Here is a 72089-nt window from a genome sequence, read left to right on the forward strand (position 1 = left end):
CCAGCCAGCTCGGCTCCGAACACAATCCCCCTGGACACAGACACTCCAACACAATGCAGGAGAGCGTCCCTCCGCAGGTTGAAGTTGATGAGTGCTGCCTCCACTCCCACCTTGGCCAGGCCCAGCCAGAGGGCCACCTGCAAGGGCCGGCTCTCCATGAAGAGGGCTACCACATCCCCCGGGGCCCAGCCCTGGGCCAGAGCCCATTGGGCCACAGCATTAGACAGCAGGTCCAGCTGGGTGAAGGTCCACGTCTCTCCTGTGGCATCGTAGATGAGGGCGGGTTTATTTGGGTGCTGCTTCACTGTCTGGGCAAAGATGGAGGGGATATTGCTGTTGCGCCGTAGGTGGTGCCACAAGGCTATCTTGACTCGTAACAACACGTAAAGGCCACTGGAAGGAGTACAGAAAGGGAGATTAGGGAGAGAATGTCACTATTTTACCTATAGTGATGATGACTAACTAGTAAAAGGTACATTTCCTGAAGAAAATGTGTGTGCCTGCTTCAGCAGTCTAAATGTGTTTTTTTAATGGTAGTAGAATTTGATGTAAGCACACCTCATATTCTTAACAAATTAAAGGCACCCACTTTAGGTCTCTTTTGGCAGTACGGACTACGATGTAGAGGTACTTCCAACCACCTGTGCCCAGAAAGACCCCGAAGCCTGCTGCTAAGCTCCAGGACCAGGGGACCCCGAAGAGACGCAGCAGACCCAGCGATCCCAGAGACAAAGAGGCACTCGCTGCATTGCGCATCCTAGCAGTGGAGGAGAGGAGTTTCAAAGGGTTATAAGGGTGGGATAAGTGAGCGAGACAGGCCTACAGCATGGTGTTAAAATGTAATGGCAGAGGGGTAAGGATAGAGGGTGTACTACACGTGGCAGTGGAGGACAGAGAGGTAAGAGTGCTTTTGGACCAGTCTCTCTTATAAAAATGACTAACTTGACTAATTTGAACAGTGAAAATGTAAATATGTGTAATGAATTAAAATTAAATGCGAGGTTGTCACGACCTTATAGTATGGCTTACAGGATTACATACTGTATGTGTTTGAACCGTGATTTATTTGTTGTTTTAGGCTGGCTAGTTAAAGTGCAAAAATGTTATCATATAATGCAGCGTTGCCTACAGAGCGTAGGCCTGGTCTCTTACCTATGATCATACACGACCCGAAGACGAACTATTTGAGAGCAATGTCCCTAACCTTTCACCTAGTAACCGAGTATTCTACAAAACGTTCAATAGCGCTTTAACCACTACCAGGCTTGTATACAAATTAGAATCGCCACCACACGCTGTTGCGAGGATAACATTTATCATTTGAAATATTGCTACATTAATACGTATCTAAATGTTACAACAGTTTAACTGTCACCGCACCAAATTGCTATCAGAACAACGCCTCTCCTGTAACAATGCATAAATTTAGGAACATCAAATGCATAGCCTACGCGCTCTAAAGAATTCTGAAACAGATTCACTAAATGATGGAATGACTAGACAGTTAATGGATACTTATCTATTTGTAGTAGCCGAAATATAAGAATCACAGTACTATGTACTCCATATCGAATGTTATTGCATTGCGACGACCACCAACCGCACCGCCCAAATAGTATCGTCCTTTCTCTGTGAACTCAGCCATTAGCTCCTCATCGAATTACCGACTCAATCCCATTGGCCGATGTTATGATGACGAAAGAGAATCCGCCTCTTGACCCGCCTGTTTCAGGTTCACTTCATCCAGTTGACCAATGATTGCACGTGTTGCTACATATTGAGAATATAAAATCACATTCAACAAATACTGTGTACTGTATACAGATATCCTACTGATACGATATATGTGTGTGATGCAAAAAGCCCTGATTTATTCTCTACTTTTGTCATACAGAGGCTCTCGGGTAGGCTATACTTTCCTTTTGAGTCAAATAGCTTTGACCTCTACAGTAGCCTAATTCGTTCTACAAATGTTGAAATGAAACTTTGTGAAGGAGCAGCTGTTTATTTTGAATCACAAAGAAGCAATTCCATGCGGCCATTTAAAGTAAACATAAACATTACAGTCTTGTGGGTTACAACAAAGATTATATTTTATATTGACAAGTCAAGTGGCCGCTCTAACAATGGAAATTACATGTCCTCAAAGATGTAAAGCAGGTGCGGGAGGCGAGATCAGGTGGGACCATTCTAGCCAATGAGAGTGCAGAAAAAGCGTTTGAACAACAGGCACAACTGTTAATAACTTTTTTTCAAAGTTGCCGAAATACCACGTGTAACAACCTAACCATTACAAAACGTATATTCGATCAAATAAGCCTCACGTAGCAAATTAGCAATATTTTGACACTCATTGAGCATTCAAAAATGTGGTCATATTTTCATGGAAAGATTTTGGGCGGAGTAAACCCTGTCGCTTCGCCTCTTCTTCACTATTTAGAAGCATTTCAACACAAATACAGTAATACAAATTAGAGACTGATATGCTTGCAGGTGTTTACAGGTCACCAAACTAAGTGAAACATCTAATGTGTTTATGAATTGACTATCCCATGACTGCCAACTGCTCTTCTGCTATGAGTATATGTCCACATTCTTGTACTGTAGGGCTATGCATCGATGTGAAGTATCTCAAACCTGTTTCACTTGGTGTTTTTGAGTTCTCTCTCAGTTCATCACAGAGAGTGTATCCACAAATGGGAATATCTTTACACACATTCATGGGTCAGTGTAGTCCAATCCCCTGTCTGCGTGAGGCTGTAGTGCAGGAGCTGCTCTGTGTCAGGGTGGACCTGGAGTCTGGCTGGAGGACCTGGAAGACCCTGCGCAGCACAGCCCGTCTGAGCAGGATGTAGACCCAGGGGTCCAGGATCTGGTTCCAGGTGGCCATGCGGAGGCCCAACAGAACCAGCTTCTCTGACTGACGTACTGTGTGGCTGGAGCCTCGCCCGCCGCGGCAGAACTGACCCACCAGCAGAGAGATGGAGATCTGGTGATGGTGGACAAAAAAGCCACTATGTTAGGGACATAAAAGCCACTGTGGCACACTGTATGTATGAGACAGGCCTGAATAAATGAGGTGAATATGTTGTATCCTACTATTAATTTTAGAAACACTTGCGTCTGTTTTTAAACAAGCAAAAGCCTTGTCTACAATAAGCAGACTACCAATGTTAAACCATCTACAGTATAAACAACGTCAAATGTCAGTGGAGGCTCTAGCTACTCACTAGAAAGGGGCTCCAGCACACACAGGACACCATTGTGATCGCTGTCAACTGGGCCATCATCTCTACATCCAACGAGCGTAGGGGAGAGGAGGAGGTTCTTCCATATCGTCCTGGTGCTGCTGTAGTGTTTGTCCTGATGCCCTGGGAGCTGAGCCTGGCCTGCAGCAGAGCCAGCCCGCTCAGGGTGTTACAAATCAGGGAGAGGCTGAGCGCCGTGAGCCCCAGGCCGGAGAAGGTGAGTGCCAGGCTGGCGTCAGCCGTGGAGAGCGGCCCGTGGACTGTCAGAAAGCACCAGGTACCAGGGAATTGGGTTGTGTAACTACCCACGTCCACCAGGGGGAGCCCGGCCAGCAGCAGGGCTAGGGAGGACAGCAGGAGGACAGCCAGACGCATGTGGGCCACCGTGATCAGGGCAGAGTGGAGGAGGGGCTGGGTAATGCCCATACACCGCTCCACGGCCATGGCACTGCCCAGTAATAGAGGGCACAGGCCGAAGAACACCAAGCTGGCACCGAACAGTTGGCAAAACATCCCGGCAGGCTCGGTGGTGTCACGCATTCCTGCAGCCACCCTGTGCCTCCGACTCTGACCCAGGTGCAGATGGAGGGCAAAGGCACCAGGGATCAAATTACCAGCCAGGTCGGTTAGCAGTAGAGCCCCCACTAACAACAGGAACGGAGCTTTGGCCCGATGTCTGAAGCGTACATAGGACTTGGCCAGGATGCCCAGGGCGCTTAGGTTGGAGAGGCCACCCAGGGTCATGGTGAAACAGGACAATCCAAAGGAGGGAGGGTTTATGAGGGGTGGCAGTGTGGTGGCATTCAGGGTCTGGATGGATGGACAGGGGCAGGAGGAGAAGTTGAGCTCTGGGAGGTGGTGGAGGACAGAGGGAGAGGAGGGGGCAGAGACGGTAGCCATGAGGTCAGAGGAGCAAGGAGTATTCAGCTTCAATGCCATCTGCAAAGAATGAGAGATATTAAGTTGAAGACTGGTTCAAACGTTTGTAAGCAAACCGCACTTGCGTATTAGATCTATGTAATCCAGCCTGGTCTCATAGACTAGATGTAACATAGTACATGTAAATCCAGGGCACACAAATTTCTATCATATGTTACGTTTGGTATGGGTACATAAGACAGAGGATTGCTTAAGTTGGGATGGATGGGTGCGTGTATAACGCAAATGTCTAGCAACCCAAAGGTTGCGAGTTTGAATCTCATCACGGACAACTTGAGCATTTTAGCTAATTAGTAACTTTTCAACTACTTACTACTTTTTTAGCTATTTTGCAACTACTTAGCATGTTAGCTAACCATGCCCCTAACCATAGCCCTTTTAGCTAACCCTAACCTTAACCCTTTAACATAACTCCTAAACTTAACCCTACCCCTAACTTAGCTAACGTTAGCCACCTAGCTAGAATTCATAACATATCATACTTTTAGCAAATTCATAACATATTGTATGTTTTGCACATTTGTAACATTGTCCCTTTTGCAAATTTATGACATAATAAGAATTGTAATTCGTAACATATCATACGAAATGGGTGATGGACATCAACAAATTAATGCATACCATACGAAACTAAACATACTAAATGGAGTGTCATGGATTTACGTGCAGAATTATACTAAATGCGCTGAGACCAGATTGTGTAATCAGTTGTAATAGGACAGGGATGAGTACTGGCGTGACTTGAGACAATTTGAGAATCTGAGAGTCATACTTATATAAGGCCATTGATCAGTTAAAAATAAATTATGTTGAATTGTCAAAATGAAATGTCTCTCCAAAGGGAAATTCATTTTCTGTGTAACGGATGTGAAACGCTAGCTTAGTTAGCGGTGGTGCGCGCTAAATAGTGTTTCAATCGTTGACGTCACTTGCTCTGAGACCTTGAAGTAGTAGTTCCCCTTGCTCTGCAAGGGCCGCGGCTTTTGTGGAGCGATGGGTAACAATGCTTCGTGGGTGACTGTTGTTGATGTGTGCAGAGGGTCCCTGGTTCGTGCCCGGGTATGGGCGAGGGGACGGTCTAAAGTTATACTGTTACATCTGCATGACTACAACTTTACTAATTTAATTTAACAAAACTCCTAGATATCTCAAGTGCACCTGTGTGATTACGAGCATTCCCTTTGAGGAGGCACATTGAGTGATTATGTGTGACAGGTGGTCTGTGTAGGACTCTTGAGGATTTTAACTTTGCATTAGAACAGACCCTGATTGCACTGAAAAGTCTGTAATGAGACACTAATGGGAACTTGCCTGGTGCTTTCTTTGCCTCTGTGCCCTTTCAGGAACCATATCCAAACACTTACAGTGCCTTCGGAGAGTACTCAGACCCCTTGTCTTTTTCCACAATTTGTTACGTTACAGCCTTATTCTAAAATTGATGACATTTTCCCCCCTCATCAATCTACACACAATACCCCAAAATGACAAAGCAAGAACAGGTTTAGATTTTTTTGCTAATTTATTATAAATAAAAAACTGAAATATCATATTTACATAAGAATTCAGACCCTTTACTCAGTATTTTGTTGAAGCACCTTTGGTAGCGATTACAGCCTCAAGTCTTTTTGGGTATGACGCTACAAGCTTGGCACACCTGTATTTGGGGAGTTTCTCTCATTATGTTCTGCAGATGCTCTCAAGCTCTGTCAGGTTGGATGGGGAACATCTCTACACAGTTATATTCAGGTCTCTCCGGAGATGTTTGACCAGGTTCAAGTCCGGTCTCTGGCTAGAGACTTGTCCCGAAGCCCCTCTCTCCCAATTGCTCAGTTTGTCCAGGTGGCCAGCTCTAGGAAGAGTCTTGGTGGTTCCAAACGTTTTCCATTTAAGAATGATGGAGGCCACTGTCTTCTTGGGGACCTTCAATGCGGCAGGTGTTTTTTGGTACGCTTTCCCAGATCTGTGCCTCGACACAATCCTGTCTCGGCGCTCTACGAACAATTCCTTCGACCTAGTGGCTTGGTTTTTGCTCTGACATGCACTGTCAACTGTGGGACCTTATATAGACAGGTCTGTGCCTTTCCAAATCATGTCCAATCAATTGAATTTACCACAGGTGGACTTCAATCAAGTTGTAGAAACGTCTCATAGATGATCAATAGAAACAGGATGCAACTGAGCTCAATTTTGAGTCTCATAGCAGAGGTTCCGAATACTTCTGTAAATGGTATTTAGATTTGTTTTTTTGTTTTGTTTTGCAAAAAAAATCTAAAAACCTGTTTTCACTTTGTCATTATGGGGTATTGTGTGTAGATTGATGAGGACAAAATATAATTTTAGGATAAGGCTGTACCTTTACAAAATGTGGGAAAGTTGAGGGGTCTGAGAGGGGTCTGAATACACCTCCCTGGGAAGAGGAAGGGCGGGGGTGTATGCTTCATGATTAATGACTCATGGTGTATTCATAACAACATACAGGAACTCAAGTCCTTCTGCTCACCCGACCTATAATTCCTTACAATCAAATGCCTGTCATTTTATCTAGCAAAATAATTCTCATCAGTTATAGTCAGACACCAAGATGGCCATCAAGGAACTCCACTGGACTGCAAACTGGAAACCATATATCCTGAGGCTGCATTTATTGTAGCTGGGGATTTTAACAAAGCAAATTTGAGAACAAGTCTACCTAAATTCTACCAGCATATTAATTGCGCTACGCGCATGGGCAAAATCCTCGATCACTGCTACTCTAACTTCCGCAATGCATTCAAAGCCCTCCCCCACCCTCCCTTCGGCAAATCTGACCAAGATGCCATCTTGCTCCTGCCGTCTTATAGGCAGAAACTCAAACAGGATGAACCAGTGACGAGAACCATTCAACGCTGGTCCGACCAATCGGTAGCCACGCTTCAAGATTATTTTGATCACACGGACTGGAATACGTTCCGGTCAGCCTCAGAGAACAACATCGACCTATACGCTGACTCGGTGAGTGCATTTATAAAGAAGTGCATTGGAGATGTTGTACCCACTGTGACTATTAAAACCTACCCTAACCAGAAATTGTGGATGGATGGCGGCATTGGCGCAAAACTGAACTATGGAAAGAGGTCTGGGACTATGACTGAATATAAACAGTGTAGTTATTCCTTCCGCAACGCGATCAAACAAGTGAAATGCCAGTACAGGGACAGCAATTCATCAGCTCAGACACGAGACGTTTGTGGCAGGGTCTACAGGAAATCACAGACTACAAAAAGAAAGCCAGCCACGTCTCGGACACCGACGTCACGCTTCCAGACAAACTAAACACCTTCTTTGCCTGCTTTTAGGATAATACCGTGCCACCGTCGCGGCCCGCTAACAAGGACTGCCCCCTCATCCTTCTCCGTGGTTGATGTGAGTAAAACATTTAAATGTGTTAACCCTTGCAGGGCTGTCTCTTATTCATCCATTTACATTTGTGTGTATAAGGTAGTCATTGTGAATTTGTTAGATTACTTGTTAGATATTACTGCACTGTCAGAACTAGAAGCACAAGCATTTCTCTATACTCACATTAACATCTGCAAACCATGTGCGTGTGACAGCATCCCTAGCCTCGTCCTCAGAGCACGCACAAACCAGCTGGCTGGTGTGTTTATGGACATATTCAATCGCTCCCTATCCCAGTCTGTTGTCCCGACATGTTTCAAGATGGCTACCATTGTTCCTGTACCCAAGAAGGCAAAGATAACTGAACTAAATGACTACCACCACATATCGCTCACTTCTGTCATCATGAAGTGCTTTGAGAGACTGGTCAAGGATCATATCACCTCCACCTTACCGGCCACCCTAGACCCACTTCAGTATGCATACCACCCCAACAGGTCCACAGACGATGCAATCGCCATCACATTGCACACTGCCCTATCCCATCTGGACAAAATAAATACCTATGTAAGAATGCTGTTCATTGACTACAGCTTAGCATTCAACACCGTAGTACCCTCCAAGCTCATCAAGCTGGAGGCCCTGGGTCTCAACCCCGCCCAGTGCAATTGGGTCCTGGTCTTTCTGATGGGCCGCCCCCAGGTGGTGAAGGTAGGAAACAACATCTCAGCGTTCTCAGCCCCCTCCTGTACTCCCTGTTCACCCACAACTGCATTGCCATGCACGCCTCGAAGTCAAGTTTGCAGATGACACAACAGTAGTGGGCTTGATTACCAATAACGACGAGACAGCCTACATGGAGGAGGTGAGGGCACTCGGAGGGTGGTGTCAGCAAAACAACCTCTCACTCAACGTCAACAAAACAAAGAAGATGATCATGGACTTCAGGAAACTGCAGAGGGAGCACCCCGCTATCCACATCGAAGTGACAGCAGTGGAGAAGGTGGAAAGTTTTAAGTTCCTCGGCATACACATCACACATCACAACAACACATACAGTGTGGTGAAGAAGGCGCAAACAGTGCCTCTTCAACCTCAGGAGGCTGAAGAAATTTGTCTTGTCACCCAAAACCCTGACAAACTTTTACAGATGCACAATCAAGAGCATCCTGTCTGGCTGTATCACAGCCTAGTACGGAAACTGCACCGCCCTCAACCGCAAGACTCTCCAGAGACTAAGCTACCTGCCCTCCAGGACACCTACACCACCCAATGTCACAGGAAGGCCAAACAAATCATCATGGACATCAACCACCAGAGCCACTGCCTGTTCACACCGCGACCATCCAGAAGGCGAGGTCAGTACAGGTGCATCAAAACTGGGAGGAGAGACTGAAAAACAGCTTCTATCTCAAGGCCATCAGACTGCTAAACAGCAGTCACTAACTCAGAAAGGCTGCTGCCTACATTGAGACTCAATCACTGGCCACTTTAATAAATGGATCACTAGTCACTTTATACAATGCCACTAAATAATGCCACTTTAATAATGTTTACATATCTTACATTACTCATATCACATGTATATACTGTATTTTATACCATCTATTACACCTTGTCTATGACACTCGGCCATCGCTTATCCATATACTTACTGTACATATTCTCATTCACCCCTTTTAGATTTGTGTGTATTAGGTAGTTGTTGGGGAATTGTTAGATTACTTGTTAGGGTGGCAGGGTAGCCTAGTGGTTAGAGTGTTGGACTAGTAACCGGAAGGTTGCAAGTTCAAACCCCCGAGCTGACAAGGTACAAATCTGTCATTTTGCCCCTGAACAGACAGTTAACCCACTGTTCCTAGGCCATCATTGAAAACAAGAATTTGTTCTTAACTGACTCGCCTAGTTAAATAAAGGTAAAATTAAAATAAATAAAAAAGATATTACTGCACTGTCAGAACTAGAAGCACAAGCATTTCGCTACACTTGCATTAACATCTGTTAACTATGTGTATGTGACAAATACAATTTGATTTGATTTGAATGCACTATGTATGTATAGTTACACACACCAGGCATGCACGCACACACATCGAACCCGATAACTTCAAGCCTGCCCTCAAATCTTTGCCTTAGTGTCACTCTGCACTCTCCAGGCATACATATCCCTTTTTCCAAGGTCCTCTGTATTTGTTGTGACAGAAATGACACATGACAAGACTCATGGGGCACCCTGGGAGCAGATAGCCATGCGAATGGGTGATGATTACTCATCATCACAGAACTGAGTACTAGTTTCATGGTTTGGCTGATAAAAAAGAAAGACAAAGTCTCACACTCTAAATACTGTATGCTCCCAACAATTGAATGGGTTAACCTGATAACCAAGGATGATTTTGGGGGGCAGATTTAAGTGATAGCTGTTTTTGCTGAATAGTTACAGGCCAACAGACTGGTTTGTGGAGGTTGTTTTCAGTCCTTGCTTTGTGTATGCTTAGTCCTTGAGTAATGTTAGTCTTTTCCTGCACATCCTAGTCTCTTGCAGGGAACATCGGGCCACATTAATGAATTGACAGACAAGTTAGAGAGATTGTTTCCGTTCCATTTATTGTAAATATGGACAACCAAATACATTACAAGTAACTTTGATGCCACCTCTATACATCAAAATAACAAAAATGTATCTCTTTAAAAATAAAGTGGTGTATAAGGTCACAATCCTACAATGACGACCATGTATGGTAAAGAAGTAAGATAGAAGGTTATCTCTCCAAATAAATTTATATTTTTATTTTATTTTATTTAACCTTTATTTAACTAGGCAAGTCATTTAAGAAGAAATTCTTATTTACAATGATGGCCTAGGAACAGTGGGTTAACTGGTCTAGGAACAGTGGGTTAACTGGTCTAGGAACAGTGGCTTAACTGGTCTAGGAACAGTGGGTTAACTGGTCTAGGAACAGTGGGTTAACTGGTCTAGGAACAGTGGGTTAACTGGTCTAGCAACAGTGGGTTAACTGGTCTAGGAACAGTGGGTTAACTGGTCTAGGAACAGTGGGTTAACTGGTCTAGGAACAGTGGGTTAACTGGTCTAGGAACAGTGGGTTAACTGGTCTAGCAACAGTGGGTTAACTGGTCTAGCAACAGTGGGTTAACTGGTCTAGGAACAGTGGGTTAACTGGTCTAGGAACAGTGGGATAACTGCCTTGTTCAGGGGCAGAATGACAGATTTTTACCGTGGCAGCTCAGGGATTCGATCCAGCAACCTTTAGGTTACTGGCCCAATGCTAGAAATGACAACCAAATATGACTAAAAGTAAGTTAGATGTTCTCCATACATAGAAAACACACAAAATAGTTTATTATTGAAAAAATATATGCTTTTGGTGGAAAAACACACAAATGTGGATCGTTCAAGTGAATCCATTTTTCAGACAGAATATGACTTCATTTTAAATGTGTATACATGATATCATATTTTCCATCATGTGTACATGCTTGTGATCCATTTTGATGTCATTTTAATATTATTTCACAATTGTGTTAATACACATACGTACCATTGAAGCCCAATTGTAAAGCGATTTGTCTTCCTCTGATGAGGAGTATGACAGATCGGACCAATGTGCAGCGTTGTAAGTGTTCGTCATTTTGAATGAAAAGACACTGAACACGAAAATACAAAATAACAAAGAGAAAGAACGAAACGAAACAGTTCTGTAGGGTGAATACACAGAAAACATAATAAAGGAACTAAGGTCAGAACGTGACACCAATGTTGCATTTTTGCAACGTTTCCAGAAAATTGTTCTACAAACTTAAATTCAAAAAAGTAATTATTTTCATAATCAGAGGCATAAATAATTTTTTATTTGGATATATGCTTGGGTCTCAACGGGTTAAAGAAAGAGAGTGAAAAACAGATTGCTTACAGGTTACTTCTGAGCATCTCAGAACAGAAAATTGATGCAGGGTTATTGCTCTCTCAAGTCAACACTTGAATGAGAAGATTACTGATCTCATCACTGAACATGGCCAGCACTCAAGTCTTCATTCATTTCCTCTACAGTCTGCTAGTATAGCTGCCCAATCCACTTCAGCCATGCTAGCCTGACAGAGGATAATGATGTTTCACACTCATGAGCCAGCTCTATTCAAACAGCAAATTACATCCTTCCTTCCTTCCTTCTGCTGGGGTAAAATTACACCTGGCACAATACAGCAAAATGACATCTCCAGGTGGGCATGGGAATAATCAGTGTCACGTCCTGACCTTAGTTCCTTTTGTATGTCTCTATTTTAGGTTGGTCAGGGCGTGAGTTGGGGTGGGCATTCTATGTTTTGTTCTTGTGTTTATATTTCTATGTGTTTGGCCTGGTATGGTTCCCAATCAGAGGGAGCTGTCAATCGTTGTCTCTGATTGAGAACCATACTTAGGTAGCCTGTTTTCCCACTCTTGTTGGTGTGTGGTTATTTTCCGTTTCAGTGTTTTTCACCATTCGGGACTGGTTCGGTTTTTCTTTCTTCGCTTGTTTTCCTGTGTTCAGTGTAATAAATATGACAAACACTTACCACGCTGCATATTGGTCCAATATTTCCTACTCCTCCTCAGAAGAGGAAGACGACAACCATTACAATCAGTAGCTTTGTAAACATGCTGGATAGCTTTTTTTCACTGTACTCCTTTATCCCTCTTTCTTTCTGCTGCAGTTTTTTGCACCCTCTGTCACTCCCCTCCCCTTCTTTTAGAGGCTTCCTTGCCAATGGAGGTATATCCACGGAGGAACCAAGGTGAATATAAAGCTGAACATTTCAACTTGAGAGAGTACGTAAAACTGACAAAGAACCTCCCTGATTATAAGACCACAGGCTTCATGTTAGTAGAGGCAGGGCAGTGACAATGACCTAAGACGAGCCATTAGTCGTCATGTCATCTGAAGTGAATACATTACGTTTCCTCTTGATTCTCTTTACTGCGTTGTGCTCCTGTTTGAATCACAGTACACAAGTGCTCCCTATCAAACCTAACTGCAGATGCAACCATGCTATAACAACTGCAAACACATCTCCTCCCCTCACAAACTTGAGAAGAGCTATAGTAGCTAAAATACATATGAAACAGTTGGGGGTTCAAATATTATTTAGGGTATTTCACATTTTGAAGTAACTATTTTGATAGTTTTTCTTCGAAAATAGAAGTAGTTGATTATTGGAATGTATTTAGAAATACACTATTTAATTAACATAATACAAGAATCCATATAAAAATCCTTAAATTTAGAGATCTGTTATTTTTCATGTCTTAATCCAACATATCCACCTATGTTGTCCTTCCGCATCTGCAGTGGAAAGTGGCAGAGCTACAGTGCTGTTTGTCAGACCAGGAGACATCCCTAAAAAGGGTCTTCTCACGAAACCGTCTGTAGCTTCTGAACCGTTTGGGCTACAAACTAATATGACGCCACTGTGGAAAGGGTAGGCTCTTCTGAAGGTAACCCATACAAATTCATGGAAGTATGGAGGTAGTTTTGTGCCAACAAAAATAAGGGGTTAAATATGTGTAAAAAAAACAAACAGATATCTCCTAGATATAGGACAGACACTTCAAAACCGTATTTCTTATGATTTCTTTTTTTAGTCTTTTCTTTCTTTCATTTCTGAATGTGTTATTCAATGCGTTTCTATGAGCTATAGTGGTAAAGGCCAAATTCAATGTTTTATCAAATCATTTTTTATCTATTTTATATATACTTTCAACAATTCTAAATCAAATAGCTAAATTACCATCTTAAAACAATTCCAAATGTTAGCTAAGTAACCCCCCCATTTTGATTGAGATGACAGTCAATTAGAACCTAATTGTGGCATAGCCAATTAAAATAATTGAACCAATGTTTTGAATATTTTATTAAGTAATTGCATGCCTAGTGCCAACATGATTATTCCTGAGTTAATCACACTTACCTTACACCATCAATCTGGCATGGTTCTTCATATGAATGTCACTTTGTGGAATGATACAGAATGCAGGATTGATGGATGAGGTGTGAAGGTCTTACCCATCCGATACCCAAATCAGCCTCTCGTCTGCAGCTGTGCCAGCATGGGTCTGTCAAACTCAATTCTGCAGGCAGAGGAGCACCGTCTCTTCTCTCATTACCATAGTCCAGTCACTAAGACACTCATTGTGACACTCGTTTCCTCTCTTTCTCTCTGAGTCTATCTCCTCTCGCTCTCCACTCTCTCTTCCCCTTCCCACCCCCCTCTCTGACTCTTCTGACGCTTTTATCTGATCTTCGCCCGCAGGACCTGCATAATCTTCTCTCTTAGCCCCTCTCTGACATCATCACCAGGATGTTCTGCCTAATAAAGTCTCTGGTCTGTCTGTGATAACGATTATAAGTAACAGTTGGGCTGCAGGGGGTCACATGTGTGGCTGTGTGGTCCTGTCACCTTTTTGCCTCCACTAATAATTCTAATTGGTTTCAGTATAAAAAGGCTGTCAAGTAACATTAGATACATTTTTCATTCCAGTCTCTTATTAGCAGCTCAGGTAATTTTCGAAGATACAATATCATATAGGGAAGAATACAGATTTGTTTGAATGGTAATATTTTTGTTGTTTCACAGTACTACTTTATGGAGATAAAATATAAATAAGATAAAATAGCTTCTTCATGGAACTTAGACATTTTGATTGGTAGATATTAGATAATTGGTAGACAATTACATTTCAAAAGGAACTGTAGAGCACCCATAATTAAACGTTTTCATAAAGTATCAGATAAAACAATTTGCAAACATTCAAAACCACCTTCAGACCATTTACTAGACAGAACAGATTTATTTTTATTTATTTTTTCCACATAAAATCTAAATGTTTTGTTAATTTCTTTACAGGTCTGGTAGGTAAACACAAAGATAAGGCAAGGTAAACAAAACTGGACAGTCCCTCTACATTCCAGCTGAATCTCTTGGTGATAAAGCCATTTAATTTCTCTTTGTTTTCTGTCCCTGATTAGCAGTCTAGCTCAGAGGAACGTGATGCTGTCTCCTCCTGCATGCACTTCAATTGGCTGTGCCTGAGAGGATTTTGGGTGAGACGCAGCAGTTCCATATTCTCCATCAGTCTCCAAGGCACCTGTGGGGAATCCTGAGAAAGAACAACAAAACAAAACCAGGTAGCATAGCAACAAAAGACGGAGCATCAGAGAGAGCCACTCGCTTCAGTCAACTCCTGACTGGGGTTCTCATTTGAGCTTACATTTATTTATCCTACCCCCTTCTGTGAAGTTTAGAAATAAGCAGTCACCTTGAATGTTCAACCTTAAAGGAGCAATCTGGAGCAAGCTATAAATGAACAAACTGCCTTGTTAATGTTTTAAAACCTCTTAAGGATCCAACTTAAAAATAAAAAAAATTGGTCTAAAATGACATAGCCAAATCTAACTGCCTGTAGCTCAGGACCTGAAACAAGGATATATATATTCTTGATACCATTTGAAAGGAAACACTTTGAAGTTTGTGGAAATGTGAAAAGAATGTAGGAGAATATAACACATTAGATCTGGTAAAACATTATGCAAAGAAAAAAACAATTAATTTTTTTGTATTTCTTTTGTACCATCATCTTTGAAATGCAAGAGAAAGGCCATAATGTACAGTGCCTTGCGAAAGTATTCGGCCCCCTTGAACTTTGCGAACTTTTGCCACATTTCAGGCTTCAAACATAAAGATATAAAACTGTATTTTTTTGTGAAGAATCAACAACAAGTGGGACACAATCATGAAGTGGAACGACATTTATTGGATATTTCAAACTTTTTTAACAAATCAAAAACGGAAAAATTGGGCGTGCAAAATTATTCAGCCCCTTTACTTTCAGTGCAGCAAACTCTCTCCAGAAGTTCAGTGAGGATCTCTGAATTATCCAATGTTGACCTAAATGACTAATGATGATAAATACAATCCACCTGTGTGTAATCAAGTCTCCGTATAAATGCACCTGCACTGTGATAGTCTCAGAGGTCCGTTAAAAGCGCAGAGAGCATCATGAAGAACAAGGAACACACCAGGCAGGTCCGAGATACTGTTGTGAAGAAGTTTAATGCCGGATTTGGATACAAAAAGATTTCCCAAGCTTTAAACATCCCAAGGAGCACTGTGCAAGCGATAATATTGAAATGGAAGGAGTATCAGACCACTGCAAATCTACCAAGACCTGGCCGTCCCTCTAAACTTTCAGCTCATACAAGGAGAAGACTGATCAGAGATGCAGCCAAGAGGCCCATGATCACTCTGGATGAACTGCAGAGATCTACAGCTGAGGTGGGAGACTCTGTCCATAGGACAACAATCAGTCGTATATTGCACAAATCTGGCCTTTATGGAAGAGTGGCAAGAAGAAAGCCATTTCTTAAAGATATCCATAAAAAGTGTTGTTTAAAGTTTGCCACAAGCCACCTGGGAGACACACCAAACATGTGGAAGAAGGTGCTCTGGTCAGATGAAACCAAAAGTGAACTTTTTGGCAACAATGCAAAACGTTATGTTTGGCGTAAAAGCAACACAGCTCATCACAATGAACACACCATCCCCACTGTCAAACATGGTGGTGGCAGCATCATGGTTTGGGCCTGCTTTTCTTCAGCAGGGACAGTGAAGATGGTTAAAATTGATGGGAAGATGGATGGAGCCAAATACAGGACCATTCTGGAAGAATGGAGTCTGCAAAAGACCTGAGACTGGGACGGAGATTTGTCTTCCAACAAGACAATGATCCAAAACATAAAGCAAAATCTACAATGGAATGGTTCAAAAATAAACATATCCAGGTGTTAGAATGGCCAAGTCAAAGTCCAGACCTGAATCCAATCGAGAATCTGTGGAAAGAACTGAAAACTGCTGTTCACAAATGCTCTCCATCCAACCTCACTGAGCTCGAGCTGTTTTGCAAGGAGGAATGGGAAAAAATTTCAGTCTCTCGATGTGCAAAACTGATAGAGACATACCCCAAGCGACTTACAGCTGTAATCGCAGTAAAAGGTGGCGCTACAAAGTACTAACTTAAGGGGGCTGAATAATTTTGCACGCCCAATTTTTCAGTTTTTGATTTGTTAAAAAAGTTTGAAATATCCAATAAATGTCGTTCCACTTCATGATTGTGTCCCACTTGTTGTTGATTCTTCACAAAAAAGTACAGTTTTATATCTTTATGTTTGAAGCCTGAAATGTGGCAAAAGGTCGCAAAGTTCAAGGGGGCCGAATACTTTCGCAAGGCACTGTATTATTCCAGCCCAGGCGCAATTTAGATTTTGTCCACTAGAGGACAACAGTGTACGTGCAATGTTTACATTGATCCAATTAACCATTGCATATCTGTTCAAAATGTTGTATCAAGACAACCCAAATGTGCCTAATCGGTTCATTAATACAATTTCAAGTTCATAACTGTCCACTCTCCTCAAACAATAGCATGGTATTCTTTCACCGTAATAGCTCCTGTAAATTGGACAGTGCAGTTAGATTAACAAGAATTAAAGCTTTCTCCCCATTTCTCTCCCGTATAAATCAAATAGGTGTATCCAATTTCTGCTGGCTTTATGACTGGCTTAAAAAGAAATCTATCTATTTTCTACACACTGATGCTTTTTTAATGGAAATGTGATTCTATCTTGTTGGTGCCCTGTGGTTGTTGTTGCTGGCGCTGCTGAAATCCTTGATGCAAGGAGTCACTTGCCCACATCTCTGGCAGTATTCATCCAGAAACTTGTAGTGTATAAGAGACATCCATTCCATTCAGTCCTGCCCTCCACTTTTTCACCCACAATACAGCACAATGACGTTTTGAAAAGGTCTGTCCCACTGAGCACCAACTGGTTGAATCAACGTTGTTTCAATGTCATTTGTCAACGTATTGTGTCAATCAATCAAACAAGACATAACATTCACATGATTTGCACAGCAAAAAAACATGAGCAAGTAGGGAGGGATTGATACAGCAGTTCAAGATACAACCATTGAGAGATATTACTACCCAACAAAGGTCTTTGATGGTGGAGATGCATTAAAGCTTATGTAGCTGAGCCATGCAGCTTAGCTGTGGACTTCTCTAGAATAACAATGTTAAAAAAAGTATGCTTTCCAGGAACATTGAAAATAAAGTGGTTTGATCCAAAAACTTATTTTAATTGCATTTTTTGGCAGGAGTTATGGCACACGAACAATTTCATCGAATCCAATAGAATGTCCAAATGAATTCCTAGTAAAATAGACGAGGCGTCATATATACATTTACCTCTATCAAGGTTTGAAGAAGGTATTTAATGTATGTCCAGAGGTCAGAGACCACTGAGCATTCCCAAAATCACATGTACAGTATCTCAGTATTCACACCCTTCATTTTCCGCCACATTTAGTTGTGTTAGAGCTTGAATTAAAAACATGTTTTTTTGTCGCTGGTCTACACATAGTATCCCATATTGTCAAAGTGGAATTATGTTTTCAATTTTTGTAAACAAATTAATGAAAAGCTGAAATGTCTGGAGTCAATACGTATTCAACCCATTTGTTATGGCACGCTTAAATATGTTCAGGAGTAAAAATCTGCTTAACAAGTTACATATTAAATTGCATGGACTCACTTTGTTTGTAATAATAGTGTTATACATGATTTTTTGAATGACTACCTCATCTCTGTACCCCACACATACACTTATCCATAAGGTCCCTCAGTCGAGCAGTGCATTTCAAACACATATTCAAAGACCAGGGAAGTTTTCCAATGCCTCACAAAGAAGGGACTTATTGTTCAAGGGTTAAAAAAAAGCAGACATTAAATATCCCTTTGAGCATGGTGAAGTTAATAATTATACGTTGGATGGTGTATCAATACACCCAGTCACTACAAAGATACAGGCATCCTTCCTAACTCAGTTGCCGGACAGGAAGGAAACCGCTCAGGGATTTCACCATGAGGCTGATGGTGACTTTAAAACAGTTACAGAGTTTAATGGCTGTGATAGGAGAAAACTGAGGATGGATCAACAACATTTTAGTTACTCTTCAATATTAACCTAACTGACAGAGTGAAAAGAAAAAAGCCTGTACAGAATAAAAAATGAATGAATCCTGTTTGTAACATGGCACTAAAGTAATACTGCAAAAAATTTGGCAAAGCAATTCACTTTTTGTCCTGAAAACAAATTGTTATGTTTGGGGCAAATCCAATAAAACATATTTTCAAGCATAGTGGTGGCTGCATCATGTTATGTGTATGCTTGTAATCGTTAAGGACTGGGGAGTGTTTCAGGATAAAAAAAGAAATGGAATAGAGCTAAGCACAGGGGAAATCCTAGAGGAAAACCTGGTTCATTCTGCTTTCCACCAGACACTGGGAGATGAATTCACCTTTCAGCAGGACAATAACTTAAAAGACAAGGCCAAATCTACATGGGATTTCCTTACCAAGAAGACAGTAAATGTTCCTGTGTGGCCGAGTTACAGTTTGACCTAAATCTACTTGAAAATCTATGGCAAGACCTGAAAATGGTTGTCTAGCAATGATCAACAAGAAATTTGACAGAACTTAAAACATATCGAAAATAATTGGCAAATATTGCACAGTCCAAGCGTGGACAGCGCTTAGAGTTACCCTGAAAGACTCACAGCTGTAATCGCTGCCAAATGTACTTCTACAAACTATTGAATCAGGGTGTGAATACTTATGTAAATTTGATATTTCTGTATTTCATTTTCAATACATTTGCAAAAATGTCTAAAAACATATTTTCACTTTGTCATTATGGGGTATTGTGTGTAGATGAGTGAGACAACAATCAATGTAATCAATTTTGAATTCAGACTGTAACACAACTAAATATGTAATATGTCAAGGGGTATGAATACTGAATCAAGAGTTCAACCGTTGAAGATATTATCATCCACGTTTTATTCAGAAGTGACAATATAGTGTATAATTATGAGAACATTGTTCTACCTCACCTTCCAGTTCACCTGTTCTCCAAATTATAGGAGCTAACTGTTCCAGAAGAAGTAACCGCAGGTGCACTTTTTTCGGTCTAGTTAAGTTTGAAGGAGAGAGTGGAGACCAGGCCAACAGATTTGAGAGTATTCAAAAGAGTCTCATCCAGGGGATGTGTGGCGATAAGGGAATCCCAGGTACTCCTTAGGCTTTTAGAGCAGAGCGGAGCCTAAAGTTAAAAATAGAAAGAAGGAAGTCCCTGGGAGAGTACCAGTACCGCTTACCTTGCGGTAGCAGAGAGAATGGTCTATGACTACGGTGGCTGGGGTCTTTGACAATTTTTAGGGTCTTCCTCTGCCACCGTCTGGTGTAGAGGTCCTGGATGGCAGGAAGCTTGGCCTTGGTGATGTACTGAGCCGTACGCACTACCCTCTGTAGTGCCTTGTGGTCGGTGGCTGAGCAGTTGTCATACCAGGCAGTGATGCAACCCGTCAGGATGCTCTCGATGGTGCAGCTGTAGAACCTTTTGAGGATCTGAGGACCCATGCCAAATCTTTTCAGTTTCCTGAGGGGGGATAGGTTTTGTTGTGCCCTCTTCACAACTCTCTTGTTGTGTTTGGACCATGTTAGTTTGTTGTTGATGTGGACGCCAAGGAACTCTCAAAATGCTCCACTACAGCCCAGTCGATGAGAATGGAGGCGTGCTCGGTCCTCCTTTTCCTGTAGTCCACAATCATCTCCTTTGTCTTGATCACGTTGAAGGAGAGGTTGTTGTCCTTGCACCACACGGTCAGGTCTCTGACCTCCTCTCTATAGGCTGTCTTGTCACTGGGAAGCTCTCGGCTGTGCTTCCCTTTGTAGTCTGTAATAGTTTGCAAGCCCTGCCACATCCGGCTAGCGTCGGGGCCGGTGTAGTATGATTCAATCTTAGTCCTGTATTGACGCTTTAACTGTTTGATGGGTTGTCGGAGGGCATAGAGGGATTTCTTTTAAGCTTCCGGGAATAGAGTCCCGCTCCTTGAAAGCGGCAGCTCTACCCTTTAGCTCAGTGCGGATGTTGCCTGTAATCCATGGCTTCTGTTTGGGGTATGACCCCATGTTTTAAGTGTAATGCCATTTCCCATTTATTCATGTACATGTGTATATTGCACAGTTATAACCCTTAACTAATACTGTTTACATGTGTGCATATATTTCCCTTATAGAACCACAACAGTAAGATTTGAAGTGATTTGGATTACCACACATAAAGAACTTTGAGGGTATCAGCTGTGTCTGTGTGATTGTGTTGATTACCAAGTGTTCAGTATGGGCCTCAACATCATGTTCTGACCGGACAGCACTATAGTGGGCAAAACCAAACCAATCAGTTAGAAGTACATAGCGGGTAAGGGCATTCACAGCCAATGCTCAGAAGGGTGAGGGAATACCAGCCAACCGTTTTGACTCAATCCTTGTGTAAGATATGTTGAATTTCTTCAATGTTATACCCACTATCAGAAAAAAATAGGCTGGGAAGCACCACCTACGGGACATTTCTACAGCCTTTAGTCTCCTTTCCAGAGATTTAACAGAGCCCTGCTTAGATTTTATATTTGTCACTGACTACCACCAATGTGCTATCAAGAGAATGATCATTGAGAGATCTCTTAATAACTAAATAGATTTACTGTTGCTATCAAAGTCATTCCAAAGTGTAGGGTTAACAGAGCAAATGAAATGTAACCACACTTCATAAAGCATAATCATCAATGAGACTATTTAGGCCTGTAGCATTTGTGAAGTCATCAACATCTATTGTTTCAATTCAAACCAGGGTTCAACTAAAACTAGACAATACATGTAGGCATGGGGTTTCACGCTTTGGTTGATTTCAAATTTAATCTACGAGTTAATGATTAACATGTTGGATTCATGTCTTCATCTCAACCAAAAATCTAAGGTAGCCCTATCCTGCAGCCAAATGACCAAATCACCCTCTAGTGGCCTCATGGGTGGAATGTTATTGATATTTTAATAAACATAAACCTGAAAATCTGGAGTTTCTTTGATGAACCGTTTTGTTATATTTCAGTCTTCTGTGATGTACAGTTGAAGTGGGAAGTTTACATACACTTAGGTTGGAGTCATTAAAACTCGTTTTTCAACCACTCCACAAATGTCTTGTTAACAAACTTTAGTTTTGGCAAGTCAAGTTAGGACAACTACTTTGTGCAGTATACAAGTAATTTTTCCAGCAATTGTTTACAGACAGATTATTTCACTTAGAATTCACTGTTTCACTGACCCAGTGGGTCAGAAGTTTACATACACTAAGTTGACTGTGCCTTTAAACAGCTTGGAAAATTCCAGAAAATTATGTCATGGCTTTAGAAGCTTCTGATAGGCTAATTGACAGTCGTTTTAGTCAATTGGAGGTGTACCTGTGGATGTATTTCAAGGCCTACCTTGGTGCCTAAACTCGGTGCCTCTTTGCTTGACAGCATGGGAAAATCAAAAGAAATCAGCCAAGACCTCAGAAAGAAATTTGTAGACCTCCACAAGTCTGGTACATCCTTGGGAGCAATTTCCAAATGCCTGAAGGTACCACGTTCATCTGTACAAACAATAGTACGGAAGTATAAACACCATGGGACCACGTAGCTGTCATACCGCTCAGGAAGGAGATGCGTTCTGTCTCCTAGAGATTAACTTACTTTGGGGCGAAAAATGCAAATCAATCCCAAAATAACAGCAAAGGACCTTGTGAAGAGGCTGGAGTAAAAACAGGTACAAGAGTATCTATATCCACAGTAAAACAAGTCCTATATTGACATAACCTGAAAGGCCGCTCAGCAAGGAAGAAGCCACTGCTCCAAAACCACCATAAAAAAGCCAGACTACGGTTTGCAACTGCACATGGGGACAAAGATCATACTTTTTGGAGAAATGTCCTCTGGTCTGATGAAACAAAAATAGAACCGTTTGGCAATAATGACCATCGTTATGTTTGGAGGAAAAAGGGGGATGCTTGCAAGCTGAAGATCACCATCCCAACCGTGAAGCACAGGGGTGTCAGCATCATGTTGTGGGAGTGCTTTGCTGCAGGAGGGACTGGTGCACTTCAAAAAATAGACGGCATCATAAGGAGGAAAATTACGTGGATATATTGAAGCAACATCTCAAGACAGTCATGAAGTTAAAGCTTGGTCGCAAATGGATCTTCCAAATGGACAATGACCCCAAGCACACTTCCAAAGTTTTGGCCAAATGGCTTAAGGACAACAAAGTCAAGGTATTGGAGTGGCCATCACAAAGCCCTGACCCCAATCCCATAGAAAAATTGTGGGCAGAACTGAAAAAGCATGTGCGAGCAAGGAGGCCTACAAACCTGACTCAGATACACCAGCTCTGTCAGGAGGAATGAGCCAAAATTAACCCAACTTATTGTTGGAAGCTTGTGGAAGGCTACCCGAAATGTTTGACCCAAGTTAAACAATCTACCAAATACTAATTGAGTGTATGTAAACTTCTGACCCACTGGGAATGTGATGAAAGAAATAAAAGCTTAAATCAGTGATAACCGTGATAACACGTTAAGTTGTTTTATAAATAAATATCTGACATTGTATTCCAATTTGAACTTTGTTGTTATTTAAATGGTTTGAAACCACATTGATAACAGATTGATGACAACTACACCAAAAATCAAAGATTGTTTTTCAATTGGAATTTTGTGCTTTTAGATGAGTTTTAGATGGCTGATAACACATTGGGAATTCCACACACTTCTGGCTGTCTTTTTGAGTGGGTGAATAAAGGTTGAAAACTCATGGATCAACATTTTAACCAAATATTACACACATTTCCACGTTGTTAATTACGAAGGTATGCCCAGTGGGGTGATTGTGTTCCATCTGAGCAGGTGAAGAAAATTAACAGCAGAGAGAGAAATTAACAGCAAAGAGAGGGAAGTAAGTGCTTCTTGTTTGGCCCTGTCTGGGGGTGTCCTCGGATGGGGCCACAGTGTCTCCTGACCCCTCCTGTCTCAGCCTCCAGTATTTATGCTGCAGTAGTTTATGTGTCGGGGGGCTGGGGTCAGTTTGTTATATCTGGAGTACTTCTCCTGTCCTATTCGGTGTCCTGTGTGAATCTAAGTGTGCGTTCTCTAATTCTCTCCTTCTCTCTTTCTTTCTCTCTCTCGGGGGACCTGAGCCCTAGGACCATGCCCCAGGACTACCTGACATGATGACTTCTTGCTGTCCCCAGTCCACCTGGCCACGCTGCTGTTCCAGTTTCAACTGACCTGAGCCCTAGGACCATGCCCCAGGACTACCTGACATGATGACTCCTTGCTGTCCCCAGTCCACCTGGCCATGCTGCTGCTCCAGTTTCAACTTCCACCTGACTGTGCTGCTGCTCCAGTTTCAACTGTTCTGCCTTGTTATTATTCGACCATGCTGGTCATTTATGAACATTTGAACATCTTGGCCATGTTCTGTTATAATCTCCACCCGGCACAGCCAGAAGAGGACTGGCCACCCCACATAGCCTGGTTCCTCTCTAGGTTTCTTCCTAGGTTTTGGCTTTTCTAGGGAGTTTTTCCTAGCCACCGTGCTTCTACACCTGCATTGCTTGCTGTTTGGGGTTTTAGGCTGGGTTTCTGTACAGCACTTTGAGATATCAGCTGATGTACGAAGGGCTATATAAATAAATTTGATTTGATTTGATTTGTATTCCTATCCGTCTTCTGCTCTGTATGGGACCCCTGGCCAGGTGAATAGCACTAACACAAAGGGCAGTTGGAGTTGGAGAGAGGGATAGAGGAGGATTGGAGAGACGGGTAAATACAGGGAGAGGAGAAGAGAGAAAGTTGGGGTTGCAGGCTTTGATAATGACCTTCATTCAATGATTTATATATACACTCTAGATGACTGACAGAGGGCGCTGTTTTGAGCCAATCTGATGGAGACTATCCCCACCCATTCAGAGTTTGACATCTGTACTAACACAAACAGTTCTGAACCAATCAGAAACCTTTTCAAAACAATTCCACATCAGATTCTGGTAGACTACACATACGGCAGTTGCCTTAATCTAAAAAGGAGACAGAAATACATTTTAGATATACAGTATCTTGAACCATATTTAACAAAATAATATCAAGCTACACAGAAAATATTTAAATTTTATTGAATTAAAATATCGCATGGAAAATAAAGTCTAAAATCAGAGAAGTTGCAGTACAGTGGTAAAAGCATGCCATTTCCCAGTAAAAAAAACAATCATACAAATCATCTTTACTAAGAAAATATTTACAATGATTTTAATTCGTCCTTATTTGACAGGATGCACACCTTACTAGAAACGATGTAGCAGTCATGATCATGATTCTTGTACATTTTTTGGTTGATCTTTTTTAAAATTGAGATACAATAAAACTATATACACAGAATATCCATTTCAATCTGACATGATTTCAATTTGACTCTCACAACTCGACCTTTGACTCTCACAACTCGAAAAAAAATATAAAACCATGATAGCTTATGACTATTTTTTAAATAATTTGTTGCTTTCATCTGTTATGCATTTTAAGATCAGAGAAAGTACCGGGATAATGCATAATGTAATAATCCATGATGAGTTGTCCCTGGTTAAACCATGCAGGACTAGTCCACTCTTCTACAGTAGGAGGGGGGTTTCTCATCAGCATTATATAATCCAAAGAATATCAAGGTTGGAAAAAGACACATGAAACTGTCAATAGGAAAATCAGTGTAAAACAATAAATAACTTTTATCGTTACTCTTTTGGAGTTTTAGCTTAAAATAATATCCAGGCCAGCCCAACGAGAAAGTACAGTAATATTTACAGAATCTTTAAAAAAAATGTGCACAATACTGCTTAAAGCGAAATATAGTTGTCACAAAAAAAACAGACATCAACCATCCCATCAATCTATCCTGATCCTTTTATGCTCTTTTGGCAAGACAGCACAAACAGATCTCGGACCAGGCAAGCATTAACTTATGCCTGTCATTAAACCAGGGTGATTATGGTTTTATAAAACTCCCAGGTGTTGCTAGGAGGTCACGAGGCTAGGCGTCATGGTGTCATGTCCAGCAACCAGCGTCCAGCCCCCTAGATCTGAGACTCTCCAGTGTTCTGTGCGCTCTTGGATGTCTGGGGGACACAGACAGAGAGAGGGCAAAGACAGACAACAACAATCAATCAGTTGCTTTTTGGTCAGACTCTGTCATCACAATCCTTCATTATTAATGCACAAGTGGCTCTGCTGTCTCCCTCTTTCACTCGCCAGACAAAATGCTTCACTTAACACCTTCCTCACCCACCTCATTATCTTTAGGGAGCTTCAGCTCTGGCCCAGAATCACACATTTGCCTATTTTATGGAAATGATCAAAAAGAACAGTTCTTTTCCTCCTTTGTTGTGCTTGAAAGGTTTTTAAAATTGCCTTTGAACAATCTCACTTGAAGGAAATGACTAGACTGATCACACCTCTGCTCAGGCCTGAACATGATGTCCCAAACCATGGTCAGTAATGATTAAATTAATGGACTGATTCATTAAAGATGTCTCTGGATGGGGAAAGAAGTGAGAATTTTACAATGTGCTGTAAAACAAATGTTCCAAATTGGCCGTTAACCTGATAAGAGGGTGCCCTCTGAGAAATTGAGATTGAAGTACTCAAGTTTGGATGTTTGCACATTTGACTTGTATCTAAATATTCTAATATGCTTATATCCTTTGTATAATACAGTAAATGTAATATTTTATGCAGAACTTTAACTTGCAGATCAGCCTTAATAATATTACAGATTCTGGGTTCTATCAAGCAAATTTTTGTCTAATTTCTAATCCCCCTATTATTAATATTATATATTATTTTTCAGCACTATCAATCCTCGCCTGATTGGAGAAAAGTAACGGCCAACAATACTTATTCTACTGCTACTCACAGCTATCTTCGCTCACATATACAGTACACTCTAATCTTAATTCCAACCCTCCGTTGTCCACAGACTAACCCATCTTTCCTAGTACACTACCATTTGACTATTTCCTTTTGCAATACATCCTTCTATTTTACTGTGATGGGTCTTGAACCTCTCTATTTGTACCCTTTCTACCAAGACTAAAGATAAATACTTTACCAAAGAGTGTAATCATATTTCCCATCGATTGATCGTGGTTTTTCAGATCTCCTAACAGTACAGTTTGTAGGTCCATCTGAACAGAGATATGACTTAGTGGCTTGTGAAAGTATTCACCCCTCTGGCATCTTTCCTATTTTGTTGCCTTACAACCTGTAATTAAAATTGATTTGTTGGGGGTTTGTATCATTTGATTTACACAACGTGCCTAGCACTTTGATGATGCACCATATTTTTTATTGTGAAACAAACAAGAAATAAGACAAAAAAACAGAACTTGAGCGTGCACAACTATCCCCCCCAAAGTCAATACTTTGTATAGCCCCCTTTTGCAGAAATTACAGCTGCACGTCTCTTGGGGTATGTCTCTATAAGCTTGGCACATCTAGCCACTGGGATTTTTGCCCCTTCTTCAAGGCAAAACTGCTCCAGCTCCTTCAAGTTGGATGGGTTCTGCTGGTCTACAGCAATCTTTAAGTCATACCACAGAATCTCAATTGGATTGAGGTTTGGGCTTTGAGTAGGCCATTCAAAGACCTTTAAATGTTTCCCCTTAAACCACTCAAGTGTTGCTTTAGCAATATGCTTAGGGTCATTGTCCTGCTGGAAGGTGAACCTCTGTCCCAGTCTCAAATCTCTGGAAGACTGAAACAGGTTTCCTTCAAGAATTTCCTTGTAATTAGCGCCATCCATCATTCCTTCAATTCTGACCAGTTTCCCAGTCTCTGCCGATGAAAAACATCCCGACTGCATTATGCTGCCACAACCATGCTTCACTGTGAGGATGGTGTTCTCGTGGTGATGAGAGGTGTTGGGTTTGCACCAGACGTAGTAGCGTAGTCCTTGGTGGCCAAAAAGTTAAATTCTCATCTGACCAGAGTACCTTCTTCCATATGTTTGGGGAGTCTCCCACATGCCTTTTGGCGAACACCAAACGTGTTGGCTTATTTTTTTCAATGTATTTTTTCTGGCCACTCAATCTCCCTGCTGTCGAGTTTGGCAGCTCATCTTTGGTCTCTTTGTTGCCTCTCTGATTAATGCCCTCCTTGCCTGGTTCGTGACTTTTGGTGAGCGGCCTTCTCTTGGCAGGTTTGTTGTGGTGGCATATTCTTTCAATTTTGCAATAATGGATTTAATGGTGCTCTGTGGGATGTTCAAAGTTTCTGATATTTTTTTTATAACCCAACCTTGATCTGTACTTTCCACAACCTTGTCCCTGACCTGTTTGGAGAGCTCCTTGGTCTTCATGGTGCCACTTGCTTCGTGGTGGTGTTGTAGACTCTGGGGCCTTTTAGAACAGGTGTGTATATATACACTGAGATCATGTGACAGATCATGTGACACTTAAATAAAGTCCACCTGTGTGCAATCTAATTATGTGACTTCTGAAGGTAATTGGTTGCACCAGATCTTATTTAGGGGCTTCATATCAAAAGGGGTAAATACATATACACGCACCACTTTTCCGTTTTTTAATTTTATTTAATTTTTCTTTCATTTCTCTTCACCAATTTGGACTATTTTGTGTATGTCCATTACATGAAATCCAAATAAAAATCTATAAATTACAGGTTGTACTGCAACAAAATAGGAAAAATGCCAAGGGGGATGAATACTTTTGCAAGACACTGTAACAACTACTCCTGGACCTGACTCCAAAACCGAGCCACTGAAGGACAGCACCAAAAGAGATCTGTTTATTGTGTTTCCTCATGACAGAGTCTGCACAGGGCTGACTGTTCATTGTGCCATATAGAGGACTTTGTTTGTGGCGGAATATTATAGAATAGTTTCCATTGAAAAGATGGGATTGATGCGTCCATTTTTTGTTTTGTATGTCAGTTCATAAACCTGATTCAAAAGGTATTGGGACATCAAAAACCTGTTTCCAACTATCTTGAATTTTATGCTGTATAGTTGTCAAACCTCTCAACCCTATATTGAAACTGGTACATTTTATGATTTATACCTGTCATTTTAAGCCATGCATGTTTTATTGTTTGAGGCAGACAAACCAATTAATTTCTTTCTGTTTTGAGTAATTGTCTCTTCGATTTTTTTGTGGCAGAGCTGCAATGAGTGGGTTATACTTCTGTATTTATCTCCATATACATTTGGTCATTTCTTGTGTGACATAATTTTACCGTCCTTAGTTACATGGTCATTCATAAACATGATACCTTCCTTCTACATTTCTTCCCTCCAAAAAGCAGTACATTTGAGTTTAGACATATTATTTTCTGTAATATTTGTTCTGCCTCTTCTGGAGGATGAAATGAGTATTTTGACCAGCTCTGTATGGCTTCATTTTAAAAGAAGAATACTTTAAACAGGGCTACATTATCACACCGCCGACAATGGTTTGTTTTAATCAGTAGAAAAGCAAAAAGCTCACTTTTGACATTGGATGTGCCTCTTAGTATCCATCTGGAAAACCAGTTTGGATTTAGATATCATTTTGGTGTAATAGAGGCTTTAAGAGAACGTTTTAATGCCCCATTTTATTAGAAAATGGAAGAAGTTCAAGGTGACGGTCAATCACCCTCGGTCTGGGGCTCCATGCAAGATCTCACCTCATGGGGCATCAATGATCATGAGAAAGGTGAGGGATCAGCCCAGAACTACACGGCAGGACCTGGTCAATGACCTGAAGAGAGCTGGGACTACAGTCTCAAAGAAAACCATTATTAACACACAACGCCGTCATGGATTAAAATCCTGCAGCGCACGCAAGGTCCCCTGCTCAAGCCAGCGCATGTCCAGGCCCATCTGAAGTTTACCAATGACCATCTGGATGATCCAGAGGAGGAATGGGAGAAGGTCATGTCGTCTGATGAGACAAAAATAGAGCTTTTTGGTCTAAACTCCACTCGCGTGTTTGGAGGAAGCAGAAGGATGAGTACAACCAAGAACACCATCCCAACCATGAAGCATGGAGGTGGAAACGTCATTCTTTGGGAATGCTTTTCTGCATTCCCAAAGTGGCCTAGCCAGTCTCCAGACCTGAACCCAATAGAACATCTTTGGAGGGAGCTGAAAATCCGTTTTGCCCAGCGACAGCCCCGAAAACCTGAAGGATCTGGAGAAGGTCTGTATGGAGGAGTGTTCCAAAATCCCTGCTGCAGTGTGTGCAAACCTGGTCAACAACTACAGGAAACGTATGATCTCTTTAATTGCAAACGAAAGGTTTCTGTACCAAATATTAAGTTCTGCTTTTCTGATGTATCAAATACTATGTAAATAATATGTATCAAATACTTATGTCATACAATAAAATGAAAATTAATTACTTAAAAATAATTTTTCTGTCTCTCACAGTTGAAGTGTACCTATGATAAAAATTACAGACCTCTACATGCTTTGTAAGTAGGAAAACCTGCAATATCGGCAGTGTATCAAATACTTGTTCTCCCCACTGTATATTACAGTAGTTTAGCTGGTTCTACACTATGTGCTTGTTTTGTCACATACTAAAATTAGAATTTTAGCAACCAGGAAATGGGGGTGCGATTTCTGCAGTGCAGCTTTAAAGTTATCATGAGATCAGATTTTTACAGCTAACAGTTCAATGGCAAAAACAAATAAGTCTCGTGACAGAGGACACATTGTTTTACTCCTCTTGACTATTCACACTCTCAGAGAAGTAACTGTTATTTATTATTTTGCATGAAGAGTTGTTGTACATTACTTTTACCCATCTTATGAGAGATAGTGCAACAAAAACCAAATCCAGGCACTTACACAGATTCTAGACAGGATAAAAGGCGGTCTCAAAATCTGCTATAAAGATTATACCTGGTTTCCCTGCATTCCTGTAGTTTTCAATTATTTCTAGTAGTTGTGTAATGTTGTCTCCAGTATATATTCATTTTAAGAATCCTGTCTGATCGTGATGAATCCTGTCTGGTAGGACATTTTCAATGCAACTTTGTTTTTGCATTGTCTTTTTTAAGATACTGGGTCTTTGTACTGCCTTCCTGGCTCCTGCTTCAGTAAGAGAGTGATCATTCACTCTTTGTGTGTCCAACAGGTGGCAATTAATATAGAGTAATTTAAACATAATAGTAGTGGATCTTTCAGTAGTTCATAAAAAGTTGAATATATGTCTATTGGAATGCCATCAAGGTCAGAGGTTTTTCCAGTCTGAAAGGAGTCAAGTGCCAACCATAGATTGTCCTGTGTAATTTGGCCTTTACAATATTTTTTTGAGGTTTGAGGAACTTGACAAGAGCTTGTTTAAAAAATGTTTATCCTTTTGGTGAGAAGAATTTATCCATCTTTGTAACTTTTTCCTTAGGTTATTTTTGGTTGTGTTTCCATATTGAAGGTTTAGGGAAAACTTTTTGAATTTTTTTTCCATTCTCCATCCAATTTGTTCTGTTTTCTTTAATATGTTAAACAATTTTTTTCATGAATAAGTTCCTCAAACTCATTTTACGTTGTGTATAGATTATTCAGTGCTTCTGCAGTACATTCATCAACACCATTGATGTCTAATGTTAGATTTTCTATTTCTGTTGTAATCCTTTTCTCTGTTGACCAATTTTTGGGGGATGAAGATTCAATTGATTGGCCTCCCATATGATAAGTGGATCAGTTGAACCTGTATTGTGCAAGAAAGGTATGTTATGTCTTTAGTTTTTGTTAAGAAAGTTCTGTCAGTCAATAAACCTAGATAAAATTGTAAATATCCCTGTCCTCGTGGAAAATCTGTCAGTTATATGGAGGGATATAAGTTGATGATATGACCACATTCGATCCTCAATCAATACACTTTTCACTTTTGGCACCATAGAAAAGGATACCAGAAAATAATCAATCCGACTAGCTTGATTAAGCCTCCTCCACGTCTATCTTACGAGATCCGGGTTTCTGAGCCAATGTCAGTCAATTCCAACGTGCCCGTAATATTCATCATCTCTGAGCACCAGAGGGTGATAGTTGGTAGTATGATTTCCTTTACAGTCTACTGACTTACTTAAAACTGTAAGTGTTATTTGTATCTATTTAGATTATTATAAATATTTTCAAAGTTTGGATGGTCATTATTCGGTCCATATAAATGTGTTTATCATCAAGAAGTATAATCAAAGCAATCCATCTTCCTTGAGGATCTATTTAAATGTATTGCACCTCAAGATCTAGAAATTCTTAGTACATGACAGAAATAGATTTCACCATCCCATTCTTTTTCCATAGGCAGTCAGTTCGTAAACAATAAATATGGTATAACTTTTACTCGCAGAACATTACCTCGCACAACTTTTATGCAGAACTTTTAGGCAGAACTTTGCCTCGTGTTCGCTGTCACTCAAATTCAACAGTGTTGGAGGAGGACTTTCTGTTCTTTTAGATATTGGCTACTCAATTAGTAAGAGTTAATACCTGTGATTTGCTGTTGCTTGACTGGTTGGAGGAAATCTCTGAGTACTTTGTCTTCTGCGGTGTACAGATGCTGTCCAGGATCTTGCCATACTCCTCTCTCACCTACAAGGTGCAAAAGAGAGCACTATGAGCAAAGACGGTAGAGAAAGCTGGTCGAGCAGGGGTGGGAGGAAGGGAATAAGTAGACCAGAACCCGCTGTTCATTCCTCCATTGTTCCTGTCTCTGTAAGTAGGCGTTCCTTCTCTAGTGTGACCATGTTTGAGCATGCGGTAAAGCATGCTCATGAGAGAGAGGGAACGGCCATTTACATAGACAGAACCCTGACCATTTATTTCAATGGTAAACAGCTTTTTATGCATCATCTTAATTATCCACCATAGTTGTTATGAGTCCAACAAGCACATATTGGCCTACCCTTAACTGAAGGCCCTACAGTAAACTAAACCCAATCAGTATTATTTAAACACTTAACAACTCATTTGGAATTCAGACAAAGTAGTATAACCCAAAGACATTTATTTTGAGAGTTGGACCAATGTGGTTTCTGCATGATGATGCATTTTACATGACACTGTTAGCTCCTAAAAAAATACTATATAGAATGAGCATAATGGTGCATGTACATGACACTACAACATTCTAAGACAGCAATGTTCACTCCCCATTTAACATTACATGGGGACTATTTATATAATGCTGAATCCCTCCCAAAGGCTTTTGTTAGAGAGGGGCTTTGACATTTGGTTTGGACTGCCAGAAGCTTCCAGAATGATCTTATGTATTGATGAACAATGTTATTTCAGGTTTTTTGGTTTGCGGTCACCCACTACTGAGATGACATTTCATCCCACCAAGCCCAACAGTTTGGACTCATCTGTACGATGTCCATATTAGAACTGCTTCAAGGACCCTGACTGACAGAGTCTTGAGTCGTGACGTACCGGTTTAGAGAGCAGGCAGTGCATGAGGAACACTAGGACCCCCTGCAGACTGTTGAAGATGGTGAACAAGTATGACATGGCCAGCGTGCTTTCCTCAAACTGGAAACAGCCAAAGATCCACATGGTGCCCAGCACACACAGCTGAGCCACTGCAGTTATGGTGAATGCCCTGCAGGAGGCGACAAACACACATAAAGTTAGATCGAGAGCATGGGTCACAACATGTAATTTTATAGTAAGGCCTGTTTTCCCCCCCACATGTTCTGGCCAGGAAAAACAGTGGTCCTTTGTTATGGGCTATAACGCAGCCTGTGTGAGAACGTCCGTTTCTTTGCCGGCTCACTTGATTTTGCGGAGTTTGTCAAGGTCAGGGTTCAGGCTGGAGAACTTCTGGGCCAACTTCCACACTGTGATGAGGAAGAAAAACACATTCACCTAGGAGGGGAGAGGGAGATAAGTAGAACTCTAACATGACACAAAACAGTGTAAGTAGGAGTGATGAAACTATTCCACCTTTCATCTGTGATACGCACCATGATGATGATACAGACAGGGCCAAAGAAGCTCCAGATGAATCCATCCTCAAGGTTGAGCCAGCAGCTAAAACACACAATGCACACATGAAGACACACGAATACCTGATCTCTATATTACACAACAGAGAAGGACAGAGAGTTAGACAAATACATATATAGGGAATCCAGTCAGGAGATGACACTGTCAGGGATCAATGTAGTGGTCACTCACTGGCGCTCGGTTCCGTATCCTTTGGCGTTGGCGAGGGCAGAGATGGCGACGATGACAGCAGGAACGCCGTAGCCCCCCGCCATCATGTAGAGGGGCCTGAAGGTGGTGTTGAAGACCAGGACCACCATCCTGAAGAGCTGCACTCCCTCCAGACACATCCAGCAGAACGCTGACAGGAAGAAGAAGTGAAGCAGCCCAGCCACCACCGCACAACCAGCCTGAGGAAGAGAGGGATGAAGAGAAAATAAATAAAGGGGTGAGAGTGATTGAGAACTAAATGACATATATTGTAGATAGTGATAAGGTTCACAGTACAATAAGTTACCCACAACACAATCGTTGCATACATTTCTTCCTACTAAAACATTGTTCTCACCACCCACATAGACAGAGTACGTACGCCACATGTAAATGTTACACACATTGTCACATCCTCTGACCTCCCACGCCCAGAAAAGCTCAGTGGAGTTTTCCTTATTCAATCTTGTTCCCGAGGGCAATTCTGCCTCGAGGGCAGAGCGTATGTGATTGGTTGGATGCAAGCTTACCTGGCTCTCGGTGCGTGAGATGCCGACGAGGAAGATCAGGTTGGCGATGAAGAGGCTGAGGCAGAGGTGGAGGTGGATGGTATTGCGGGTGCTCCGGATGGAGCGGATCAGGGAGAAGGTGAGGATGCAGATGAAGAGACACAGCAGGGACAGGGACAGGCCCACCCAGGTGATCAGCTGCAGCTGGAATGTGTCCTGGAGGGAGGAATAGAGGCGAAGACGCGTCACCATATAGTCACAGCAGTGGAGGCTGCTGAGGGGAGGATGGCTCATGATAAAGGCTGGAATGGAGTAAATGGAAACCATATGTTTGATGTATTTGATACCATTCCACTTATTCCACTCCATTACCACGAGGCCCAGTTAATGTGTCACCAACCTCCTGTGAGTCACAGTGACTGACAACTTTCATGCATGTGTCTTAATAATATAGACAACATACCCCTGGAGAAATAATAATGGAGCACTATCTAGCCAGGCAAGACACAGAACTAATTTAAAACAGAAAAAAATCTTCATGGATTCACTGTTCTCAAATGAATGCAAGCTTTTTAATAGCCAAACGATCTCCTGTTGCACAATTACATAGAAAGTGAAATGAAACTATTAGAAAAGGCATTGTTCCTGCTCTATCTTACAACAGAAGTACAGCTAGACTAAGAGAGAAATCCCCCTCACCTTGAACTCATAGAGAGACATAAGAACAGCAAAACTGCTGAGATGGTAGCAGGAGCACACAGTGTGGGTGGCATTGGACTGCACCAGGAAACAGCCTCGATCAGACCAGGTCCCTTCTCCCAACTCATCCCAGTACACACAGGTGTAGTTCCCTTCATCTGACTGGGAAACAACATTCATAATTACCATAGAAGAGGTAGAAAAACTATGTTACTCCAGGACACTTTACACAGTGACCATCCCAGAACAAGCAAAGCAGGTGCAGCATATGAGCATATGAAGAAGATTTGATACTGCCACATTCACATAGACCATAATAATGGGATAGAGGGGTAATGCTTTTGCTCCTCACCTCCTTCAAATGGGAGAAGGTGAATGTGACTGGCTCCTTGAGAAAGGATGTGTCCTTGTTACTCATGGTGGCCGTCACCACTTTGGAGTTGATCTGAAAGCTGTGGCCCTCCTGTTCCTGCAGCCCTGAGAAGGAATGGTTGGTGGATTTCTCCAGACCCTTATAGCTGAGCAGGGACACCGTTGCAAATCCTGAGAAAGCAAATGTTTAAGTCTAGGAGTTTGTACACTGTGTACATTCATTTCACATTATATCATTACATTATAAAGATTGGTTCTGATGATTGTGGTGGGATTATGATGGCAGTGTTGAAGCTGATCATGAAGATGAGGATGATGAAGATGGTAACCTGGGTAGGAGGTGTCTCCAGCAGCAGTCTCCCAGTGGCTGTCTAGCTGAGCGTGTGTAGATGACAAGGTGAGGGGCCCCTGGGGCGAGGAGGCATTTCTCTGCACCAACAGCTCCACCTCTGGAAGCAAATACATTCACATCTTCACAAACAGGCCTACCTACAGTAGGTGAGATGTTACAACTCTCAGAATGTAACAGAATGTTACAACTCTCCTTTCTGCTAGAAAGGCAGACTTGTGCACAGGAAATTATGCAATGAAAAGTCAATCCATATAATCTAATGAAAAACTTTGTAAGCTATTAAAAAATGGCCACAAATGAACATATTCTACGAAGGAAGTTATAACAACTTGTCTTCCGTTAGGTGGCTTCAAAAGCCAAAACAATCATGGCTGAGTTTATGTTGTCTGCACTCATGGCTGAGTTCAGGATCTTCTCCTACCGGTGTGAGTTTTGAACCTCCTGGTCTCGGGGTGTTTCAGCAGAGGTCCTATAATTCTCAGAGCAGTCTCTACCAGGTCCAGCAAGACACTCACTTCCTTGTTATTTTTCAGAGGCCCGCCAGACAGGAGCCTGTCTATAGCAGACAACAGAGTCTACAGAGACAGAGAGAGGTGGGGGAGGAGGGGTACATAGACACAGTCAGAGGCTGAGACTTTTATTTGTCACATGCACAAGTACAGTGACATTCTTAACTTGCAAGCCCTACACAACATTGCAGTGTTCAATATCAAAATAGTAGAACTGATAAAATAAATAAATGAAATAAAACAAGAAATAAGAGAAGAAAAGAAGGTTATATACAGCACGGTCAGGGCCAATTCCGAAATGTACATGACTATACTATATTTGGCATACACTATATATTTGGCATACAGGTCGTTTTCATGGGGGCGGCAGGGTAGCCTAGTGGTTAGAGTGTTGGACTAGTCACCGGAAGGTTGCAAGTTCAAACTTGTGAACAGTGGGTTAACTGCCTGTTCAGGGGCAGAACGACAGATTTGTACCTTGTCAGCTCGGGGGTTTGAACTTGCAACCTTCCGGTTACTAGTCCAACACTCTAACCACTAGGCTACCCTGCCGCCCCTATGAAAATGACTTCTAAACATAGCATTGTAGCACTGTGGTTAGTGTATGCCAAATATATAGTCATGTACATTTCGGAATTGGCCCTAGGCCGTCATTGAAAATAAGAATTTGTTCTTAACTGACTTGCCTAGTTAAATAAAGGTACAATAAAAAATAAATACAGAGAAGAGAGTCAGCCCAAGAATTGAACCCTATGGCACCCCCATAGAGACTGCCAGAGGCTCAGACAACAGACCCTCCGATTTGACAGACTGAACTCTATCAGATAAGTAGTTGGTGAACCAGGCGAGGCAATCATTTGAGAAACCAAGGCTATCAAGTCTGCCGATGAGGATGTGCTGATTGATACATCGAAAGTTTCCATTATAAGCAAGATGTACCAACAGTGCTGGTCAGTCATTGTTTCCCTTTCCTTAATGTGTGTGGGCTGAGTCTGAAGCTGTGCATATGTCAACCTCTATGATGGATGCCTGGGTTATAATGAGCCTCAAATATAAGGGCCTCAAATATAAATAAGGGCCTCAAATATAAATATATATACATAAGCAGTAGTACCTCTAGCAGGGCCTCTCCATCGACTTGTTCTGCCGTATTATTCTCCCTCAACTCCAGACAACTGGTCCTCATCAGGGCCACAGCATCCTGCAGACCTGGGATGACCTGAGAACGAGGGATGAGGAGAGAAAGTGAGGAGAGAGAGAGAGCAGGCATGGGGGGTAGGTGGAGAGAGGAGGAAGTTAGTCTGTATTTTGTTCTGCAGAACAAAATGTGAATCATTACACTGTCTACTCATGTGGCTTACCATCTTAAGATGCTTCTCGCTCGCAAACATGTCACAGTTCAACTCTGTGGAAAGAGAAGAGATGAGTGAATAAGGCATCTTAAAGGAAAATATATTTTATTATGAAATGATTGATGAAGTGATGACAACTTGATCATGCAGCGGAAGTATTGAAATTTGAATATTGAAACAGCTCCATCTCAATGAGAATGATGATCTATAAATGTAATTCTCACCAGTACATCTCCCCTGCGGGTCTCCGTAGTTTGTGAATCCTGCATGGCACGCACACCGATGGCCACTGTTGGTGGCATTATGGCACGTACCATTCCCTCCACAGATAAACTTATTTATTTTACACAAGTCTACAAAGGAATGACAGAAAGCACAGGTGACATTTTCACAAGATGTTCAGATCTACCTAAAACCGATCAATTCACATAATATCAATTACACATTCTGGTCATAAAGAAAGTATCTGGTGCTTCATGAGGAAGAGGAGCAATTGAGCAAAATACATCAAGGGGTATAGATAAAATATTATTGAACTTTCTCAAAATTCCCAGGTTTTCCCCAAATCCCAGTTGGAAGATTCCTGGAATTAGCAGGAAATCTGGAGGCCTCCAAACAGGATTTCTAAACCCATCCAGGGTGATAATACAATTCCTCCCATACCTTTAGCACCTTGAGCATCCTCACTGTCTGTGGTTGCAGTCTGGTCTGTGGTGGCTTTCTGATCTGTTATTTCCTCACACGATTCTCTATTCCCTGTGAATTGAGCTTTGCCAGACTTCAGGCCAAACCCTGGATTGCAGACACAGGAGTAGTTGCCTGGTGTGTTGACGCACTGTGTATGCTTCCCGCAAATTGTGATGTCGTCCTCACACTCGTTTCTATCTACATGTGGGTAAAAACGACCATTAGGAAAAGGAAACTCTCACCATTTCATACAGGATGACATCCTGTATATGCCTGATATGCTCTCTGGATGTACTGTACACATCTTTTGATATTTAGTGTTATTACCAGTTCTCTTTGGTATCTTACCTTCACATGTGACTCCTTGGCCAAATATAAATCTTTCCACTCCAGTACTGGTGACAAACCCCTCATTGCAGATGCAGGAGTAGGACCCTAATGTATTGTGACACTCGGCATTGTTACCACAGATGTCCTTATCCTCCAAACACTCGTTGATGTCTTGAGGCACAGAGAAAGGAATAGTCAGTCACACCTCAAATGCAAACGTAGAATATACACCGGACAAAAATATAAAAACGCAACATGTAAAGTGTTGGTCCCATGTTTCATGAGCTGAAATGTTGTGTACAAATTTGTTTACATCCTTGTTCGTGAGCATTTCTCCTTTGCCAAGTTAATCCGGCATATCAAGAAGCTGATTATACAGCATGATCATTACACAGGTGCACCTTGTACTGCGGACAACTAAAGGCCACTCTAAAATGTGCAGTTTTGTCACACAACACAATGCCACAGATTTCTCAAGTTTTGAGGGAGCATGCAATTGACTTCAGGAATGTCCACCAGAGCTGTTGCCAGATAATTGAATGTTAATTTCTCTACCAAGATCCTCCTCCAATGTTGTTTTAGAGAATTTGGCAGTACTTCAAACCGGCCTAGCGATCGCAGACCACCTGTATGGCGTTGTGTGGGCGAGCGGTTTGCTGATGTCAACGTTGTGAACAGAGTGGCGGGCAGGCATAAGCTATGGACAACGAACATAATTGCATTTAACCTATGACAATTTGAATGCACAGAGATACCGTGACGAGATCCAGAGACCCATTGACGTGCCCTTCATCAGCCACCATCACCTCGTGTTTCAGCATGGTAATGCACAGCCCCATGTCGCAAGGATCTGTACACAATTCCTTGAAGCTGAAAATGTCCCAGTTCTTTCATGGCCTGCATACTCACCAGAAATGTTGAGCATGTTTGGAATGCTCTGGATCGACGTGTGCGACAGCGTGTTCCAGTTCCGATCAATATTCAGCAACTTTACACAGCCATTGAAGAGGAGTGGGACAACATTCCACAGGCCACAATCAACAGCCTGATCAACTCTATGCGAAAGAGATGTGTTGTGCTGCATGAGGCAAATGGTGGTCACACCAGATACTGACTGTCACGCTCTGACCTTAGATATCTGTTTTTCTATATATGTTGGTTAGGTCAGGGTGTGACTAGTGTTGGTACTCTAGTTTTTGTATGTCTAGGTTTAAAAAAAATATCTGTTGGCCTGATAAGGTTCCCAATCAGAGACAGCTGTTTATCGTTGTCTCTGATTGGGGATAATATTTAGGTAGCCATTTTCCTCATTTGTGTTGTGGGATCTTGTCTATGTATAGTTGCCTTAGTGCACATCAGTAGCGTCACGGTTCGGTTGGTTAGGTGAGTTTCAGTTTATTAAAATTATGTGGAACTCTACTCACGCTGCGCCTTGGTCTCATCATTATGGCGACACTGACTGGTTTTCTGATCCACGCCCCTATCTTTTTTTTAAGGTATCTGTGACCAACAGATTCATATCTGTATTCCTAGTCATGTGAAATCCATAGATGATGGCCTAATTGATTTTGTTTGATTGATTTCCTTATATAAACTAACTCAGTAGTATTATTATTTTAAAATGTTGCATGTTGAGTTTATATTTTGTTCAGTACAGTATAGTCACTATAGCAAATAAGTGTATGGATTTCAAAATTGCAGCATGCTGTGTTCTCTGGCCAGGATTGCAATGTGTAGAAATCCTATAAGGTAACTAAAAAAAGTTGTTTACCTATACATTTTTCAGGTGAGTCAGCTGTGAAGTTCATCCGCTGTGATGATGATCTGAACCCAAGACAACATTGACAGTAGAAGCTTCCATTGGTGTTGAAGCATGCTGCATTCTCACCACAGATATGTGGTGTTTCAGTGTCATAGTCATAGTCATCACTAGGAGGATTACACTCATTCTCATCTGGAGTCAAAAACAGAGTTATTGAGAAAGTGTGAAGAGGGGTAGAATGGGAATGGTCATTCAAAATATAACAGATATAAAGTTGAAGTCGGAAGTTTACATACACCATAGCGAAATACATTTTAAACTCAATTTCACAATTCCTAACATTTAATCCAATTAAAAATGTCCTGTCTTAGAACAGTTAGGATCACCACTTAAGTATGTGAAATGTCCAAATAATAGAGTGATTTATTTCAGCTTTTATTTCTTACATCACATTCCCAGTGGGTCAGAAGTTTACATGCACTCAATTAGTATTTGGTAGCATTGCCTTTAAATTGTTTAACTTGGGTCAAATGTGTCGGGTAGCCTTCCACAAGCTTCCCACAATAAGTTGGGTGAATTTTGGCCCATTCCTCCTGACAGAGCTGGTGTAACTGACTCAGGTTTGTAAGCCTCCTTGCTCGCACATGCTTTTTCAATTCTGCCCACATTTTCTATGGGATTGAGGTCAGGGCTTTGTGATGGCCACTCCAATACCTTGACTTTGTTAAGCCATTTTGACAACTTTGGAGGTGTGCTTGGGGTCATTGTCCATTTTGAAGACCCATTTGCGACCACGCTTTAACTTCATGACTGATGTCTAGTGATGTTGCTTCAATATATCCACATAATTTTCCTACCTCATGATGCCGTCTATTTTGTGAAGTGCATCAGTCCCTCCTGCAGCAAAGCACCCCCACAACATGATGCTGCCACCCCTGTGCTTCACGGTTGGGATGGTGTTCTTTGGCTTGCAAGCCTTCCCTTTTTCCTCCAAACATTACAATGGTCATTATGGCCAAACAGTTACATTTTTGTTTCATTAGACCAGATGACATTTCTCCAAAAAGTACGATCTTTGTCCCCGTGTAAAGTTGTAAACGGTACTCTGGCTTTTTTAATGGAGGTTTTGGAGCAGTGGCTTCTTCCTTGCTGAGCGGCCTTTCAGGTTATGTTGATATAGGACTCGTTTTTACTGTGGATATAGATACTTTTGTACCTGTTTCCTCCAGCATCTTCACAAGGTCCTTTGCTGTTGTTCTGGGATTGATTTGTACTTTTCGCACCAAAGTACGTTCATCTCTAGGAGACAGAATGCGTCTCCTTCCTGAGCGGTATGATGGCTGTGTTGTCCCATGGTGTTTATACTTGCGTACTATTGTTTGTACAGATGAACGTGGTACCTTCAGGCATTTGGAAATTGCTCCCAAGGATGAACCAGACTTGTGGAGGTCTACAAGATTTTTCTGAGGTCTCGGCTGATTTCTTTTGATTTTCCCATGATGTCTAGCAAAGAGGCACAGAGTTTGAAGGTAGGCCTTGAAATACATCCACAGTACACCTCCAATTGACTTAAATGATGTTAATTAGCCTATCAGAAGCTTCTAAAGCCATGACAATTTTCTGGAATTTTCCAAGCTGTTTAAAGGCACAGTCAACTTAGTGTATGTAAACTTCTGACCCACTGGAATTGTGATACAGTGAATTATAGGGGAAATAATTTGTCTGGAAACAATTGTTGGAAAAATTACTTAGGATATCTACTTTGTGCGTGACACAACTGACTTGCCAAAACAATAGTTTGTTAAGACATTTATGGAGTGGTTGAAAATACGAGTTTTAATGACTCCAACGTAAGTGTATGTAAACTTCCGACTTCAACTCTATATAGAAGATATAATACAAGACAGACATTTACATACCAATGTAATGTTTCCCATTTGTATAGAATCCTTGAGGACAGCCTGATGCATGTTCCATCAGCAGGGCAAGGTGAAGAGCTGCAGAGTAAGCAACAGGCAGATTCTCCAATAAGTTTTCCCATTATCGTATGGTCAGTGCAATCCTGGATACTTGGAACATCCCTACCCTAAAGCCTAACCTTAACCTTAACTCTCACCTTACCCTAACCTTCACCCTTACCTTTTTACATTCAATATGGTAGGGATATCCCAAGGATCCTGGATTGCACAGAACATTAATGGTATTGGGGGAGTAACAAAACTACTTTTGTAGAACTGACGTTTGACTATGATTGTAAGGTTGGGACATTAATCAGTTGGAGAGGTTTCAGGCACAGAAACTTGCAGCAATAGTTTGTAAAGGTTTATCTCTCTCTGTTCAAAAAGGTATACCCCCTATCTGGATTTCAGCAGATTGTTCCTACGGCAACTGTGCTCACAGGATATGCTCATAATAACCCCTGAATTGCACACGGCTGTCCGGAGGTGACCATTTCCTCTTTACCAGGAAGCCATCACCTGGCATGGGACTGTGTGATAATGACTGTAGACCTCCTCAGTCTGTATGATAGTAAATGGGTAGTCAGTCCATTGTGGTAATGGGTGGAGAGAAGAGGCAGCAGTAGTGTGGAATGTTGTGGTCACAGAGAGAGTCTGCTTAAACGATCTGTTGGCACTGTTTAAGTTCCACTTTTATTGTGCTCTCTGTTTCACTCTAACTAGTAAGAAATATTAAGAATGTTTTTAAATAGTGTAACTTTTCATTGAGGAACAATCTGTCAAACAATGTTCTCTGATACAGTAGCTTTGTTCTCTCCCTTCACAACCCTCCATTTATCCTCCCCCACTTCATCTGCCAACCAGACTGACACTAACTTTCCAGCTGCTACAATTGAACGTAGTAGCAGAATGGATGTACCGTGTTTTCCCTCTGTTTTCTTTAAACTATTTTGCCAGAGTGTGACAGTTGACATCATGGCTTGTCATTATTCTACCCTTAGGTGCCTCTCAAGGCTTATCTATTTCCCCTTGCATAGCTTTCAAGATGGCGCTGATAGACATGGTCGCCCTGTTCATGGCTCCTTTTTATGTTATTTCTCACCTTATTAGCTCAGAACATCATTTGCATTTTTACATTCAGCCAGAAATAACTTTTGAATATTTGAGCGGCGGTGACTCACAAGCATTTTTGCCAGAAATACAACTTTCCTGAATTTGCTCCTTTGTTCTTACCCCCCCCCACGAACTTGAGTCCTTTTGTTCACGTGACCTAGAATTCCACAATCAAATGCAGTCTGCATTCCCTCCAGAGAGAATTCTCTACGGTCATCATCGCAGCCGTGTATATTCCCCCTCAAGCTGATACCATGACGGCTCTCAAGGAACTACACTGGACTTTGTGCAGACTGGAAACCGCATATCCTGAGGACGCATTTATTGTAGCTGGGGACTTTAATAAAGCAAATCTGAGGAAAACACTACTGAGGTTTTATCAACACATCGTCTGCGGCACGCAAGCTTAAAAAAACTCGACCATTGCTACTCTCCCTTCCGGGATGGCTACAAGGCCCTCCCCCACCCAAATCAGATCACGCCCCCATCCTGCTCCTCCCTTCTTATAGGCAGAAAGTTAAACAGGAAGTAGCCATGGTAAGGACTATTCAATGCAGGTGTGACCAATCGGAATCCATGCTTCAAGATTGTTTTGATCACGCGGACAGAGATTTGTTCCGGGTTGCTTCTGTGAATAACATTGACATATACACTGACACGGTGACTGAGTTCATCAGGAAGTGCATAGGGGATGTTGTTCCCACTGTGACTAAAACTGTGGATAGATGGCAGCGTTCTTGTAAAACCACCGCAAAGTGACTGGGAATATAGTTGAGTACAAACAGTCCAGTTATGCCCTCCGTAAGGCATTCAAACGACAAGGGTGCGTGATCAGCCCCCTTGTGTACTCCCTGTTCACCCATGACTGCGTGGCCACGTTCGTCACGTTTGTTTGCAGACGACAAAACAGTGGTAGGCCTGATACCAACAATGACGAGACAGCCTTGTGGACAGCAGAGGGAGCACACCCCCATCCACGGGACCGCAGTGGAGAAGGTGAAAAGCTTCAAGGTCCTTGGCGCACACATCACTGACAATCTGAAATGGTCCACCCACACAGACAGTGTGGCGACAAAGGCGCAACAGTGCCTCTTCAACCTCAGGAAGCTGAAGAAATTCAGCTTGGCCCATAAGACCCTCACAAACTTTTACAGATGCACCATTGAGAGCATCCTCGGGCTGTATCACCGCCTGTTACGGCAACTGTACCGTCCACAAAGACGGGGCTCTCCAGAGGGTAGTCTGGTCTGCCCAATGTATTACCCGGGGCACACTGCCTACCCTCCAGGACATCTACAGCACCCGGTGTCACAGGAAGGCCAGGAAGACCATCATGGACCTCAGCCACCCGAGCTACGCCTTCTGGATGGTTGCGGGGTGAACAGGCCGAGGTCAGTACAGGTGCAGCATCAAAGCTGGAACCAAGAGACTGAAAAACAGCTTCTATCTCAAGGCCATCAGACTGTTAAATAATCACCACTAGCTGGCCACCGCCCAATATCCTGCCCTGAACTTTAATCACTGTCACTAGACAGCGATCACCTGGTTACTCTACCATGCATCTTAGAGGCTGCTGCCCTATGTACATAGTCATGGAACACTGGCCACTTTAATAATTGAACACTGGTCACTTTACATACTGTTTTATATACTCCGTACTCCAAGATTGCTTGTTCTAATATTTCTATTTTTCTTAATTCCAGTATTTTACTTTTTAGATTTGTGTGAATTGTTGTGTATTGTTACTGCAAGCATTTCTCTACTCCCCCAATAACATCTGCTAAATATGTGTGTGACCAATAACATTTTATTTTTATTTGATACTTCTAAATTCTAAAGAATGTGACATAAAAGGTTTCCGCCATTGAGACACTAACCAAATGCACCTAAAGAGGGATCGTCACCTCTCCTCAATTAGCCACGCCTTGCAATGTGTCGTCAGACTTCCTGTCTTCTTCACAGCAGCGAGAAATCACACTGAATGTTATCACCTCGCTGTGATGTCATAGCAACAAGGATTTTTGTTTTGTTTTTGTGTGTGTACATGCACATGAGTTTCAAAGACTATATGGGTGAGGGGTGTGAGTGTTATCAGACTGCGGGGTGCTTCAGGTGATATCAGAGTATAGATACCACTGTTAAAGGCCGAGGAACAGAGGGTCTATTTAGAGAATAGGGAGAGTGTCTCTCTCTCTCTGTCTACTGCTAATTCCTCTGCATGTGCTCCTTCAGGCTTTTAGTCCTCAGATTCCCAAAAGTCATTCAGTGTTATGACAACGGTCTGTCCTTTAGGTTCCATTCAGTTCTGATGAGTGTCATTGTTTCCATTTTAAGAGCTGTGTCCCTATTGCTCTGTCTTACTCAATGAACCAGTAAAAAGATTTTCCATTTACTGGAAATAAGTTAAACGCTAATGCCGTAAAAGGGAAGCAAGACAGCTCTATTAGCCACATGTAAAATAGTTTAAATTAACTGAACTCAACAATTTTAACAGGATTTTAAATGGATTCCAACCTTGGCACACAATGGCATGTTGTTGCCTCATATCTCAAAGGAACTTGCTGTGCTCTTCCCCCCCTACCTTATGTCTTAGATGTTCTCAAATGTTATGATTAAACCACTCATTAAACCTGCAATTACTGAGAAGAACCAGATACATTTCTGCTGTCATCTGACTCCTTTCAATACAAAGGATTAAAATAGCTCACAGTGGTGTAAAGTAGTTCAGTAAAAATACTTTAAAGTACTACTTAAGTATATTTTTGGTGTATCTGTACTTCACTCTTTATGTTGACAACTTTTACTTCACTAGATTCCTAAAGAAAATGTACTTTTTACTCCATACATTTTCATTCACACCCTAAAGTACTCATTGCATTTTGAATGCTTAGCAGGACAGGAAAATGGTCCAATTTACACCCTTATTAAGAGAACATCCCTGGTCAGCCCTACTGCCTGGCGTACTCACTAAGGACAAATGCTTTGTTTGTACATGATGTCTGAGTGTTGGAGTGTGCCCCTGGCTAACCATACATTTTTAAAACAAGAATTGTGCCGTCTGGTTTGCATAGTATAAGGAATCTGAAAGGATATATACATTTACTTTTGATACTTAAGTACATTTAAAACCAAAAACCTTTTAGACTTTTACTCAAGTAGTATTTAACTGGGTGACTTTCACTTTTACTTGAGTAATATTCTATAAAAGGTACCTTTAATTTTCCTTAAGTATTGGGTACTTTTTCCACCACTGATAACTTAACATTTTTCCAGTTGTTCCTAAATGTAGTTTCAGCTTATGTCAGAAATGATGTCTCATGCAATCTGAGAGTAGCCTGGTCCCAGATCTGTTTGGCATGTGACCATGACCATAGGGGTTGTCAAGACAACCTACATTACTCATCTCATATGTATATACTGTACTCTATACCATCTCCTGCATCTTGCCTATGCCGTTCTGTACCATCACTTATTCATATATATTTTTTACATATTCATTCCTTTACACGTGTGTGTGTGTGTGTGTGTGTATAAGGTAGAAGTTGTGAAATTGTTATGGTTACTCGTTGGATATTACTGCATTGTCGGAACTAGAAGCACAAGCATTTCGCTACACCTGCATTACCATCTGCTGACCATGTGTCCGTGACAAATTAAATGTGATTTGATTTGACAGTAAGAACAGATCTTGGAGCAGGCTAAACTGAGAGGTGTTCAACCCTGTAGTGACTTCCTGTGGGACCCTGATCATGACCTGCCAAAGAATTTGCACATTAGCATTTCAGGCAAATTTAAGTCAAATGATCACTTAGTTATGCTTTGATATCAATGGGAGACTAAGTGAAAATTCAAGTTATGATTTGCCTCTTCAAGTTCAACAATCACGTCTTTTACTTTACTCTTCATCTAACCATCCCTGACCAAACAAACACTGTCTGACTTTCTCTCCCAAACACACAACCTTCTCCATGGCAACATGACTTCTGTGTAAACAGTTTACAAAAAGGACTCACCCAGAATCAGGAGATGCAGTCTGCCTGTCATGGTGAAGAAGAATCTCACTATCTATGAGAATCACAACGCACAAGATTAGACCAGGGCTGAAACTCTGCCCCTATCTGAACGGTCTATTCAAAAGTGTGATAAAGATCCGTCTTCTCTTCTCAGGAGTTTCTCAACTTCTCAGGGTTGTTTTACTGAAGAAAAATGGCACCCGTATCCATCAACTCAGTCAAGCTTCTGTCTAGTAGATTGAGTTCTGCTGACATCACCAGATGAGTGAGAAAATGACAAGTAGTCACTGTGCTCTCATCACTTGCCTAGAACTTTCTGTCTCTGACTCGCTCTCCTTCTGTTCCACCCTGTGTGTTTGACTTTGGTGGTCTGGGCTGTGTCTGGCTCACTGACATACTAAGAGGTTTCTGGGCAGTTTCAGCTGAGCCGCTGGTGTTGAGTCACGCCCCTGAAACAAGGGATGGAGGGAAATGAGGTTGGAGGACGAGGGGGGTTTAGCAACTGCTGCGGTTTTTATTTTTTGATCTCTGCTCTTTAGGGTTCCATGACAACACAACCTAAACTGGCCTCTCCAATTTAAGGAGCTTTATTGGCAAGGAAAACATTTATTTAAATTGCCAAAGCAAGTGAAATAAGTGTGTACTCTGTTTAGGGCCAAATAGCATTCTAGTTTGCTCTGTTTTGTTAATTACTTGACACATTGGAAAGAATCATCTTTTTGGTCTCATGATTTGATTGGGTCTAATTGTGTTGCTGTCCTGGGGCTCTGTTTGTGAACAGAGCCCCAGGACCAGCTTGCTTAGGGGACTTCTCCAGGTTCATGTCTCTGTAGGTGATGGCTTTTATGGAAGTTTTAGGAATTGCTTCCTTTTAGGTGGTCTCCTCGTTCTCTCTCTCTCTCAAGGAATAGAGACATTTCATGTCATATTATGGATATATACTGTGTAATGATGTGCAAATAGTTTCCACTCCCTCTCTATCTACAACCTTGTTGTCCACTTCCTCCACTCTATCAGACTGTATGGTCTAAATTGAATCAGACATTAAGGAGTCTGGGTAGTGAGACTGTTCATTGTTATACAGAACACTGCTTGGACACACTCCCATAGGCTGTGGTTGTCTTAATGGTGGTGATGACAAATGTATGGTTCTCTCCTTTTCGTCTTTGAGCAGATGGCATCTGTTCATACTGATAACAATGTAACAATGTAAATCAAATCAAATCAAATTTTATGTAGTGTAATGTACAAAGCTCACAGTGGAATCCATTAACAATGGACATTAAAATCAAGTTTTTTTTTTCTGGGAGCTGTGGGTAAATCAAATGTTATGATTTAAAGTAAAACATTTATTTAAAGTTCTGTTTTCTAAAAGTATAGGACAGAACAGAAGTCATCCACACAAACCACAGGATTAGCACAAGTTTGAAAGTGTGGTTTATTTGGTGAAAACACAGAACGCAGTCAACATTTTTCTCAAAGGAGCAATATCATCGTTGCTGTTGTGTCATAATCAATTTCTTTAGGATTTTAACTTAATGCCACTATTTCTTAACTTCTTGTAACTAGGGGGCAGTATTTTCATTTTTGGAAAAATGTGCTATTTTGGAAAGTAGACGGGCTATTTTGTCAGGACAAGATGCTAGAATATGCAGATAATTGACAGCTTAGGATAGAAAACTCTAAAGTTTCCAAAACTGTAAAAATATTGTCTGAGTATAACAGAACTGACATTGCAGGCGAAAGCCTGACAAATCCAATCCGGAAGTGACTCATATTTTGAAAGCTCTGCGTTCCGATGCGTCCCTATTGAGCAGTGAAAGAGCTATCAACCAGATTCCTTTTTCTTACGTATTCCCCAAGGTGTCTAAAGCATTTTGACAGTTTCACGCATTTATGTTGAAGAATGAGCGTAAGCGACTATATTGCGTAAGTGGTCACCTGATGGCTCTCAGTGATTTTCGTGACCAAGTTGCCTACTGCTAGCTGGACATAATGCTATGCTAGGCTATCGATAAACTTACACAAATGCTTGTCTTGCTTTGGCTGTAAAGCATATTTTCAAAATCTGAGATGACAGGGTGATTAACAAAAGGCTAAGCTGTGTTTCAATATATTTCACTTGTGACTTCATGAATAGGAATATTTTCTAGTAATATTTGTTCGTTGCGTTATGCTAATTAGTGTCAGATGATGACAACGATCCCAGACCCGGGATGGGTAGTTACAGACATTCGTTGTCATACTGTGTCACGTTCTGACCTTAGTTCCTTTGTTTTGTCTTTGTTTAGTATGGTCAGGGCGTGAGTTGGGGTGGACAGTCTGTTTTTCTATGTCTCTGATTTAGAATCACACTTAGGTAGCCTTTTTTCCCACCTGTGTTTCGTGGGTGTTTGTCTTCCGTGTCAGTGTTTGTCACCACACGGGACTTTCGTTGATGCACGTTATTGGTTTGTTCCAGTGTTCTGTTGTTTTTATTAAACATTATGGACACTGACAACGCTGCATTTTTTGGTCCTCCGATCCTTCTGGCTACTCCTCTTCAGAAGAGGACGAGATCCGTTACATACTGTAACACATCTTCAACAGTACTTCTGCTAGTCTTGCTAGTACAGTTATGATTTGTCTTAGAAGAGGAAGAAGGAGGGCTGAGAGCAAAGAAGGCGAGTGCAACCTGGCATTTCTGACAACGTTATAGAGACAGTGTTCTTTTTGGTTATGGTGTTGTCAACACCTTAGTGGCAGACCTCACCACTGTAGACACTTAATTTGATCACAGGAAATGCAGATAAGCTTTGTAATTTACATTAATTCATTAAACTCACACTAACACACGGTTATATTAACAGTATTCCACTTTTCAAGTAGCCTCATTTTGACCAACCTATAAGGGCACAGGGTGAGACCCAGATGCAGACACAGGAGGCAGATGGTTTGAGTTTCTGATACTTATTAGTTTCCAAGGGGCAGGCAAGAGAATGGTCGTGGACAGGCAAAAAGATCACTAAGGTCAGAGTCCAGGAGGTACAGAGTGGCAGGCAGGCTCGAGGTCAGGGCAGGCAGTATGGTCAGGCAGGCGGGTTCAGAGTCAGGGCATGCAAGGGTCAAAACCGGGAGGACTAGCAAAGGAGAGAATAGAAAAAGCAGGAGCACGGGACCAAATCCTGTTGCTGCAGGGTTATTTTACATCTTATCCAGAGCAATTTACAGTAGTGAGTGGATGCGCTTTTTTTACTCTTATCCAGTACTGGTCCCCGTGCGAATCGAACACCACTGGCATGGCAAACACCATGCTCTACCAACAGGTCAAATGAAGATCCTAAACCTGTAAGAAGGGTTATATACAGTATAAATGTCCTAAAGCAAACCACTTCCTGTCTGCGAGAGAGTAGTCTGAGAGGTCATGTTGTCATGGAACCCTAAAGAGCAGAGATCAACAAAATAACTAGGAAATACATTTATTTCCATGACCACATTAAAGGCAATTCTGGATTGACCAATGTAGATATTTTCAAAACATGCAACTTACAACGTATATTTTACCGAATCTTTTGGACGCCAGAGTAATGTTGAGGGAATCCTATTTGTGTCAGAACTATATTTATATGATATACAAAACTTGCAAAGAGCCTATCCAACTATCCAATCTCTTTAAAAAATAAAAAAAACTATTGGAACCAAGACTTAAAAGAACTAATATTGGCACAAGAGTGAGGAAATATTGGAACATACAAAACACAATTACAGGTAAAATGTATGCTTAATCCAGTGTAAACTAATGTATAGAATGTATTATACAAGAGACAACATTCAAACTACAGCTCAATGGCAGTCATTTTAACAATGACTCAATAATACATGCCTTCTGGGAATGCTCGAAAGTCAAAGTGTTCTGTCTGTCTGCATATTTCATGGAATATGAGGGTGCAATGAGATACTCAATAGGTTGGATTATACTTTTTTGGTCAATCATCTTGAAAAAACATTTTAAACTGGAAATCGACCAATCCTCCATTGTTAACACATTATGGAAAGGTCAAATGCTTCATTATTTAAATGTTGAAAGTGCGTGGGCGACAGAGAAAGGAAGTGGTGCAGTTTGAGGCCATGTGGCAGAGAGTGATGCGGTGCTGGAGATGGCGGTGTGAGCATGTGTGTCTGGGCAGGTGTGATGTTTGTATGTGTATGTTTTGTATTGTATTTTGTTTTTAAACATACTAAATAATTATTTTACACACCTTCCTAATCTTGATTTGCACCCTGTTTTGCCCTCAGAACAGCCTGAATCCGTCAGGGCATGGACTCCAATATGTTGAAAGCGTTCCACAGGGATGCTGGTCAATCTTGACCCAATGCTTCCTGAAGTTGGGTGAAGTTGGCTGGATGTCCTTTGGGTGGTGGACCATTCTTGATGCACACAGGAAACTAATCAGCGTGAAACTCAGCACCGTTGCAGTTCTTGACACACTCAAACTGGTGCACCTGGCACCTACTACCATACCCCATTCAACGGCACTTAAATCTTTTGCCTTGCCCAATCACCTTCTGAATGACAGACATACACAATCCATGTCAATTGTCTCAAGGTTTAAAATAATTCATGAACCCGTCTCCTCCTTCATCCACACTGATTGATGTGGATTTAACAGGTGGCATCAATAAGGGAGCTTAGCTTTCACCTGGTCAGTCTGTCATAAAAAGAGCAGGTGTTTTGTACATTGTGTGTATATACTAACTAATGCAAATGGGTCCTTACCTCCCATCTTATAACTCTTAAGTCCCAATAAATGTATACAGGGTCTGTTCATACAAGTATAGCTCTGTCTAATTTGGGTCTTGGGGTGAGGACATTTGAGTGACGGGTGGGAACAGCCATCTGGAATAAGCCAGTGTTCCTCGCTCCTAAACAATAGCACAGGCATGGAGCTCTGGTGACCTGTGGACCTAATGGTGACAGACAACTGGCATGGCCTTGACTAGATTCGTTCTGGTGCCCAGGGAGGAGCAGCAGTTTTGCTGTACTGTGACCCTAGTGTGACTAGAATCTGACCTGGGCAAGACTTGTGGTGCCAACAATGGGATCAAAGGATTCCTAGTCTGTTGTACGTACTGCCTGTAGGCGCCAAGGATTCTTATGGTAGTGATGAGTGAACTCTGGCTAAGTTACACCGTCAAATGATACTGTGAACTAATGCAGAGAAAAGGAATGTGATTAAAGAGCTGCAGTTTTGAGATATTTGAGCAGGTGGAGCCTGAAAAACATTGATAACCTACCATTTATCCCTTCCAAAATAATCACTGCCAATAATTAATCTAGTGTAGCTCATTTCCCAACAACTTTCTTACAATACATAAAAACTAAAAGAATAGCTTAGTGGGAAGATGTACTTCCTCACAGTCACAATGAGTATGTACACAAAGCCTTTGCTTTATATAATGTAGTTCTTATACATAGGATTACAACAGTATTTAGCCTGCTGTACATGTTCTGGACCCTACAAGAAAAGTGGAGCACAGATGTATAAATAGTCCACCACAGACTTTATTCAGAGCTGACGTTAAAGCCAGTCAGTGAGACTGAGCTACAGTACCAAGGAAAATAAAAATTCTCACTAAATACACAAAAATCATGTCAAATGTCATGTCAGATTAAAGTTTGCCCTTTGGTACGACCTGACCATAGAAAGCCTGTTTTCTATGGTAGAGTAGGTCAGGGCGTGACTAGGGGTTTTAGTCTAGTTTATTATTTCTATGTGGGGTTCTAGGTTTAATTTTCTGTTGGTGTTTGTGTATGATTCCCAATTAGAGGAAGCTGGTAATCATTGTCTCTAATTGGGGATCATACTTAAGTTGCATTTTTCCACCTGTGGGTTATGGGATAATGTTTGAATGTTTATGTTTTGAGTTAGTGTTGTAGTCACGGTTTGTTCATTGTTTAGTCTTTGCTAAAGTTTCACTTCTTTAAATTATGTGGAACTCAACGTACGCTGCGCCTTGGTCCGACATTCATTATTACGAACATCGTGATAGTTTTACCCTTTGAGTTTACCCTTCTTGCTTCATCATATTACCCCAGAAATGGGCATGTTCACCATAATAGCCTGACTGATTAATGCATAACCACTGGGCACAGGCATCAGTTCGATGTCTAGTTTGGATTTACATTTGTTTGAGCTGTCAACCAACTTGAATTGAATGTGAATTCAACTTGAAATCAACCACAAATTTCACCCCGTCATCGGATTTAAGTTAGGTGGGGAAAAAAAAATACAACATTCCCTTATGTTGATGAATTTTTGCAAACCTAATCAGTTTTTTGGGGTTGAAATGACATGGAAACAGTGCAATGTTTTTGCACAGTGGGTAAGTGGTTTGCACTGATCTTGGAGTGATTTTTATGGGTCATTGTACATTCACTTCACAGACCAGTTTATTCTGTCCCAAAGTTCCTCCTCTAGCCATTCAACACACACAATTCCACACAGTCCCGTTATATGCTAGCGAGCCAATCACAGGCCAATAGATATAATCTTGGCTCTGTTGCCTTTGGCTCGGTCTCTTCACCCCTTTTCCTGTTCCTGCAGATGATGATTAAATTCGACAAATGTTTGGGCTTTATTTTGGATCTATTTGTTTGTGTTTCTTTCTAAAAGCTCAAACAAAAGACAGCCCTCAAACATGGGCTGCCTGTCTCAACTACTTCCTGAAAAGTCATTACAAGATAACAAAATGATCTAGTGTAGATCATGTCTTCACAGCTCGCTCGGTGACTTCCTTGCTCTGTTACTCTACGCCAGCCTTTTATAAAGCAGAATATATTTAACTCATCCCTGAAAACCACCCTCTCATAACCACATCCCCTTATAAAACACAAGCTGTTGCTCTGCAACCAATGAACTGTTGAGTTGCAAACATTAACAGAACTGTTGCATCGTGTCAAGCATTACAGCAGCAGCACCACCACGTAGCTGATATACTGCACTGGATAGATTATTACGTTTTGATGACTTCATGGGAAAAAAAATATCTTATTGAGAGCACTTTGCCTGTCCACAATGGAAAGTGGCACTCTAACACCAGTCTGAGGTGGTTGACCACAGCTTCAGAACTTTCACTAGTGTGAACAACATGCTACTGTTGGCTGTACAGTACAGTATGTAGGCAAAAGGGTACCGACCCTGGTCCCACTGTCCCTGAATAGATAGCCTGGTCCCAGATCTGTTTGTGCCAATGGCGTGACAATGACCATAGGGGTTGGCAAGACAGCACAAACAGATCTGGGACCAGGCTATTGAATAGATACCCTGATGGTGATATAATAGGTTCCATTTCCTGGCAGCTGTTTTAGGAACGCTGTAAAATCTGCTGCTTCCTGTGACAGGGTATGGATAGTGAGGTAGAGAGACGTTGGTTAGGTATTTTTCAACAAAATCTTCTCATTTTATGAGGCCTGTCCTATTAAACTCTTTTCAGAAATCATGATTTACATTTAGTTATTTATAGAATTGTCACCCACTCTCCCCATCTAAGCACTCACCCCTCCCTCCTCCTCGTCTCTCTTTTCCATTCAGCCTTCAACGTCATCATAACGGTTGGAAGGGTAGGCCTCTATTAGAGTCCTGTCATTTGTTTTGATCTGCCAACACCGCTTCCCTCAGACACCATTTATAGGAGTCACCATGTATTCACTTGTCCAGGCATCTTGCTTAGACATTTACAAACCTCGCCATGTAACTGTTGTTTTTGTCGCACTGCTTTCCTTTTGTCTTGGCCAGGTCTCAGCTGTAAATGAGAACATATTCTCAACTGGCCAACCTGGTTAAATAAAGGTGAAATAAAAAAATAGAAATGGGAAACCTGGGATATTTTGAAAGGATAGTATGACCGGCAGTATGGCCATAGGTTATGTATAGTATGTATGACCGGCAGTATGGCCATAGGTTATGGATAGTATGACAGGCAGTATGGCCATAGGTTGTGTAACCTAAAGCCATACTGCCTGTCCTACTATACGTAACCTATAGCCATACTGCCTGTCCTACTATACGTAACCTATAGCCATACAGCCTGTCCTACTATACGTAACCTATAGCCATACAGCCTGTCCTACTATACGTAACCTATGGCCATACAGCCTGTCCTACTATACGTAACCTATGGACATACAGCCTGTCCTACTATACGTAACCTATGGCCATACAGCCTGTCCTACTATGTATAGTAGGACAGGCAGTATGGCTATAGGTTACTTATTTTAAATTTTATTTAACCTTTTATTTAACTAGGCAAGCCAGTTAAGAACAAATTCTTATTTAGAATGACAGCCTAGCAAAAGGCCTCCTGCGGGGACGGGCCTGGGATTAAAAACAAAATCAATACAATATAGATATAGGCCAACACACATCACAACAAGAGAGACAACACCACATAAAGAGAGACCTAAGACAACATAGCAAGGCAGCAGCACATGACAACACAGCATTGTAGCAACATAACAACATGGTAGCAACACAACATGGTAGCAGCACAAAACATGGTAGAAACATTATTGAGCAGACAACAGCACAAAGGGCAAGAAGGTAGAGACAACAATACATCATACAAAGCAGCCACAACTGTCAGTAAGAGTGTCCATGATTGAGTCTTTGAATGAAGAGATTGAGATAGAACTGTCCAGTTTGAGTGTTTGTTGCAGCTCGTTCCAGTCGCTAGCTGCAGCGAACTGAAAAGACAAGCGACCCAGGGATGTGTGTGCTTTGGGGACCTTTAACAGAATGTGACTGGCAGAACGGATGTTGTATGTGGAGGATGAGGGCTGCAGTAGATATCTCAGATAGGGGGGAGTGAGGCCTAAGAGGGTTTTATAAATACGCATCAACCAGTGGGTCTTGCAACGGGGATACAGAGATGACCAGTTCACAGAGGAGTATATAGTTCACTGATATGTCCTATGAGAAGCATTGGTGGCAAATCTGATGGCCGAATGGTAAAGAACATCTAGCTGCTCGAGAGCACCCTTACCTGCCGATCTTTAAATTATGTCTCTGTGATCTAGCATGGTGTCACGATCGTCGTAAGAACATTCGGACCAAGGTGCAGCGTGATATGGGTTCCACATCTTTTTATTTGTGAAACGCACAAAAACAATAAAGAGCAACCGACCTGTGAAGCCATGGAGTGCTCACAGGCAACTACACATAAACAAGATCCCACAACACACAGTGTGGAAATGGCTGCCTAAATATGATCCCCAATCAGAGACAACGATAAACAGCTGCCTCTGATTGGGAACCATACCAGGCCAACAGAAACAAAACAACCTAGATTACCCACCCTAGTCACACCCCGACCTAACCAAAATTGAGATTAAAAAGGCTCTCAATGGTCAGAGCGTGACACATGGGTAGGATGGTCATCTGAATTAAGGGTTAGTTTGGCAGCTGGGGATAAAGAGGTGCGATTACGATAGAGGAAACCAAGTCTAGATTTAAAAGCCTGCAGCTTTGATATGTGCTGAGAGAAGGACAGTGCACTGTCTAGCCATACTCCCAAGTACTTGTATGAGGTGACTACCTCAAGCTCTAAACCCTCAGAGGTAGTAATCACACCTGTGGGAAGAGGGGCATTCTTCTTACCAAACCACATGACCTTTGTTTTGGAGGTGTTCAGAACAAGGTTAAGGGTAGAGAAAGCTTGTTGGACACTAAGAAAGCTTTGTTGTAGAGAATTTAACACAAAATCTGGGGAGGGGCCAGCTGAGTACAAGACTGTGTCATCTACATATAAATGGATGAGAGAGCTTCCTACTGCCTGAGCTATGTTGCTGTAAATTGAGAAGAGTGTGGGGCCTAGGATCGAGCCTTGGGATTATACTTATAGTATAACAGGCAGTGTGGCTATAGGTTATTTTTAGTATGACAGGCAGTGTGGCTATAGGTTACTTATTGTATGACAGGCAGTGTGGCTATAGGTTACTTATTGTATGACAGGCACTATGGCTATAGGTTACTTATTGTATGACAGGCACTATGGCTATAGGTTACTTATTGTATGACAGGCACTATGGCTATAGGTTACTTATTGTATGACAGGCACTATGGCTATAGGTTACTTATTGTATGACAGGCACTATGGCTATAGGTTACTTATTGTATGACAGGCACTATGGCTATAGGTTACTTATTGTATGACAGGCACTATGGCTATAGGTTACTTATTGTATGACAGGCACTATGGCTATAGGTTACTTATTGTATGACAGGCACTATGGCTATAGGTTACTTATTGTATGACAGGCACTATGGCTATAGGTTACTTATTGTATGACACTATGGCTATAGGTTACTTATTGTATGACAGGCACTATGGCTATAGGTTACTTATTGTATGACAGGCACTATGGCTATAGGTTACTTATTGTATGACAGGCACTATGGCTATAGGTTACTTATTGTATGACAGGCACTATGGCTATAGGTTACTTATTGTATGACAGGCACTATGGCTATAGGTTACTTATTGTATGACAGGCACTATGGCTATAGGTTACTTATTGTATGACAGGCACTATGGCTATAGGTGTATGACAGGCACTATGGCTATAGGTTACTTATTGTATGACAGGCAGTGTGGCTATAGGTTACTTATTGTATGACAGGCACTATGGCTATAGGTTACTTATTGTATGACAGGCACTATGGCTATAGGTTACTTATTGTATGACAGGCACTATGGCTATAGGTTACTTATTGTATGACAGGCACTATGGCTATAGGTTACTTATTGTATGACAGGCAGTACATAGAACAACACCAGTGGCTGTTCACATTGAGATGTGAGCTTCGAAGTACTGTATTCAATACAGACAGCTGTGTTTAAACCATAGGCACACAGCGACCAGCTGTAAATTTGCACACACACACAAACATGGTTTCCTCTTGGACTTTATCCACCCTCCCACACAGGAAAGTGTGCTGGGAGATTGAATGGGTCAGCTATTGTATCTCTGTCTGTTTCTGGACTCTGTCTCTGGATTGCAGAACTGCTTTTTTTACCAAGTGAGACAGAAGATGAACTCAGAACATAACATGTGTCAGAACACAGAAAATGAGTCAGAACATCAAGTATGGCAAATGACTGATGGTTAAAGTGGCTAATTAGCTAAAATGCTAAAGTTGTCCTTGATGAAATTCGAACAAGCAACCTTTGATTTGTGTTATACGCCCACCAATCCACTCCGAACAACCACCCTCCTTTCGATTTTGCCTCAAGTAACCTTCTGTCTTATATAACCATACCAAACATAACATATTATGCTAATTTGAGTTTCCCGGATTTACTTTTACCATGTTACGTCTAGTCTATGAGACCAGGCTGGAATTTATGGTTACTAGTTGGCACAGCCCAGTCCTAGCTCAGACTGCAATGTTGACTGGTTTTATGGATGAGCATGCTCTGTAAAACAAACAATATTGTAGGAAGTTTGCTTGAGGATTGTGGGTAATTGAGAATTCCTGTACATTATTTCACTAAGCTCTGCATGTAACGCCTGCTCAATGTCCGTTTCCAGCTCCCACACTACCGGCGCCACCAGTCAGGAGGCAAGGAGTATGGGAGTGGGATGCATGGGCCGCTCCTCTGTGTCATACAGCCGGGACAATGCGTCTGCCTTAACGTTCTAGGAGCCTGGTCTGTAAGAAAGGGTAAACACAAAACAGTTGAAAACATGGCCCACCTTGCCTGGAGAGGGTTCAGTCTCCTTGCTGCCCGGATGTACTCCAGATTGTGGTGGTCAGTCCAGATGAGAAAAGGGTGTCTAGCCCCCTTAAGCCAATGTCTCCACACCTTCAAAGCCTTGATGACAGCCAACAGGTCCGGGTCCCCCACATCATAGTTTTGCTCCACCGGGCTGAGCTTCTTCGAGAAGAAGGCATAGGGGCGGAGCTTCGGTGGCGTACCCGAGCGCTGAGAGAGCACAGCTCCTATCCCAGCCTCGGACCTGTCCACCTCCACTATGAACGCCAAAGAGGGATCCGGATGGGCCAGCATGGGAACCGAGGTAAACAGAGCCCTCAGGTGACTACTGCAAGAGTACCGAGCTCCCCTTCAGCAGTGAGGTAATGGGAGCCGCTACCTGACCAAAACCCTGGATAAACCTCCGGTAGTAGTTGGCAAACTCTAAAATCCGCTGCACCTCCTCCTTTACCGTGGTGGGAGTCGGCCAATTACACACGGCTGAAAAGCGGTCACTCTCCATCTCCACCCCTGAGGTGGAAATGCCATACCCTAGGAAGGAGACAGACTGTTGGAAGAACAGGCACTTCTCAGCCTTGACCTACAGGTCATGCACCAACAGGCGACCAAGCACCCTGCGCATCAGGGACACATGCTCGGCGCGTGTAGCGTAGTATATCAAAATGTCATCAATATACACCACCACACCCTGCCTGTGCAGGTCCCTGAAAATCTCATCTACAAAGGCTTGGAAGACTGATGGCGCATTCACCAACCCGTATGGCATGACGAGGTACTCATAGTGCCCTGAGGTGGTACTGAAAGCTGTCTTCCACTCGTCTCCCTCCCTACGCACCAGGTTGTAAGCACTCCTGAGATCAAGTTTGGTGAAGAAGCACACCCTTTCCATTGACTCTATCGCTGTGGATATGAGCGGTAGCGGGTAACTATACCTCACAAAATGTTAGATTTTTTATGTAGAAGGATGGAGGTCTGCGCCCGTGTATTGACCCCGATAGTCAATACATGGAGAGCGCAGACATCCCTCGTTCTTCTTCACAAAAAATAAACTTGAGGAGGCAGGTGAAGTGGAGGACCGAATGTACCCCTGACGCAGGGATTCAGAGATATGTTTCCATGGCCTCCGTCTCTGCCTGTGAGAGGGGATACATGTGACTCCTGGGAAGTACAGCGTCTACCAGGAGATTTATCGCACAATCGCCCCGTCGATGAGGTGGTAATTGAGTCGCCTTCTTTTTGGAGAAGGCAAGAGCCAAATCGGCATATTCAGGGGGAATGCGCACGGTGGAGACCTGGTCTGGACTCTCCACCGTAGTAGCACCAACGGAAACCTCAACACCTACCTGAGCACTCTTGCGACCACCCCGTTAGAACCCTCTGTGGTCAAGGAACAGTGGGATTATGACAGGCCAACCAGGGTAGGCCAGCACCATGGGAAACGCAGGAGAGTCAATAAGGAAGAGACTAATTCTCTCCTTGTGACCCCCCTGCGCCACCATGCCCAAAGGAGCGGTGACCTCCCTAATCAACCCCGACCCTAATGGTCGACTATCTAAAGCATGAACGGGGAAAGGCACAGCCACTGGAACAATGTGGATCCCTAAACTATAGGCTAATGCTCTATCAATAAAATTCCCAGCCGCGTCTGAATTGACGAGCGCCTTATGCTGGGAATGCGGGGAAAACTTAGGTTTGTGTGTCACTTTCCCTATGTGCAACAGGGCTCTGGGTGAGAATGGTGCCGGCTCACCTGGGGTGACGCCAGAGCGCCCTGCCTGCTGCCTCGATCCCCAGAGGAACCAACCTGGCACCGACCGGCAGTGTGACCTCTGTGGCCACAGATGGTGCACGAGCTGGAACCCCCTCCGTTCTCCCTGTGCACGGCCCCTCCAAGCTCCATGGGTATCGGAGAGGGGGTGCGGGAGGATGGAACCACCAGGCCCCGATCAGAACATCCGCGGGTAGCCAGCAGGTTCTCCAACTGGATGGACAAGTCCACCAGCTGGTCGAACGCCACATCTCCCTCTCTCCACACGCCGTTGGCCCACTCCAGGGCTATCCCGGTGAGGCACGAGACGAGAGCAGACACCCTCTCACAGGTATAGGTCCAGTTGAAGAAGGAACCCCTGGCAGTTCGCAGCCTTTCCGTCGTATTCCTGGGGTAGGGGGAGACGAATCCCACTGGGACCAGGAGGAAGAGGGGAGACCCCGGTTGTGCTGGTGGAGGCGCTGGAAGAACTCCCTGTCTCTCCCAGTGGTCCATAGTCTGGACAACGCGGTCCATGGCGGTGCCAAGATGGTGGAGCATTGCTGCGTGCTCCTGGACGCGCTCCTCCATCCCTATACCTGGGGTACCTGCTTCTGCTAACTGCATAGTCGGGTCGGTGATTCTGTAAGGGGTGCATACTGGCAGAGAAGTCAGACACAGGAGAGCAAAAACTGTGCGCAGTTTAACAAAAAACAACACTGGAAAACAGAACAATCAAATGATGGGTACATAACCCGACGCACACCAGGACAGACTGCCGTTTGACAGATAAATGATGGGTACATAACCCGACGCACACCAGGACAGACTGCCGTTTGACAGATAAATGATGGGTACATAACCCGACGCACACCAGGACAGACTGCCGTTTGACAGATAAATGATGGGTACATAACCCGACGCACACCAGGACAGACTGCCGTTTGACAGATAAATGATGGGTACATAACCCGACGCACACCAGGACAGACTGCCGTTTGACAGATAAATGATGGGTACATAACCCGACGCACACCAGGACAGACTGCCGTTTGACAGATAAATGATGGGTACATAACCCGACGCACACCAGGACAGACTGCCGTTTGACAGATAAATGATGGGTACATAACCCACGCACACCAGGACAGACTGCCGTTTGACAGATAAATGATGGGTACATAACCCGACGCACACCAGGACAGACTGCCGTTTGACAGATAAATGATGGGTACATAACCCGACGCACACCAGGACAGACTGCCGTTTGACAGATAAATGATGGGTACATAACCCGACGCACACCAGGACAGACTGCCGTTTGACAGATAAATGATGGGTACATAACCCGACGCACACCAGGACAGACTGCCGTTTGACAGATAAATGATGGTACATAACCCGACGCACACCAGGACAGACTGCCGTTTGACAGATAAATGATGGGTACATAACCCGACGCACACCAGGACAGACTGCCGTTTGACAGATAAATGATGGTACATAACCCGACGCACACCAGGACAGACTGCCGTTTGACAGATAAATGATGGGTACATAACCCGACGCACACCAGGACAGACTGCCGTTTGACAGATAAATGATGGGTACATAACCCGACGCACACCAGGACAGACTGCCGTTTGACAGATAAATGATGGGTACATAACCCGACGCACACCAGGACAGACTGCCGTTTGACAGATAAATGATGGGTACATAACCCGACGCACACCAGGACTGACTGCCGTTTGACAGATAAATGATGGGTACATAACCCGACGCACACCAGGACAGACTGCCGTTTGACAGATAAATGATGGGTACATAACCCGACGCACACCAGGACAGACTGCCGTTTGACAGATAAAATATTGTTTTTATCAATAATAATCTCAATGTACCTTATCCACACTGTATCTGCGAGGTGTTCACTAGAGTCCATGCGTTATTCATTCGTCGCATGGAAATTTATTTCTACGTGCATTACGTCATCACGCACAGCCTTTTAACCACAAAAAGTCTGATGGAAACTCATCTCTGGTGGGAAAATGGCATGTTGGTTTATGCAGATTTTAGAATAGTTGCATGAAAATCTGTTGCACATTGGCTGGAAACCTAGCTAGTGTCACACTCTCTTGGCAGCTTCCTCATCTTCATCCAGGCTTTTTTAAACCACTAACACCTCACCATCAGCTCTGCCATACCAAAACTCCCAAAGCTCTGCGTGATTGAGTAAGGACTGATTGTGTCATGTTTCTTTGCTCATAACTCAATCTGTCTGCCTCTGGAAGTTGTGCGACACCAACAATATGAACAACATGGGGTAACACTTCATTTTAAAGGGTCCTTGTTACAGTGTAATTACAGGTGTAATTAAGTATTTTGCTTTAAATGACATCCAACCCATGTGACAACCAGCTCCCTCTCCCATACAGCACAGTTCATACTGTTGCCTGCACAGATGTGAATTGATGAAGTTATAGCAGTGACAGGCCTGTAAACTGGGAAGGCCAGATTGTTTATTTCAATCAACGCAGTAACGCTAGAGAGGAGAGCAGGTTCCAGAAACTCTTATCTGTGGGGTTCACACAGGATGCTACTGCTAGTGTACAAGTAGGAAGGGCCCAAACGTTGTGCAACTACTACTGAATCTGATGCCATAAATAAGTGCCGTATACAATAGTCAATGTTCCCACTTCTTGTTTGTAAATTCCTCCTGTTGTCCTGTAGTGTAAATTCGTCAATGTGATATGTGTAAATAGTGTAAATTTGTCCAGGTCATATGTGGTTCAGGGGTGACACGGTGGAGAGGACAGGACACACAACACAATCAACCCCAGAATTCGCTTTATTAAAGAATTTTAGGACCATCAAGCAGTCATTTAGCAAACAGTGTTACTTAAATAGGCAGACTATCAGCATACCAGTAGCTGTGATCTGAAGTGTTGAGTGATTTACACAGGGATGTAGCGACATCTTGTGGACAGACTTTTTGCAACGCTTTTATTAAAGTATTGTACATTTTTCCACCTTTACGTTCGTTCACCGAAAATCTTTCCATTTCCCAACGGAATACAAACAAACGGTAACTGTAATCTCTTACCAGCAGATTAGACTACTTTATAAAAAAACAGACGATTACTTATTGGATTACGTTTAAATTCAGAAGGATGTTTGCACCTTTCCATATCCTCAATTACATTTAAATCAGCATTGAAAAAAGATGACATTTTTCTGCCTGAGTCTGACCAGAAATCAGAGACCACTATGACGACACATCAAATGCGTTTGTTTGAACGATCGCGAGAAAATTGTAGGAACAGGCTTTTATAGGCTACAGTCCAAACTATGCCTCCCAATGGTGTGACTGTTGTCATTATCCAAAGATTATAACATTTGAATAAACGCTTGGAGGACGACAGCAGTGGTGTAGTTTAAGGGCGTACAGATATCACTTGTTATTGATATCTACATAGCGCATTGATGTGAATCACACTGCTGCTCTCTTATTTAGCTATTAGCTTTTTGCAAATTATGGATAGTGGTTGTTGTGGATGGCTTCTCACAAATGTATACAGGACCAGTCAAAAGTTTGGACACACCTACTCATTGCAGGGTTTTTCTTGATTTTTTTTAACCATTTTCTACATCGTAGAATAGTAGTGAAGACATCACAACTATGAAATAACACATATTGAATCATGAAGTAACCAAAAAAAGTGTTAAACAACTCAATGTATTTTAGATTTGAGATTCTTCAAAGTAGCCACCCTTTGCCTTGATGACAGCTTTGCACACTCTTGGTATTCTCTCAACCAGCTTCACCTGGAATGCTTTTCTAACAGTCTTGAAGGAGTTCCCACATATGTTGAACACTTGTTGGCTGCTAATCCTTCACTCTGCGGTCCAACTCATTCCAAACCATCTCAATTGGGTTGAGGTCGGGCGATTGTGGAGGCCAGGTCATCTGATGCAGCACTCCATCACTCTCCTTCTTGGTCAAAGCCTGAAGGTGTGTTGAAAAACAAATGATTGTCCCACTAAGCGCTAACCAGATGAGATGGCGTATCGCTGCAGAATGCTGTAGTAGCCATGCTGGTTAAGTGTGCCTTTGAATTCTAAATAAATCACCGACAGTGTCAACAGCAAAGCACCCCCACACAATTACACCTCCTCCTCCATGCTTCACGGTGGGAACCAAACATGCAGAGATAATCCGTTCACCTACTCTGCGTCTCACAAAGACACGGCATTTGGAACCAAAAATCTCAAATTTGAACTCAGACCAATGGACAGATTTCCACCGGTCTAATGTCCATTGCTTGTGTTTTTTGGCCCAAAAATCTTTTCTTCTTATTGGTGTCCTTTAGTAGTGGTTTCTTTGCAGCAATTTGATCATTAAGGCCTGATTCACGCAATCTCCTCTGAACAGTTGATGTTGAGATGTGTCTGTTACTTGAACTCTGAAGCATTTATTTGGGCTTAAATCTGAGGAAATACAGAAAATAATAAAAATCAAGAAAAACCCTGCAATGAGTAGGTGTGTCCAAAGTTTTGACTGGTGCTGTATGTGTATTTAAACCCAATGGTTGAATTGAAGAAGTTTAAACTGCAGATCAGTGGCCAGCCAGTGAAAAATGGCTCTTGCAATGGCTGCACAGTGCGGATCAAGGGCCTGATTAATGCGAGGGCTTACAGGGTCTGAATCCCTGGGGCCAAAGCCCGTAGGGGACCCTTGATGCAGACTGTAGGAAGCCTGTTTTCCATTCTGCTAATCATCAGATGGGGGAGGAGAGGAGGTAGGGGGGCACATGTGGGTAACAAGGGGGAGGTTTCCCTCCTTTCCCCCTTCGCCAGAGCGAGAGGCCACAGTTCATGGATGCAAAAATCTTTGCGGTTCCCCTGACAACCCCTGATCCCCCTCGGACACGGCCGACGCACCTGCAACATCCATTAATGGCCATCTATGTAAACTCTGACATTGATTTATCCTGTAATAGATGTTGTTCAATTGGTAATATAAATTGTTGTCACCTTCTAATGCTGCTTAAAGGGAAAGTAATCCAAAAGTAACTGAAAGTAATCAGATTACATTACTGAGTTTGGGTAATCCAAATGTTATGTCGTTGATTACATTTTTGGACAGGTAACTAGCAACTGTAACGGATTGCATTTAGAAAGTAACCTACCCAAACCTGCTCTCAACACATTCTCAACTTATTCCCACAACAGAACGCCTTCAAACACATTTTAAATGAAGAAAGTTACATACATAAAATAAAAAAGTATACACAATAATGTTATTTCAATACAAAGCAAACCCACAATACTGCCCTCAAAGCTACTGCTTTTGCCTATGTAAAAAAGTAACTGCAAAATCTGACTTCAGAGTCTTTTCTGTCTAGACAGAGAGCAATTTTGGGTACTTCATGATATATTCTGATCGACTTGCTTGTTCTTGTGTCAGGAAACTAAATATCACATTAATCAGAGAATATACCTGGCCATTACAACAGATCAAATATATTTGACGAATTTGTAGTTACTTCACTTTTACTGCACTTTGCCCTTGTAGGGCAGAATAGCCTAACATTTTTAGGCACCTTTGACCTAATATTGAGTTTCTTAGCTCTAGGTATGTTTAACATAGACATGTCATATTACAATGAACTGTATGTCCAAGAACAATAAGCTCAAGTCTACTGCAGAATCAAGGGTTTCCACCACTATTTACATACGTCTGTTAGAAATGATTCATTCCAATTTAGCTTAGGCTTCACAGGCCGCAGCCTAAAGTGGATCAGGCAGATATCTGCTCAGTTGCTGAAACAATTCATGCACCTAACCCCAGTGCCATTTGGATCAGATTGGTTGTGACCTGGTATTGCTGTTTCTGATGGACAAATTGGCACGGTCTACAGGCATGGTTAATAGGAAAGACACATCAATTAACTTTGAAGAACTTCCTCTACCTGAACAACTTAGAGTATTCATCCTCACTCATGCTCTGTAGATACTGAGCCAACTTCTCCGGTTTGGAGAAATCATCCACATGGACAAAGGCATCACCTGGGATGGCACAGAGCCCAACTTCATGGCATTGAACAGTTTCTCAGTCATATAGTCAGGGTGTTCTCTCGTATTGTCAAATGACACGTGGAACTTACAGCTGGCCACAGTGCTTGTATATTCCTCATGACTAATTTGCTTGTTCCACAATAAGGGCAGTTTGGTAACCAGCTGAGCTGTGGGGCTGAGAAATGTGATCACTCTCAGGACCAGCCATGAAATCAAAATTATAGTTGTAACTATGTTTTGAAGCTATGCAGTGTAATGATCTAATCATGTCATTATTAACTTTAATTATATAATATAATTGCATTGTTTACAAGCAATGGAGTAAAAAAAAAAGCACATGTTTTCGGTTATGATGGTCTCAGCTCACGAGACATTTTACAAGTAACATTCTTCAAGAATGAATGCCTAAATCGCAATGCAACTTTAACAACTGTAAAATAGGGGTTAAAGGCACAAGGCCAGCATTCAACATGATAGAGTAGACGTAGGTAATCCTACTTTACCTAATGTGTCCATAATCAGTCATTTCACTGATCCTATACGGTACAGGAGTCAAACTCATTCCACAGAGGGCCAAGTGTCTGCAGGTTTTTGCTCCTCCCTTGTACTTGATTGATGAATGAAGGTCACTAATTAGTAAGGAACTCCTACACCTCGTTGTCCAGGGCTTAACTGAAAGGAAAAAACAAAAACCTGTCGACAGCAGGCCCTCCATGGAAGGAGTTTGACACCCCTGCTAAACGGCATTAAAACACCCTACATCTCATCATATTAATACACACAATATGGCAGTTAGAGCCATTAAAGTTCAGCAAAGCATGGACTTGTCCATACAAAGCCTCCCTGTTATGTTAGTGTTGCAACCCTACAGCAAACAGAAGTTGTCCAATAAGAAATGCTTATTTTCCATTTTGCCATAATGAATACAACCGAGGCAAATACCAAGGTCCTGTTCACCAGGTCATGTCCATATCCTTAGGTAATTAAGGGCGAGGGAAACATACCTGGTGCTGAATGGGGAGTAGAAATACAACCAGGTGAGACGTCCTCTGCTCAACAATAGCCACGTCTCACTGAGATAAAGAGAACAGGGAGAATGCAGTCATAGGAATAATATGTAGATAACTGCTCACTAATACACTGAGCTTTTCTATGGTTGTTAGGAGACAAAATAATGACAGTTGATTTCATTTCATGTGAGGTGTTTTTTTTAATAAAGGAAGAGGATAGCTATGGCCTAATGATTTACTTCAGGTTCTTGGATTGGAGATTATGTTACGCGGCGCGAGCAGGTGAACCCAAGAGCAGACTCAGACGAGGAGACTGGGATAAGGTAACCAATGTATTTACTGAAAAACAGGGGGACAATGGGGTGCAGGCTAGGGAGAGCTCGGGCGGGTTGCAGGGAGCCAGGAGTGAGGGGAGTTCTCTGAATGGTATGTGCTAGCTGGGATGGTTTAAAAAAATCTCCTGGAAAAACACCTGGACTTGTGGAGGATGAAAACCTGTCAAACCGCAACAACTTGTTCATATTAATTATATTTGAAAGAAGGACTAGTTGGGTTTCCTATGCACAGACACAGAGAAAACAACATGATTGGACAATAAAACTCACAGTTCTGAGCTTGCTATATGCAGGTTTGCATCGTCTAGTCCTGCCCTATGCAACTGTAGGCCTAATTAAAATTCCAGTTAATATTTTTGTATTGAATAAGTCTAGGCAACCTAGTCATCCAAATTTTGAATATAAACCAAATTTGGTCCCACCCACTGGGCACAGATGTCAGTTCAAAGTCTAGTTTAATTTACATCTGGTTGAGATTTCAACTAACGTGAATTCAACTTGAAATCAACAGAAAATGTCACCATGTCATTGGATTTAGATTAAAAGTTGGGTGAAAAAAGGCCCAAGACATGCTAACCTCTCACCATTACAATTACATGGGAGGTTAGCATTTCTGGGGGGGGTGACATTATAAACAAACAGCAAATGCATCCAACAAGTTTGTGGAGTCACAACCTTGACGTAATCATTGTGTGTTAATAATATGACACCAAATGTTTTGACATATTGTTTGGAACAATAATAATCTTCAAACATGTAACATTTCCAGAGTTGGGTCTCTGGTACTTTAGAAGAGATTATTAAAGGGGATTAACCAATCACAGCTCTCCTTTAGGGTTGCACATTCAACAAATCACAAGCAGAGGGAGTTCCCTTTTAATACATTTTCCCATTCACTGTATTGGTGGTGCTTACAAAATGTATCATAGCTTAGCAGAGCCCACTCTGGAAATGTTGCAGTTGAAGTCGGAAGTTTACATACACTTACGTTGGAGTCATTAACTTGTTTTCCAACCACTCCACACATTTCTTGTAAACAAACTATAGTTTTGGCAAGTCTGTTTGGACATCTACTTTGTGCATTTTTCCAACAACTGTTTCCAGACAGATTCTAAGATTCACTTACAATTCACTGTATCACAATTCCAGTGGGTCAGAAGTTTACATACACTAAATTGACTGTGCCTTTAAACAGCTTGGAAAATTCCAGAAAATGATGTCATGGCTTTAGAAGCTTCTGATAGGCTAATTGACATAATTTGAGTCAATTGGAGGTGTACCTGTGGATGTATTTCAAGTCCTACCTTCAAACTCAGTGCCTCTTTGCTAGACATCATGGGAAAATCAAAAGAAATCAGCCAAGACCTCAGAAAATAAATGGTAGACCTCCACAAGTCTGGTTCATCCTTGGGAGTAATTTCCAAACACCTGAAGGTAGCACATTCATCTGTACAAACAATAGTACGCAAGTATAAACACCATGGGACCACGCAGCCGTCATACCGCTCAGGAAGGAGACGTGTTCTGTCTCCTAAAGAGGAACGTACTTTGGTGCGAAAAGTACAAATCAATCCTAGAACAACAACAAAGGACCTTGTGAATATGCTGGAGGAAATGGGTACAAAAGTTTCTATATCCACAGTAAAACGAGTCCTATATCGACATAACCTGAAAGGCCGCTCAGCAAGGAAGAAGCCACTGCTTCACAAAATAGATGGCATCATGAGGTAGGAAAATTATGTGAATATATTGAAGCAACATCTCAAGACATCAGTCAAGAAGTTAAAGCTTGTTCGCAAATGGGTCTTCTAAATGGACAATGACCCCAAGCATACTTCCAAAGTTGTGGCAAAATGGCTTATGGATAACAAAGTCAAGGTATTGGAGTTGCCATCACAAAGCCCTGACCTCAATCCTATAGAAAATTTGTGGGCAGAACTAAAAAAGCCTGTGCGAGCAAGGAGGCCTACAAACCTGACTCAGTTACACCAGCTCTGTTGGAGGAATGGGCCAAAATTCACCCAATTTATGGTGGGAGTTTTTGGAAGGCTACCTGAAATGTTTGACCCAAATTAAACAATTTAAAGGCAATGCTACCAAATACTAATTGAGTGTATGTAAACTTCTGACCCACTAGGAATGTGATGAAAGAAATAAGCTGAAATAAATCATTCTCCCTACTATTATTCTGACATTTCACATTCTTAAAATAAAGTGGTGATCCTAACTGACTTGAGACCGGGAATTTTTACTTGGATTAAATGTCAGGAATTGTGAAAAAAAAAAATAGTTTAATTGTCACGACTTTCGTAGAAGTCGGTCCCTCTCCTTGTTTGGGCGATGTTCGGCTGTCGACTTCACCAACCTGTTAACCATCACTGATTCATTTTCCATTGGTTTTGTCTTGTCTTCCTTCACCCCTAGTTCCAATCTCATCAATTACATGTTGTGTATTTAACCCTCTGTTTCCCCTGATGTCCTTGTCAGAGAATGTTTTGATTGTATGTGATGTGCTATTTAGTGTTGGTGTGTGACGGGTTTTTACCCACTTTGTTATTTTGTACATTTTGGTTGTTTTGGAGTTTTGTCAGCATTTATTAAACAACTCCGTTGATACCAAGTTTGTTCTCCTGCACCTGACTTCCCTGCCACCAACACGCACCCCTTACATTAATTGTATTTGGCTAAGGTCTATGTAAACTTCCGACTTCAACTTGTATGTACTTGTAGAGTGTATTATCCTAACAATCTTAAAATTAACTAAATCAAAAAGGGTACTTTTGAGATATAAATATTTGTGATGTTGAATAAATGAATGGAAAAATGTTGACTCTTAACACTCTGTTTTCTGTATCACGTACGGTTTACAGATCATAGGGTCTTACAGGACACATGTATAAGCTCTAAAAATGGCCTAAAATGGCCACTTTCATGATTTATTGTAAATGTAAAATGCATGCCAAACATCCTTCCTGCCAATATACACTATATATACAAAAGTATATGGTGACACCTTCAAATGAGTGGATTTGTCTATTTCAGCCAATCCCTTTGCTGACAGGTGTATATAATTGAGCACACAGCCATGCAATCTCCATAGACAAACATTAGCATTAGAATGGCCTTATTGAAGAGCTCATTGACCTTCAACGTGGCACCGTCACAGGATGCCACCTTTCCAACAAGTCAATATGTCAAATTTTGGCCCTGTTGGAGCTGCCCCGGTCAAATGTAAGTGCTGTTATTGTGAAGTGGAAATGTCTAGGAGCCACAACGGTTCAGCCCCAAAGTGGTAGGCCACACAATCTCACAGAACTGAAGCGCGTAACGCGTAAAAATCTTCTGTCCTCGGTTGTAATACTCACTACCAAGTTCCAAACTGCCTCTGGAAGCAAAATCAGCACAAAAACTGTTCGTCTGGAGCTTCATGAAATTGGTTTCCATGGCCGAGCATCCGCACACAAGCCTAAGATCACCATATGCAATGCCAAGCGTCGGCTGGAGTGGTATAAAACTTGCAGCCATTAGACTCTGGAGCAGTGGAAACACATTCTCTGGAGTGATGAATCACAGTTTGGCAGATGCAAGGAGCACTATACCTGCCCCAATGCATAGTGCCAACTGTAAAGTTTGGTGGAGGAAGAATAATGGTCTGGGTCTGTTTTTCATGGTTCAGGCTAGGCCCCTTAGTTCCAGTGAAGGCAAATTT

The 72089-nt window shown here is 42.1% G+C and overlaps 3 protein-coding genes across 3 annotated transcripts; all 3 read right to left on the reverse strand.

Moving 5' to 3' along the window:
• Positions 1-5: 5 nt before the first annotated feature.
• Positions 6-1654, reverse strand: LOC121845671 (long-chain fatty acid transport protein 1-like; the record flags this gene model as incomplete). Its single annotated transcript, XM_042317382.1, has 2 exons — positions 590-1654; positions 6-393 (listed from the first exon to the last, which is right to left on the reverse strand). Coding segments are annotated over exons 1-2 (555 nt in total), but the record flags the coding sequence as incomplete, so codon positions are not given.
• Positions 1655-2173: 519 nt separating this feature from the next.
• LOC112225849 (prostaglandin E2 receptor EP1 subtype-like) lies at positions 2174-13837 on the reverse strand. Its single transcript, XM_024389950.2, has 3 exons — positions 13530-13837; positions 3231-4187; positions 2174-2989 (listed from the first exon to the last, which is right to left on the reverse strand). Exons 2-3 carry the CDS (start codon positions 4185-4187, stop codon positions 2726-2728), a joined length of 1221 nt encoding a protein of 406 aa, XP_024245718.1. The 5' UTR covers positions 13530-13837; the 3' UTR covers positions 2174-2725.
• Positions 13838-24695: 10858 nt separating this feature from the next.
• LOC112226227 (adhesion G protein-coupled receptor E5) lies at positions 24696-47831 on the reverse strand. Its single transcript, XM_024390600.2, has 19 exons — positions 47454-47831; positions 42289-42366; positions 40379-40561; positions 38626-38778; positions 38254-38475; positions 37815-37943; positions 37600-37643; positions 37353-37457; positions 36151-36304; positions 35707-35826; positions 35358-35548; positions 35006-35167; positions 34328-34522; positions 33780-33997; positions 33566-33632; positions 33376-33467; positions 33033-33201; positions 32091-32192; positions 24696-25713 (listed from the first exon to the last, which is right to left on the reverse strand). Exons 1-19 carry the CDS (start codon positions 47482-47484, stop codon positions 25672-25674), a joined length of 2457 nt encoding a protein of 818 aa, XP_024246368.2. The 5' UTR covers positions 47485-47831; the 3' UTR covers positions 24696-25671.
• Between the last annotated feature and the right edge of the window lie 24258 nt (positions 47832-72089).

This window comes from Oncorhynchus tshawytscha, unplaced genomic scaffold (assembly GCF_018296145.1).
Source record: "Oncorhynchus tshawytscha isolate Ot180627B unplaced genomic scaffold, Otsh_v2.0 Un_contig_4004_pilon_pilon, whole genome shotgun sequence".
In the NCBI taxonomy this organism is placed as follows: Eukaryota; Metazoa; Chordata; class Actinopteri; order Salmoniformes; family Salmonidae; genus Oncorhynchus; species Oncorhynchus tshawytscha.

What these genes read in the sequence shown, in the direction of transcription:
- LOC112225849 (XM_024389950.2), bottom strand. Translation starts at nt 4,187, where the DNA reads ATGGCATTGAAGCTGAATACTCCTTGCTCCTCTGACCTCATGGCTACC. An exon ending in TGTGCTGGAGCCCCTTTCTA is followed by an intron (nt 2,990 to 3,230) that starts GTGAGTAGCTAG and finishes CACCATCACCAG; the next exon opens with ATCTCCATCTCTCTGCTGGT.
- LOC112226227 (XM_024390600.2), bottom strand. Translation starts at nt 47,484, where the DNA reads ATGACAGGCAGACTGCATCTCCTGATTCTGG. An exon ending in CCCGCAGGGGAGATGTACTG is followed by an intron (nt 37,644 to 37,814) that starts GTGAGAATTACA and finishes CTCTTTCCACAG; the next exon opens with AGTTGAACTGTGACATGTTT. An exon ending in GCGAGAAGCATCTTAAGATG is followed by an intron (nt 37,458 to 37,599) that starts GTAAGCCACATG and finishes CCTCGTTCTCAG; the next exon opens with GTCATCCCAGGTCTGCAGGA.